This window comes from Podarcis gaigeae (genome assembly GCF_964106915.1).
Source record: "Podarcis gaigeae genome assembly, chromosome: 3".
Taxonomy (NCBI): Eukaryota; Metazoa; Chordata; class Lepidosauria; order Squamata; family Lacertidae; genus Podarcis; species Podarcis gaigeae.
Genome location: NC_139680.1, coordinates 65,499,820 through 65,571,908, shown reverse-complemented (window position 1 = coordinate 65,571,908; position 72,089 = coordinate 65,499,820). Strand labels below are relative to the sequence as shown.

Below are 72,089 nucleotides of genomic sequence, written 5' to 3'. Positions count from 1 at the left end.
AGAAGTTGCTGTCATGTTACCAGAAAGATTATGGGTGGGTGGGCAGAATAAGACAAGATGATGATGTATGGGTGGGGAAGAGTATAAATGGAAGCCTTTTCAGAATTAGAAAATAATGACGGAAGGAAGGAAAAGCATAAGAGTTATATTTGGAATTCATGCAGCCGCTTGGGGAAAGGGTATTAAGAAGGCTTTAAAAGGATTCTTATCAACATTTTCTTCAGAAATTAAAGTACTGTATAATTTAGTCATCTTTAATTTTTCAATTTGAAATTGTATGGCAGAGAGCAGACTACTGTGTGTACTAGCCAGTAAATTCTCAGCTAAGTCACATCAAAGAATGAATGTTGCTGCAGGGAGTAGGAATGAAACAGAAGTGGAATTCCTATAGCTGAGTAGGAAATCTTAAACATGTATTCATTTATTTATCTGACAAATTGCATGGTGGCAAAAAGAAAACCTACCCCAATAGATCGTGAAAGCATGAATACAGTATTTTTTTTTCAATATTTTTAGTTTGAGGGTATCCGCTTAACTTTTGTCAGCTGAGCAAGAAGGACCTAGTTAATAAATATACAAAATCCTGTAAAGGCTATGCATCAAATCAATTTCTGTTTAAATTCAGTACTTTTTTGGGGGGGAAAGGGCGAGGGAACTCACCACGAATGTTTGTTTGTTGTGGGCCCAGTCACAGTGCCGCCATGCCTCCCCTGACCCCCATGAGGGTGTGGCTAAAGGTAAAATGTGATTAATAAAGTCAAGCAGGCAATGATCTGGATTAAAAATGGCCACAACTATATTGATTACAAATATAGATGGATTTTTAGCTCAGGCATTGAGGGTATATGTGTTCCAGCCCCTCACCCCTAAATAAAATATTATTATTTAATTTTTAAAAGGTAAGGGCCTCAGTTCCCCTGAGTTCCTTCTCAGAAAAAAGTCCTGCTTAGATTGTTGTCTAGGCATATAATGATGGAGTTGTATGTTAACTTGTACTAAGATCATGCCCAGACCCTCCAAATATCCCTATTTTCCAGGGACCTCCCTGATTTAGAGAAATTGTCCCGGTTTCTGATTTGATCCTGGAATGTTCCTGTTTTCCGTAGGATGTCCCTGTTTTCATTGGAGAAATGTTGGAGGGTATGGAGTTATCCGACCTCCGAGCTGTCTGAAGGCAATCCTGTAGAGGGAAACTTGTTTAATGTTGAATATTTTACTATGTTTTTAGATATGTTGGAAGCTGCCCAGAGTGGCTGGGGCAACCCAGTAAGATTTGAGGGGTATAAATACAGTGGAAACTCAGGTTGCGAACGTGATCCATGCGGGAGCCACGTTTGCAACCTGCAACATCCACAACCCACAGCCCCGTGTCTGCACACGCGCAGGTTGCGATTTGGCGCTTCTGCACATGCGCAAAGCGCATTTTAGTGCATATGCACATGCGCGAGCGCCAAAACCCGGAAGTAACCCATTCCGGTACTTCCAGGTTTGGGCGCATCCATAACCCGAAAACTCGCAACCTGAAGCGTCTGTAAACTGAGGTAGGACTGTAGTAAAATTATCATTATGGAATGGGACATCCTTATTTTCATCAGAGAAATGTTGGAGGGTATGCACGCCTGCTACATCAGCTGTGATCTGTGGCAGCACTTGCTTATAAGTTCCTGGGGTGGGAGTGTCTTCAGCAAGCTGCAGATGTCTCCAGTCAACTCCTCCAGGTTCTGCCAGGCTTGTAGCTGAGGCCAAAACCCCCTTGCACTCACACCTCAAGGAACTTATGATGTTTAAATAGCCACATAGGCACTAGAAGAGCATTGCTGAGTCAGTGTTGTTGGATCAGACCAAAGGCCCAGCTAGGGCAGCATTCTGTTCTTGCATACAGCACCTGGCACACAGAGGCACAGTGTCTCCAGTAGTGTAAAGCTCAAAGGAGGGGCCTTGATCTCATACAGGGCAGAGACTTTATCAGCAATGATCCAGGACTATTTTTAAAACCAGGCTTTTTGCTCCTTTTGTAATTTAATTATGTATCAAAGAAGAAATAAAAGTAAAAACTGCAGGCTGAATTTAGGAGTACTCCTTTTTTTATTGCCAGTAAAAAGGCAGACAAAGGCAGATACTGCTTGCATTTTCTATAAATGTCTCTTCAGGTTTATTTTTATGGGCCACATTTTATTAGTATTAATAAATATTTTCTTAAAAAACTCATTAAAGGTATTAATAGCTGTGTTAATAAATGGCTGGTTATTGCTACAGATACTTAGAGAGACATGTGGGGCAATAAAAATGTTTGTAACAGTTGCTCATAACTACCTGTCTCCTGCTGATGTGCTTGAGTCCCCATAAACATATGCAGCTAATTTCTATAATAAACTCGTAACGTTGGAGAGTCACTCATTGGCCATTAAAAGCAACTCACATTAAAACCGAAGGATGACCCGTTTTACAGAACATTTATTCAAGAGACTACCATATTAAAGCAGACTTTAATTGCACCACATATTGTAGTTACCTTAGAGTTTGTTAGAAATCAAGACACTTCCAATTCTTTAAGCTTTCACCAGGACAGATGAGCAAATATAGCCTTCACCACAGAGCCTTTCTTACTGACACAGGAAGCATAGAAAATTCCTAGGCTGTATGCCATAGTTTCAAACTGGGAAGTTTCATCAATATATTTGATAACATTTTGCAGCAGCCATATTATCTCATAAAGTTTCCACTAGGGAAGCTTCCTCCAACATGGTGCTCTCTAGATCTTTTTGGACTTGAGTTTTTGGACAGGCTTGTGCTGGCTGGGGCTGATGGGAGTTGTAGTCTGGAAGGCAGAAAAATGTGCTAGGTAAGATAACCACAAGCAGAATTATAGTAGTGAGAGTTCATTATGTTGGAGATAGGAACATTTTTTCAAATCCGAAGGAAAATGTTAGCCCTGTTCAGTTGTGTAAAGCATGTTCCATGAATGCAGGAGACCATCGTATATTCAGCAAATGCATAAAAAAGATATTTAGTTACAGATTTGGGGTAACAGAGTTTGGGTGTGTAAGGGCACCCATAACTGCTAAAGTTGGTGAATGTTATAAATTAATAAACAGTAGAATTTAGATCATATTTGGAGTATGGAAGGGAAGATGCCAGGCCAGTGAAAAATACACATGGGATACAAGTTGTTAAGAATGACAAAGGATTTTTAAAAGTGACATTAACTAGTGCGGAACAAGTGTTTTCTGTTTTTGAAGGGAAAGTGGTTGGGTGATCATATTTAAATTGGCTGGCGCCTGGAGATGGGAAGAAGCCCTTAGGTCAGTGTTGGCTGTTGTATGTAGGTGTTAGTAGGCAGGGTCAGGATAATAGTGATCGTCAAATACACTTAGTATCTTAAAATAGAAACAGCAGGATTAGCACAGTAGCTTGTTATTCCAGTTTAGCTCAGTAACCCGAACTCTCTTGCTGGCGGATGAAATGTAAAGCATCTCCTGTCGTTAGCATTAGCCTTATATGCCCAGCACTCCTGGCAAGAGTTAAAAATAACCCAGACCATTGTGATATGGGGGAGAGAGGTTTCATTCATTTTTGTTCTATGTCTAAGCAGCTTTCACTCAGGCCAGTTCATAGCATAGGGCAGTTCAGTGGTAGTATCTCTCCAACCAAAATGGGATTAGTACATGGCAAAAAAGGCAGAATGTTATTGTGTCTTTCATTAGGTGGTGTGCAGTTGTGGGAATGGCATTCCATTCAGGCTCTTGTATGCCGCTGGCTAGATTTTTAGAACATTCCTTTGCAAATATAGTGCTTTTCAGGGTCATGAGGCTTGTGACTGAGAACCCACTGCCATTTGCTTTTTAAAATGGGAATAAGACATAGTGTAGGAGTCAACTCCAGGGGGCTGTGGGTGCTTGGGCACCCACAATAAGATAATTGTGGGGGGCAGGCACCCACAAAGTCAATGAAAAAAGTCAGCAGGAGAGAAGCAGTTCAGCTCCATCCTCCACAGCCAGTAAGCAAGGAATCCTTTTCTAGAGGGTAGGACTTGGGCCTGGAGGCAGAGTCTCTCTGCCTCTGAGTCCACGTTCCACCCCGCGGAAAAGGGTGCCTCACTGGCTGTGTGACATCCAGTGCCAGATTTATGTATAAGCTAAACAAGCTATGGCTTAGGGTCCCACTCTCTTGGGAAGCCCCAAAAAATTTAAAGGAAAAAAACTGGATGTATATTTCCAAAATATAAGATAAAAAACAAATAAAATAAAACCTACATAGGCCTACAGCAACAGTGTTTTGTGTTGTGTATGCTCCTATGATGTAAGTCAGGGATGTCCAACAGGTCGATTGTGATCTACTGGTAGATCCCCGGGAGGTCTTAGTAGATTGCGGTTGATTGCTGGGTCCCTTTCCTTAACGTTGGTAAAATAGAATCTGGCCCCACCCTCCATTGTTGCATGATCTGCAGAATGGAAGACAGAGCTTACTCAGCAAGTAAACTCTTTCTCCCTTGATCTTAGGCTTGAATTCACAAAAATCTGTGCTTTCCTCCATCTAAAAAAAGCTCAACAACTTGTAGCTGAACCCCCAAAAAGGGAGTAGATAATTGCCAGTTTTTAATTCTGTGAGTAGATCACAGTCTCTTGGGAGCTGGCCACCCCTGATATAAATAATGGGCCCCGCATATAGCATATATTCAACACAAAAAAGAGCGACAATTTGTTGTTGACAAAGGACAGTTGGACACATAAAGGGCCCCATTACCTTCAGTAGCTTAGGGCCTCATCAAACCTAAATCCAGCCCTGGTGATATCACATGCACTGCGTTCAGGCATGAGCATGTGATGTTGCATGTCTGCGTGCGGCGGCAGGCACCCACAATCCTGAGGGCGAGATGGCATCCCTGGGACATAGGTTAGAAGTGGTCCCAGCTGGACAAATGTTTCAGGGACCCAACACTGGGAGTGAGCGAGCTGGAAGGAGCCTCTACTGAGAGTAGCTGTTGTCTATATGGAGAATTAGGTTGAAATCCTTTACCCTCTTTATAGGGAGAAAGTCCCACTGAATTCCTTAGAAGTAGACACATATAGGATTGTGCCATTAAGTCACACATTGCATTGCATTTCATAACACATTGATTATTAATTTAACATTTCTATGCCACCTTCAATCAAATAAGATTCCAGGGTTGTGTACTATAATATAGGCAATGAATGATTTAAAACCCAACAATAAAACACTTTTTAATATATATTTATATGGCATTTTTCTTTCATCATGTCCATGAACTGAACAAATCCAAACCTGCTTAGCTTCAGCTCATGTCACAATGCAGCTGCTGATAATTATTCACTAGTTAGATTTCACTCATCCAGCACATAAGCTTCCCCACCCCCCAGAATAATTTTTTTAGCACCCTTGCAATGAAATAGAGTCAGCATATTTTTAGACTGGAAAAGGATGCATGATTCTAAAAGGTCCAAAGAATGTGATTAAGAACTGAGAAACATTGTTCTAGAATAGTATCACTTTTTCAGTTAGCAAAGTTTGCTTTTTCTTCCACTTGTTCCCCTTGATCATTTTAATGATCCTCAATAGCCGACTTTGGACCTTAAATAACACCTGCAATGACTACAGAAAGTGAAAAGAAAATGCATTTCCAGTAGCTTCAAATATTATCAAATCATGCATGCAGTGCTGCTACATCTCTTGTGAGGAGCCGCCCCACCGTCAACACTGACTGGTACAAGCCAAGTAGGGTGAATAGAGCCCTGTGCAAACATCCACTTCCCATGCGGCTGAAGAATTAAGAAACCAAACAGAGCTGCCTGTGGAGCTTTGAAGTTCCCCATCGACATCTGGGAAGCAAACTGAGCAAACATAGGTTGTTGTTGTTGTTTAGTCGTTTAGTCGTGTCCGACTCTTCGTGACCCCATGGATCAGAGCACGCCAGGCACTCCTGTCTTCCACTGCCTCCCGCAGTTTGGTCAGACTCATGTTTGTAGCTTCGAGAACACTGTCCAACCATCTCGTCCTCTGTCGTCCCCTTCTCCTTGTGCCCTCAATCTTTCCCAACATCAGGGTCTTTTCCAGGAATTTTCTCTTCTCATGAGGCGGCCAAAGTAATGGAGCCTTAGCTTTGCGATCTGTCCTTCCAGTGAGCACTCAGGGCTGATTTCCTTAAGAATGGATAGGTTTGATCTTCTTGCAGTCCATGGGTCTCTCAAGAGTCTCCTCCAGCACCATAATTCAAAAGCATCAATTCTTCAGCAATCAGCCTTCTTTATGGTCCAGCTCTCACTTCCACTGGGAAAACCATAGCTTTAACTATACAGACCTTTGTTGGCAAGGCGATGTCTCTGCTTTTTAAGATGCTGTCATAGATTACCTGGTCACAATCTTTCCCCCCCTAAATATATATAAATTAGCATAAACCTATTTGATGCAAATCTATTCTCCCTTGTTCTATTTTTGGGGTTATATATAAACAACCACCCTACATGCAGCTCCATTTGGCTTCAAAAGAATCTGCATTATGAATGTGGCAAGGCTGGAGCCAAACCACCTGCCTTTTCCTAACAATACTTCATAGTTCAGTTCCCAAACATAATGCCACTTCAGCTCTCCCGTTCTAAGTGAGGGACAACTACAGATTTTCAAGCTCAGTCTCTTCCTGTTGTCTTTGCATTATATTTAGATCGTAGGCCTCTCTGGTTCAGTTTTCCAGAGCCTGCCCAGCTTCTGTGTTTATTTGCAGCTCTCGGTGCCAAGTACACTCTTTGTACCACTCACATATGTAGACAAACCTGGCAGCTGTCATGGAAGGGGCCTGAGTAGCATGCAAGTAAGGGGTGGCAAAGGGCCAACAGCAAGTCTAAAAATATTGCAAGATGGAGGCATAATAGACTATTAAGTAATCTGATAGATTAAGAGAGAAATGTCTATCGTGCCTGCAGAGATGCTTGAATATGGATTAGCACTGAAAGTGCTCAGAGCCATCGGTGCTGAACTTTCTGGGAGGTCCCTTGTTCCTTCAGCTATTACTCCACTGTCCATGTATCCCCTACCCATTATAGCCTCTCCACTATCCTTACTTCTCCCCTAAGCATTCATTCCCCCCCCCCAAAAAAAATCCACATGTGGCAAATAGCAATTTTGAAGTTGAGTATATGCATTTTGTTAATGTTATTCATGCGTGTAATGCTAAGCCAAACAATGGTTGAGTGTAACCAAGCAAATGTGTGGGTTCTCAGAATGAAGAACATGTCCAGTGCTCCTCGCCTGGTCCTGCTGCTGCTCTGCTATCCAGGGCTAAGTCATGGTTTGGCTTAGTGTTACCTACAAATCCGGGAGCATGCCTCCTTTTCTTCCAGACACACCATGGGCTAGTTTCATTCTGCTGCTTATGGCTTGTCTGGGGGGCGACAAGCCACAAGCCCAGGTTCAGATGTAGCTCTAAGCCAAACAATAGCTTAGTCCTGGGTAGTGCAGGAGCAGCAGGAGCAGGGAAGGATAAAGTATATAGAAAGGTGTACAAGGTGCTATAAGTTAAAGTATAATTTAAAGTATATAAAGTATAACTTCCAGTTATACTTACTTTATGACACTCGTATTTTTATGTAGACAGCTTGGATTTTTAAGCCAATGAATGTGAATAGCCTGGGTACCTTTTATCACATGTGGTGGAACTGTAATGTAATAAAAAAATTCTGGGAAATGATATGTAATGAAATGAAAAAAATGTTCAAACTAATTTTTGTTTTTAAAAAGAAGCTTTTTTATTAGGAATTATAGGTACCAAGATTCCAAAAGATAAGAAGAAACTGTTTATGTATGCTACATCAGCCGCCCAGATGCTGCTAGCCAAGAGATGGAAGGAAGAGACAGCCCTGACCAAAAAAGATTGGCAGATCAAGTTGATGCACTATGCCAAAATGGCAAAATTAACTGGGAAGCTCAGGAACCAAGAATACAAGAAATTTAAAAAAGAATGGGAAATGTTTATACTGTATATACAGAATCATTGTAAACAGGTTAAAACATTAGCAGGATTTTAAATAGACTTGTAATGCAATAGAAATTACAGATAATTTAGGACGATGAAAACTTTGGAGAAGTATTGTTATGCATATGAAAATAGAAGTAAGAGGGCCCATGGATGGGATGGGGGGAGGGAAGTCAGGAGATTCAGAGCAATCTTGATATGTGAATGTGTATGATACTTTGATGCAACTTATTTCTTTTTAGTTTTTCTTTTTTCTTTCCTTATTTTTGAAAACCATATATATATAATGTGAATAGCCTTGCATATAATATATAGCTTTTTATTTTTGTATAACTGTTATTGATATGCACACCCTACAATTCTAGGCTTCTACAAAGTCTCCTAACACAGACACACACACTTGATAATGGACGCCATAGATTCAAAGAATATCAAGGATATTTTCTTCATGATGGGGAGGGAGAAAGAGATACAATTTATATAACCAAGGTGGTTATCTCACATGGGCAGGGCTGGAGGACTGTTTCTAGAGTAAAGTTCACTTTGTAAAAATACTTTATTGCCAGGAGGGAAGTTCTAGCTCAATAGCAGCAGACAGCTGGGAAGGGGAAGGTATCAAAAAGCAGCCAATCAACCAAAACTTCCCTGAGGCCGTGTTTCATTTTTCCAGATCATTGCCAACTTTATGCTGCCTCATTCTAGGTAGCCTCAATATGTTAGCTACTCACATGAATAGTTCATTCTTTTCTGCCCAGATAAAATCACCACATTTGGGGACCAATGGTATAAGTGTAACAAAACAGAAAATTTGTATATTCCTCACAAGCCTTAATGCTAAAACTCCCACAAGATCTCAATAAAGACTTGATCACCAGCACGCCTGCCATTTTGCATGGGTGTTGTTTGCTATACATGGGGAACTCCAGCCCATGGGCCAAATTAGGCCCACCAGGCATTCTAATTTGGTACATAAGACAGCTTTCCTCAGCCCCAGGCACCTGTCCCAGGTCAGGTGTCGAGCAGGTAAATCTGTGACTGCAAATGAGCAAGAAAGAGTGTTAGAGTGCACTCCAGATTGCTCCTATGAGAGTTGGAATTGCATTTAGCACTTGGGTTTGCCCAGTAGTGATGTATGGATGTGAGAGCTGGACCATAAAGAAGGCTGATCGCCGAAGAATGGATGCTTTTGAATTATGGTGCTGGAGGAGACTCCTGAGAGTCCCATGCAAGAGACTGCAAGAAGATCAAACGTATCCATTCATAAGGAAATCAGCCCTGAGAGCTCACTGGAAGGACAGATCGTGAAGCTGAGGCTCCAATACTTTGGCCACCTCATGAGAAGAGAAGACTCCCTGGAAAAGACCCTGATGTTGGGAAAGATGGAGGGCACAAGGAGAAGGGGACGACAGAGGACAAGATGGTTGGACAGCGTTCTCGAAGCTACAAACATGAGTCTGACCAAACTGCGGGAGGCAGTGGAAGACAGGAGTGCCTGGCGTGCTCTGGTCCATGGGGTCACGAAGAGTCGGACATGACTAAACGACTAAACAACAACAACAACAACAACAAAGTTGGCACCAAATGTGAGCCCCATTGGGATTGACTCCACTGAGAAGCTCCAGATCAGAGCTCCTGCATTAAGGTCAAATGCAAGAGTCATGGAGGAGTAATTGCCTTTTGATATGCATAGCATGTAGATTCATCTAAAGCAGCCACCAGTATGTGAAACATGCATAGTAAAACAGAGGACTCCCCTGAGTCTGCTCTGGCATTTTGTTTGGCATGTGGGTTGGTCACTGTGTACAGCAACTTTATCATGGGGTGGGGGAGTCTTTCTGCAAAAGCACGAATGCCTCTCTCTTTGCAGCACATCAGGAAGGATTTTGCTACTTGCAACACACACAGAAAACACACAATGTTTCTCTTGCATGCTATGTTTGTGATGATCACATAATCACCACTGCATTCTTACGGTTTATGTTTTGACTTTTACACTAAAAAGAATTATCTGCAAAAGAAAAAAGAAAAAGGAGGGTGGAGAGAATGGTTTAGTTTGACAACCGTGTGGCTTTCAATAAAGTCAGTCAGCTGGACAAAAATCATCTGACAGGATCCAGCAAGCAGCCAGCTGGAAATAGGATTAAGCCAGTACTGTTTTACCAGTTCTGAATCTTATGCGGCACTTCACAATTACAGTTTTCTTCTGCTGCAATGGAAATAAAGCACACCACCAATGGAACAAACAATTTATTGCACCCACTTACAATTTTGTTCCCCAACATATCTTTATTCAGTCTCTTCTCTCCAGAGTTGCCGTTTCACATAGTACATTTTGATGAAATCGGTCCCCCCCCCATCTAGATTCACATCAATTTTTGTCTTCACAAAACAAATACTGCCTCATGAAGATGAAGAGTTCCTTTGAGGCCTTTAGACTTCATACAGAAAGCTGCACTTCTGCTTCCATCTGCTGCGTACATGGTGCCTCAGCAGCAAGTACATCTCTCTCACATATGTCCTTTGTTCAAGCAGCATTCAGCTGAATGTTACATAGTTCTAGACCTTTGCTACACTTATCACTCAGAAATGCATTACACTACACTATTCATTCTCTCTCTCTCTCTCTCTCTCTCTCTCTCTCTCACTCACACACACACACACACACACTCATACATATAGTGCCAACAGCAGAATTTATCAGAGCTGTTAGGTTGTACAATATTGCTATGAATTGTATTGACTTAATTCACATGGAAAAAGAACAGAGCATTCAAGTATTGATAAATTTTGGACAGGTACATATTATTGCAAGAGCAAGGATATACTAAATAAACAGTGGTAGTAATTTTAGTCTACGATTCATAGTGCATTTTTAAATGTAATTAAATGGTACTTATCCAGTTTTCATATTTACAACCATTACTTGTACCCACCCGAGCAAAATGGGAATGTGATATACACCTGTTTGAACCCATGGCAAGTATGTTTCTGTTAGTGCTAGGTGAAGCCTTTTTTTTCTTTTTTCTTTTCATCCTTAAGGAATGCACTCTTAAAATTCTCCTCAAGTCCAGTAGCAGAACAGGGACCAGGAAAGAAATCCTACTCAAGCGGCCTGGGGGGTCACTGCTCCTTCTAGACTCTACCTATCACCCAAATCAATAACATAATATGAAATTAGGTGTATAATACTGGATTGAGAAAAATCGGCTGGGGAATGCAAAAAGAGCCTTCTTTCTTCAGCTCCGACATCCAATTGCATCCAACTAAAAGCTATTCCTTGATGGCATTTCCTTTGAAACTTTGCAAACAGGTGATTCTGTCAGTACACCAATAAGATCTGGCACTCACAGGGATCATATATTTTAGTGTAGAAATTGAACTCAGGGGACAGTGTGAAAACTCAATCTTAGTTTTTCTTTTTCTTGCAAAACACCCCGGTGAGAAATTCAGCATTTTCAGCATAAAAACCACATCACTTCAAGCACACAAACGCAATGAAGAAAGCTAAACCCAGACATAATTTATTTATTCAGAATATCGGTACAGTACAAAGTCCTCAGCAGTCCTCAGTTAGTCACTTTATTATTATTATTATTTAAAAAACCTAACTAGATTTTATATTGTTAAATGTGAACACGGTTGGTTAGCTTTTGGTACATGAAAGAACTATAAAAAGTTAGGGAGCAAAGGAAGGGGGACGGAAAACACTCTGCTCATATGTAGATTAGGGTGTGTTCTGTAAACCTGATAATTACAGAACCGCTTATTTTGTGGCTCAAGGGGGGGAAAGGTTAACCATTTGAAACTGTTGCAAAAAACCCTCAAAGCTGTTAAAGGTTGTAAACTTCTTTTTTCTCCCCAGCTGCTCAAAGGATCTGAAAATCTGCACTCTGAAATGAGCTTATTGTCTAACATCCTGGTAAAAACTTCACACAGGAGAGTGAAATCATTCCTTTACTTAATTGGCTGCCAGTTGCAGCCTTGACACAGGAACAAAGGAGTAATTCAGCAAAGTGGTTAAAAAGGTAAAGGACCCCTGACAGTTAAGTCCAGTCACGAACAACTCTGGGGTTGCGGCGCTCATCTTGCTTTACTGGCCAAGGGAGCCAATGTTTGTCCGGAGGCAGTTTTTCTGGGTCATGTGGCCAGCATGACTAAGCCGCTTCTGGCGAACCAGAGCAGCGCACGGAAACATCGTTTACCTTCCCGCCAGAGCAGTACCTATTTATCTACTTGCACTTTGACGTGCTTTCAGACTGTTAGGTGGGCAGGAGCAGGGACCGAGCAACGGGAGCTCATCCCGTCGCGGGAATTCGAACCACCTTCGTCCCAACAGTGCCACCCACGTCCCACAGCAAAGTGGTTAGGGTGATTCAAAACCTGCATGCTCATATCCAGTGCTTTTTTTCTGGGGGGGGGGAATGTTTAGGAGTACTCTCATTTTCCTGCCCCTCAATGAGGCCAAACTTAGATTCAGAAAATGTTTAGGGGTATGTGTACCCCTGTGTCCCCCCATATCTTCCTCTTGCAACTTTTGAAAAGCAACTGCCCTGCGTTACTCCATTCTGTTAAAGCCATTAGATTGATCTTCTACCTCTACAAAGATCTAGTATTCCATGCATCTAAGAGACAAATCAGCTTGCTCTCAACATAAACCTTTCTTTGTCCCAACAACAGAAGACCTAGCCTGAAAGAGAAGAGAGTTGGGATTAAGCTCTATGCACATACTAAGGCAAAAAAGCAAGTCAATACAACTGATTCAAGCCCATGCCAGGAGCACAGCTGAGGACAAAGAGAGAGCACTTGATTTTAAAAAATGACATCTTAAGGACTGCAGCATTATACACATTCACTGGTCCAGTAAACGGTTGTTATGGCAACCAGGAGGTCTTTTGTCATTTTAAGACATGAATCTTGCAAGCTTACAGAACTTTCCATGGGCTTTCAAGCCAGTCTTCTACAGCATAGTTACAAACAGGAAGTGATCAGCAACAGCATAAATCTTGCCTTGAGCAGCTCTTAAAGAGTTTGCAAGCACCAGGAACTGGAAGATGCCTTTCAACAAGGCCTGCATCCAATTCTTAAGGGGTTCCAAGCAAGGAAAAGTTCCATTGATTCTTCTGTCCACAAGTCAAGAGAATGGCAAGGCTATTTACAGTCCCTGAACATGTTTTAACTTCTATTTAATTAAGTGAAAAAGTGGTTCATCGGTCCTTGTTGAAATTCATATTAAACATGGCAGGACTCTTTGGTGCTTAATACAAATATAGACAGTAGCAAAACTCAGCTGTTGCTGGCAAAGAATTAGAATGATTTCAACACAGGAGCTTGACTTGCTTAAAGAACAGTATACTCAGCCCTGTTTTCACAGCCAGTGCACAAAGTGGAAGGTTTAAGAATGCCATTTCCTCCCTAATCAGACATAGACTAATGGAATCCTACACTTAACACAAGCCAGGCCCTCTAACAGTAATAGATTAGACATTGCTACAGATTTCGCCTGCTCCTACGGGCAGCATTGTGTTTCATTTCGTTTGTAGCCACTACACATCAGACCTCAATTTGAAGACTGGCAATTCAGACAGCAGTATTTATGGTAAAAGGCCAAACAGTATTTCCTACCATTTTAACTTCGTGTGCAAACAGGAGAAAAAGGCTGGCATGTTGAGACTGGAAGCAAGCAAGCAGCTGCACACTTCACCTGATGCCATTTGCCAGTCTAAAATTGGTCTCACAATGGTGGGGCCAGAATATAGCATGCCAGAATCAACGTGGGATCCCCATCTCCAGGACACAGATGACTCAAGCCACTGTCTTGAATGTCAACTCAAGTCCCTTTCTAAATTTAGCCTTCAGTCCAACCCTCAACCTTCATTTATAAACCTCCCAACCCTCTGTCTCTTCTCTTCCTTGCACAGCTTCCTGCTGGGCATGTAATAATCTCAACTGGGACGGTAATCGCAAAACAAGACATTAGAAGAAGGACAGAGCATCTATTCTATGACCTCTTCTAAAACCAGCCAGCCACCATGGAAGGAGGGAGGAAAGCTGCTACAGGCCTAAGCTCCCAGATGCTCCTAGCTTCCTTTCGAATTTGATGGCTACCACTGGAGATTTTGTGACTGCAATGCTAAACTTTTGCTGTTGGAATGAAAGTAACTTACGTATAATAGAAATCGTATCTCCCAAATGTATAGCACCTTTCTGGGAAACACCATGCTATAGTTATTATTATTTATTAAATCTGTATACCACCCTTCATCCAAAGATCTCAGTGTGGTTCACACCATAGTTTGATAGCTCTTGGTCCGAAATTCTCATAATAATCACCCCATTTTGTAAATTCTGGGTCTGCTTAAAAGAGGTAGATTGTAAAAAAAATTAAAAAATATAAATGGCCTATTGGCTTTACAAGTCCCCACCTCTTCAGCAGGGAGGACACTGGAATTAAGGGCTCATCCACACTCAGTTAACCCGTATTTTGATCATATTGTGCACTGATTAATTCCCCTGGGTCTGAGAGTGTAATACAAACAATGACTGAAGTGGAAGAAGTATGAAAGCTAGAATCACTTTGGCCTCACTCTGAAGCCCACCCATCCAAGCCAAAATCTCAAGTGGAGATCAATAATCTGTACTCAAAACCCTCCTGCTGGCTCTTCTCCCTCAGTCCTATTTTAAAAGAAAATGCCAGAAATGGGCTTGAGAGCATGCACGTTCATTCCTGGAAAAGATTAGGTTTAATGGCACTCCCAATTTCTGAAGGTAAATGAAATTATACTGTGGCCAAACACGACTCTGTTCATGCTATTTTTCCCACCTAAAGAGCCTAGGCTGGAGATCTGGTTTCTTGCTGTTTTAGTTCACGGTGTGCTATTGAAATGTCACTCCATTGCTAGAGGAACACCCACACAGCATAAAAGAGGTGAATCACAATGAGATCTCAACTCAATGGGTCCAATTCTCATCTTACAAAAACATCAGAAGTAATTCTGTTAGATCACTGACGTTACACCGCTACCCAGGGGGAAAGAATCCAGCCGCTTCAGTCCCAGAAGCAAAACCAGCCAAGAAATGATTTAAAATTCAGTTCTGCTCTCAGATACATTGTAAAGGGACAAAGGAATTTTCAGCATGTGTAATCTGTAGGAGTGCAAGCCACAACACTAACTGTTTTATGCTCACGCATGAGACTGAAGGCAAACAGATACTGCTTTTTAGCTCAGAGCTTCTCATGTTTCTAGTGGGTGGGTGGTGGGAATCTTTTCTGAAATGAGTTTCTTAAAGGATGCCATTTTCAGCAACCACTCTGCTGTGCAATTCAGAGCATATAGTACCAACTTGGTTAACTTCCAGGAAATTGCGGAGTGTTTTTTAAAAAAATACATTTTAGGTAAAGCTTTATGTTGTGCTATGTGACGATTTCAGAGTTGAAGAACAAGTAAAGATTGTCAATGTTTCTTTTGTTTTACTGCCAAGTATTAAGTATTTTAATACTTAATACTCTGGCCGCAACCCCAGAGTCGGTCACAACTGGACCTAATGGTCAGGGGTCCCTTTACATTTATTAACAAATTATTCAGATGTAAGAAAATTTGTCATATTTTCATATGATGAACATGATTTACAGTAGGTTGCCTTACTGTCTGGCTTCCATTTTTAAAAGACCCAAATTACTTAATGAACCGGAAAGCAACTTAAGACACTTTGTTTAGCTGCCATCACTATGGGCTGGGGGAGACTACATTTCCCTCTTTCCATCCATTGTTCAGTCGTAAGAATCTTTTTGAAGATTCTATCTCCAGTCCAGACTGACTTAGTGGGCTCCTAGTGTGGTGCGGGTGGCGCTGTGGGTAAAAGCCTCAGCGCCTAGGACTTGCTGATCGAAAGGTCGCGGTTCAAATCCCCGCGACGGGGTGTGCTCCCGTCGCTCGGTCCCAGCGCCTGCCAACCTAGCAGTTCGAAAGCACGGCAAAGTGCAAGTAGATAAATAGGGACCGCTTACTAGCGGGAAGGTAAACGGCGTTCTGTGTGCTGCGCTGGCTCGCCAGATGCAGCTTGTCATGCTGGCCACGTGACCCGGAAGTGTCTGTGGACAGCGCTGGCTCCCGGCCTCTAGAGTGAGATGAGCGCACAACCCTAGAGTCTGTCAAGACTGGCCCGTACGGGCAGGGGTACCTTTACCTAGTGTGGTGCTATTTTCAGATTGAATGCAAACGCAATGAAAGCTGGCTTGGTGCTCTTGCACAACAAGCCAACTCCCCCCCCCCCCAGTGGATATTTTGCTGTGAGGAAAGATATGTGAAAACACCCTGGAAAGTGTGGGATAATGAATGATGCAACACTACACAACCTCCCTACAAGAAAATAATAATATTCAAAACAGGTTGACTGGAAGTGAGCCTGGGGGTGGTAATCCAAACTTTGCCCTTCTGCTTTTACTCTCATGTGATAAAGAACTACAATGTTCTGAACATGAACAGAAGGAAGAGGCAACCAAACCTGTTCTCAGTTACAGAGGTCCTGCAACTTCTTGTTGTTGTTAGGTAGTTTAATGTCCCTTTTATCCAGAAAGGAGATATTTAATTGTAATAATAATAAATTCTCCTACATACATGTTAGGAGTTGCAAATAATAAAAATACTTAGTGTTTAAAAAGGTAAAGGTACCCCTGACCTTTAGAGTCCAGTCGCAGACGACTCTAGGGTCGTGGCGCTCATCTTGCTCTATAGGCCATGGGAGCCGGCGTTTGTCCACAGACAGCTTCCGGGTCATGTGGCTAGCATGACTAAGCTGCTTCTGGCAAACCAGAGCAGTGCACAGAAACGCCGTTTACCTTCCTGCCACAGCGGTACCTATTTATCTATTTGCACTTTGATGTGCTTTCGAACTACTAGGTTGGAAGGAGCAGGGACCGAGCAATGGGAGCTCACCCCATCACGGGGATTCAAACCACTGACCTTCTAATCGGCAAGCCCTAGGCTCTGTGGTTTAGACCACAGCGCCACCATTTAGACCACAGCGCCACCCATGTCCCACTTAGTGTTTAGCACCCCTTTAATTTCAGCTTGCAAGCAACCAATATGGGAAAGTGCGTGTGCATATATGTTTAACTTTTAAGAACCCCTTTAGACCATGAGAATGCCATATTTAATTCCCCATCCCCATCCCATTCAGTTCAGGGTCCAATTCTAACATTTAGTGAAATTATCAAGTTCAGATAATGAATATGTGCTGAAAAATAAAGGTTCATTTTACTCTGCAGGTTTTATAAACTGTCTAAGGGCCTCTCCAGACTGTGATGCCTTGTTTTGTAGATATATTCAGCAACATGTCATTGATGCAATAATAGCACATTTGTGGTAGATTTATACTAGACCATCTTTCCATTTTATTAGTTCTGTGATACTACCCCAGTGTCGTTACATTATTGCTGTATGAAGGGGTTAGGGTTGACTATTCAGGATGGCTTTCAGTCTGTATGGAAACATGCCTTCCTCAAAAAAAAACACCAAAAAAAAAACTCCAGCTATATAGATTCTCTTTAGGCTCTCTCGTTCCTCTGCCAGAGCACTCCAAGTCCAGCAAATCAACTAACTATCTTTCTGTACTCAGTCCAAAAGCATTGCCAAGGCTTCATGCTGGCACATTTAAATGCATTCTCCCCAGCAGTCCTGGAAGGAAGATACATTAAAAAACCCCTATCATGAAGGCAAGCGCCCCCGCGACTTGACACAGGTCAAGTCAGTGATCCATGTCCTCTTCCTTTTGTCATAATCCAACTTAAATCTTTATTGAACCTTTCTTATCAAATCTAGCAGGGTGAGTAGATGCATTCCATGTCCTTCTATTCCTTTTGGTTCAAAATGCATCTATCACTCGCAGTGTGAACCGATCCCACTTTGTATTCAGCATAATCTTCCTCTTTGGAGTTCATGACATGATTACATCTTTTAAGTTGTTGATGCCTATTTATTCCACTCTATGCTATTCTTCTTATTTACGTCATTCTTTTATTTTATTTTATCGTCTTTTACTCTATTATTCCACATTTTAAGACTGTGTTCTATGTGCTTTTTATTTTGTTTCCTTGGTGCTTGTCATTGACAGCAACAATAAATATTTTATTTGACTGTAGCACAACAGCAGTGGGACAAAAACCAGAATATTTGTGGTATAAAGAGTCGCAGGATTTCAGCAGGAAGCAATGGAACATCCACTGACTGCAAAGAAAGCAGCACCACTGCTCTCAATCTTCAGCAGGCATAAACAGTATTGAAATTAGGATCGTGTAGAACAGGCCCAACTCATCATGAAGGCACAATAAAATGATGTGTGGAGGAGCCATAACCATGTAGGTGTCTCAACATGGAAGATAAGGGGCTGCACATATACCCCAGGCCCTCAATGCACACTTTAAGAGGACTACTATAGAGAAATACATGTAGCATAAGGTAGCAATCATTCCTTTAAAAAGTATGACATCTTGTTGCCCTGTGGGTCAATTGTGACCATGTAAGCTATTTATAATGTACTAAACGCACCAGCATATTTCCTTTGTGATAGGCATATGCCATTTTTTTAAAATCTTCAAAATTAAATCTGAAGCAAAATGCAACGCTATACATTAAAAAGCAATTAAGATCCATTCTTCACACTTTTCCTGGGCACAGTGGAGTCTTTCGCCTTAAAATAAGTTGGTCAATAGTTTCTTTCAATGGAATGCTGTAAGGAGACTTGAGTTAACACAACTTTATCAGGTTGCTTCTGTACTCAAAACAGGTTGGCAAAGTAAGAACACCTTTCACTTCTGCTAATGGTTAAAATACACGTAAAACAAAGCCCCAATTTGTTGCATTTATTTGAGTAAATATCTGGTAAATAAAGTCATTGATAAAACATTACAAAATTAAATACATTTTAAAAAGCTTGCCAGTATACATAAAGTCCACAAACATGTATTTCTTCTTTTAAAAAATAATATTATGTTCAGAGCACCCTTGATATAAAATGCCAGACTAGCATCTACCAGCAGATGGTAGCTTGTGAAACATTTAGAATGTTTTCCTGAAGTGTTAGGGATTCCGGCTTTCACAACTAAGAACCAGTACCACCCACACAACCTACCAAGTCTGATGCCAAAGTTGGAGAATCAGTCTAATATTCTTGTCACAAGAAGGGAGGGCAGGAAGAAACTGCACTGGGCCAATATTACATGGTTTTGTTTGGTTTCACTTGCATTTCCTCATCTGGAAACCTTCAAATGGCATCAACCCTTCCCTGGCTGCTGCATCAGACCCTTAGGCAGTAGGTTAACACAATCCTAACAGACCATGAGGTGAAGAGGAGATGATCTGGCTAAGCATCAAAAGTCAATAAAATAAGTTCAAAGTCTACAAAATTAAGCCCTTGAAACCCCCTAGCTTGCTCATATGTTGCTTTGTGAATGAGTCTATTCACCCCAATGCTTTAAATGCATTTAGAAACAGTGGCAGCATTGACTTTTAACAAATTGCCTCCCTCCCCCACCCCTCAACATCACATCTGCTACAACTTTCGTTTAAATTGTTAACTAGACCACATTTCCCTTCCAACCATGTGAAGCAAAACGTAACACTCACTCGATAATTTATGTACATAAGCACAAGAACCTTAACATCCATGAGTCTGGTGCACAACTTAATGAAACAACCCAACTGGTCGCAAAGGAAGAGCACCCCCTAGTAGTTCTATACAGAATTCGTCAGGTAGGATTACTGTCTGGGACAGCGGAAGTCTCTCTAAATTTGGCGTTTCCCCAACTACTTTGAGCAGCATCCATAATGTTGATATCCATGATAAAAAAACAACTGACACTTTAAAAAAGCCTTAAAAACAGAAGTCGTCAAATTCATTAAAATGTCAGAACTCAACCAAAAAGTAATAATAAATTGCTCATAAAGACCAAACTAGAAGTTGATCTATCGAAAGTCCCAGTTTAGCAGCCACATCTCTCAAGAGGGCTCTGCTTCCAGTTATATACTCTTCTTCTGAGGAGGGCTCAATTTTCTCATCCCTCTTATCCGAGTTAGCAGTTCTTTGATAAAATCCTACAAAAACAAAGAATTGGGGGAAACGTGTCATTAGAAAAATCACCAAGAAAGTGCAACCCCTACCCATGCATTCATTCTAACACAACATTCAAAACAAGACTAGGCTATGGACTCCTGAATGCATGTTTTAACAAAAGGCTGCCTTCAAAATCCCAGTGATCCAGATTGAGCACAGTTGCCGGTAAGAGTTTATACAAGCGGGAACCCAGAAAAAGACTATCAGCGGCAGAAGAGGGGAACGTCTCCCCTAGTGACCCCATTGGCCCTACGTGCAACCAAAGGGCATACTTTGCCCAGACCTAATGCCTCCTCCCCACTCCCTTTCTCTCAATCACAATGGTGGCAGAAGGAAATTGATTCCATTCACACACACACACACGCTTCCCTCCCACCTGCCAGCAGAGAACATTCACTAAGTTTCTAGCCATCTCCATATATTCCTGCTGTGGTGATGCATTTTGAAACATGAGCACTGACTTCTAAAGGAGTCAACTTATGTCCCCCATTTGGAGTTCCATCTGAATAAATCAAAAAACTACTGTATACATCTCCTGCTCAAACACGAATGGCACCTGCATCACTAAACACTCTCTGCTTTGCTGTGAAGTTTCAAGAGAGTTCTATTTCTAGCCTGCTTACTGGGAAAAGGACAGTGCATGTATTAATAGTACAGAGGCATTAGTCATTTACAATACCCAAACATTTCCTAGACCTAGAGGCTTGTAAAGCCAGAGTGCCACTTTCTAGGCAACAGATTTATGTGGCTTCTGCACATCTCCAGAATTTCCACTGGCAAGCTGTGACTGGGGTTCACATTAGGAGTTCTCAAGTCACACGCGGTTCTCAGCAGCACCAAGTGCCTGGTACAGTTGTTCTTAAAGTTTAGTGCAACACTCCAATAGTTTGAAAGATTGGCTGTTTCAGTCTGACTGAATCTGCTCACATACACACAGAAGGTCAGAGATTTTCCCTGCTGCTTGCAAAGTATGTGTTTTCCCAGGTTGATGCCACATGCCCAGAAAAGTATTTTTAGCTGCTGGCATCCACTAAACAAGCTTACTTTTAAGATAAGACAGCCACATCAAAACATTGTGTCATTCATTTCTTACAGATGACTAACTACAGGAGAGAGAGAGAGAGAGAGAGAGAGAGAGAGAGAGAGAGAGAGAGAGAGAGAGAGACTCTCTCTCCCTCTGTTGTAGAAAGCAACAAAGGAATCATGGAAGCAGTGAACAACCTGACAAGTATATATAGTATGCTTGTTTAGCACAGTATAAAAAGCTGGTGTCTCAAATGCCCTTATTTTACAATACACAGAAGGCACCCAAACACATCACCATGATGCTATGTGCAGCTGCACAACACACTTTCAAGTTACTAAACACAGGAAGCTGCTATATAATAATTTGGACCACTGACCCATCTAACTCAATATTGACTACGCTGATTAATTCACCAGGAATTCAGGCAGGAGATTTTTCCAGCCTTACCTGGAGATGCCAGGGACTGAAACTGAAGGATGCACAACACAAGCTTCATGACTGAGCTATGGCCCTTCCACAACAGTTAATTTTTCATTCCACATTGATTCTTCTGTTTGTCATAATTTTTCCGGTGGTAGATTTCATAACACTCAACAAAAGGCTCATGCTCAATTTACAGTTGCCTTTAACAAGGAACAACTAGGAAAATTCTATGTGCTATATACCTTTATCCCCTTACCCTTTAATCTTACAAAGGATCGATTAAAGGACAAGTGATATGGATGCAAATATTTGTACTTAGAAACTGCAACAGAGGATTGTTGCAGGAAGACCATCAGTAGTCCACTACTGTTGCTTTTAACAAACAAATAACGTGTAGATCTTAAACACATGTCGACACAGACCAACACTGCACACATTTATGTAATATCTATTCAGCTTCCCCATGCAACTACAGTGATGAGCATACACACACATTTTAAATATGTGTGCAATGTCTGCCCAGCATGTGTTTGTTGCAGGAAGACCACCAGTGCTCCTCACAGCCACGTGGGAAGCTACCTGAGTTAATAAGGATTTGAAACATGGCAGAGGAGTACCAGAGAGGCAGATCATTGGGCAGTGTGGCTTAACACAATTTGAGATCCAACTATCTCGTCAAAAGTATAATGGCAAAGTATTCAAATAACTCCATTAACATGGATCTAGATTGCGGCTATCTGTGCAAGTTTATTCATTTGGGTAAGACAAGCTGATTTGTACACACTAAACTATCATCATGTTCTTAAATTTAAAACAGTATAAGATTGGTTTACCTCTGTGGGTTTGTAGCAATCTACAAGCGCTTCCTAGAAACAAAATAAGAGCATCAGTTGTTTTAATAAGAGCAGTCTTCCTTCATCCTTCTTGCATCTAAGGATTGGACACTTTCAGAGTAACCACCACATTTGCTGGGGAATAGACATCTTTTCTATGTCGGTATTTCATGGTCTAGGGGAAATAGGTAAATAAGTTCTGCCTACTGCAATCAATGCCTGGATTCATATTACTTTACTCCACAATTAAGGGTTTATCTTTCATTTCTCCCAAGTTATACCTAGAATGGGATTGAGGTAAAAGACTATTCTACATTGCAGCAGTAACCTCCACACCTACCCCAATAACTCTGCACAGAAAATTATTCTAGGTTTGCGATTCAGACAGTGAAGAACTAATTACCATAGGTTGCCCATGTATCTTAATTGCTGTCCCAAGTTGGTAAAATCAAACTAACTTGTAATTTGAGTGCTCTCTCCTCTTCATTAGCAGCATCAAGAAGGTCATCAATGTCGATTTCTACATCGGGCATCTCTTCCTCCTGGGAAAAAGAGGAAGTTCAGAACTATATCATTCAATTTCATTTTAGCCAGGTTAAAAAGCTGAATGGCAATCTCGCACACATACATTCACACCTCATTCTACCACCTGCTGGTTCGGTCCTAATAAGACTTGTGGCATGCAGAGACCCAATTCTTCCCTAATACACCACCATGTGAACTGGAGCATGAAACAGACCAAGAGGTGAAAGCACCTGCTTGGTGGGCTTTTTGAGAAAGACATTGAAATGTGTAGAGGCTGAAATATCTTGCTTATCCATTTAAGAAACCAAGAGCAGCACAGCTAGATGTAACCATTACCTGGTAAAAATAATGCAGTTTTGCAGGTGTAAAGAGAAGCAGACTAAAGGAGAGGCCTGCACACTATTCAAAGAGGGTTACGTCCCTTTTCCCGCTTCATTTCAGCTCCAGAAAAAAGATGACTTTTTATTTTACTTACCGTATTTTATTTATTAGATTTGCATACCGCCCTTCATCAAAAGATCTCACTTTTCACGCCTACATTATGGGAGCAGCTTAACTTAGAGAAAATGTATTTCTTTCCATTCTGATAATTTCTACGGCATAATTTTTATTATTTTATTTAATACTAGCTGGAAGTGTTCAGGGCTGCCCACGAATTTTTTGAAACCACTTTCCAAAATATATAGTAAACTTCATAAAATTTATATACCACTTGATTGTAAAATAAATCCTCAAAGTGATTTACAAAGAGAATAAAACAATAACATTATCGATAAAAACATTAAGCTATGTAAAACATTCAAATCAGCAATAAAAATCAGCAATAATTCCTAAATCAAATGTTGGGAACAAGAATTCAGATCCTAAAAGGATGCATTTAAGCTTAATTAGAGGTCATAACAGCTGGTTAGGACATTAAATTTTACCTTTGAAGCTAAAGGATTAGTGTTGCCTGTTAATGCTAATCTAAGTATGTTGCTATCAGAGTACATTGTGGTTGTGAAGATGGCATATACCAGCCATATGAAGAGAGACCATGGTGGGAAGGAAGTTGCCATAAACATGGCATTTAGGAGAGTTGGGTTTCACTGAAGAATTGGGACATGGGCTAAAAGAGAGATTTGTTCAGCTGTGTGACCATTAGTTTGCTGGTTGGAGGTACAAACTCAATTCCTTTCTTTCCCCTCTCCTACCTACCATTATAAACAGGAAAAAGCACCCTGGTGGTAATTCATTAGACACCAGGAAGCCACCAAAAGGATAGAGCTCTTGTGTGGCCAAATTCTTTTCACAACTGACAATCTGTGGAATACTTCAAGGCAGAAATCATTAGTAAATATTTGTTCTGTAGGGCTAACTACAAGAAAACCAGCCAAGAAAGCCAAATAAATGCACACACACATCTGAGTCAAGGTAAACTGTGGGGACGCAGGTGGCGCTGTGGGTTAAAGCCTCAGCACCTAGGACTTGCCGATCGAAAGGTCGGCGGTTCAAATCCCTGCGGCAGGGTGCGCTCCCGCTGCTCGGTCCCAGCGCCTGCCAACCTAGCAGTTCGAAAGCACCTCTGGGTGCAAGTAGATAAATAGGGACCGCTTACCAGCGGGAAGGTAAACGGCGTTTCCGTGTGCGGCTCTGGCTCGCCAGAGCAGCGATGTCACGCTGGCCACATGACCCGGAAGTGTCTCCGGACAGCGCTGGCCCCTGGCCTCTTGAGTGAGATGGGCGCACAACCCCAGACTCTGTCAAGACTGGCCCGTACGGGCAGGGGTACCTTTACCTTTACCTTTAAACTGTGGAGAAAAAGGCTACAATTCTAGTCTTTGTGACTGAAGATTTCCCACAAGCCTTCAAACACTTGCATCTGGAGGAATCTTCATGTTTCTTCACATCTGTGTGTGCCCCAGGGTCTGCCCCTTAGTACAAGAAGAGACGGTTTAAAACAGCCTTTATGTCGGTGTGAGCTCATCTACACCAACAGATGGGCAGCTTTTTATTATTTAAAGAGGATATAAAGACTTTGAAGTCATTAAACCGATTCAAAACAAGTCATAACATTATTTGCCTAAAAGTCACTCTTGGGTGCAACCCAGCTGCTACCAAGGCACAAACTCCATTTCACTTCACTCAACCTTGAGACAAACTTCACATATGCCCAACAGGCATTAACAGAAGCTGGACCAGACCCTTAGTTTACAAACTGTCATCTGTACACCTCCCCCCAATAGCTCTGTTTTCATAAGTTAAAATAATTAAAATGTCAAGACTGACTACATCTGAGAGATGACAGCATGCTAGTCTATCAAGACATCTGCCCTGTCATTAAAAAAGGGTTATAAAAAGGAGTCAGTACTCTTACAACAACAACAAATAGTTTGATGGTGGTTTGGAGGTTTGTTTAGTTTGCTTAAATGTTTGGTAAGAAGATGACATTAACTGTAATTCTTGTTGTAGTCCTCTCAGCATCCCTGAAGGGGCGGTAATGACTTTTTTTTTAAAGACTTTTTGGCACTACTCTGTTTTCCAAGAGTAGTATAAGTTCACCCATCCCTTTTGCAATCAGCTCCTTTACTTCAGTCCCACTTGGGCTACTTTGAATGCTCCTGCAATTGAAGAGGTGGCTGCAATTATTCTGAGACCAAGGGCTTTGGGGCCCACCAGAAATATTTACGATTTGCTCCCTCTGAAGTGCTCGGCAATTAACTTCAAACACAACTCTCTTAAATTAAAGGCATAAGGAAAGCATGAAAGACACGTGGTGGGGTTTGTAGAAGTTGTTTAGAAGCAGGGAGAGGGAACATAAACCATACTTCTTGACAGATTGTGTTAAGAGGATTCCTAAATCTGAGGATTTGTTGAGACAGTACTTTTTCAGTTTTGTAAAGTATCCTCAGTAAGCAACTATGTCAAAGGAGCTCATCTTGCTCTATAGGCCGAGGGAGCTGGCGTTTGTCCACAGACAGCTTCTGGGTCATGTGGCCAGTATGACTAAGCCGCTTCTGGCAAACCAGAGCAGCGCATAGAAACGCCATTTATCTTCCCGCCGAAGCGGTACCTATTTCTCTACTTGCACTTTGACGTGCTTTCGAACTGCTAGGTGGGCAGGAGCTGGGCCCAAACAATGGGAGCTCGCCCCGTCGCGGGGATTCGAACCGCTGACCTTCTGATTGACAAGCCCAAGAGGCTCAGTGGTTTAGACCACAGAGCCACCTGTGTCCCCATACTATTTAAGAAAGCACCAAATAATGCTGCATCTTGACCCTTTGATCAAGGCTTCAGCTCTAATCAGGGGTCTTCCCCAAAGGTGCCTAACAGATTTCAATCATGCATCTGAGTTGTATGTTGCCATGTTTTTTGGATCACCTTTGCTCATGCATTTGCACTTTTATAAAATGTACAAGTTTTATGAACATCTCCCAATAAAAGTCAGTTGCATCCAGTTGAAAAAGTAGTTATTCTAAGTTGCTAGCTACTTAAATCTAATCAGGAGCTGGTTACTTAGAAGCTCAAGTTGCCACCAGGCAATTCACCAAGCCAAGGGAAAGGTCCCTCTTAGGAGTGTGGCACTTTATATTTTATGGAGTAAACCAGAGCCAGGTGTTGTTTGGCTCCAACTCCCACCAGACCAGCCAGCATGGTCAATGGTCAGGAATGTTGAGAGCTGTTGACGAGCATCATCTGGGACACAGTACATAATAATTTATTTGCATGTTGGATATTTGGAGACCCACATGCACTGCCAGCTATCTATTATATACTAAAATTGTCATGTAATATTCTTATTGAAATAGGAATTGTTGATCAAAATATTATTTTGCACCGAGCACTATTAATATCTAGTTTCTTCATCGTCTCAACCTGTGCTATAGGAAGCAATTCCTTCTTCTCATAAGGAAACAAAAGTAGCTTGCCTGTGGCCCATTTACAATTGTAAACTGTTCTACAGAATGACAGCTTATACCACAACTGCTACAGCATGCTGACAAGTCTCCCATAACAACACAGTTTCTAAATTACATGCATCTTTTTTTAGAAGTCTGATGCTATCCAGACACAAATATAGACATTTGTTTAGCAAAGAAATGTCTCTTCTGTTTACCACTCTACTTTGATTATTCATCCAACTGAAAGGAAATACCCTTTCTTCACAATAGCCAATTAGCTCTCCCCATACCACTTTGGGGAAAGAGATTCATTTATAGAATTTTAATTAGGCTTTTAATGGCAAAGCTTAACATATGATGTTTGGCATAAGCCTATTTTTAAAAACATGAAATAAAAAACCAAAAGTGTGCACAACTGACACCAATCATTGTCTTAGAGAGCCTACTCATACCAGCAAAAGCAAAACCACAGTATTTGAGAACTACCACTTCCCTCTACTTCAAAGGAAGTGTTGACCTTTCCACTGATCACTGCCCACATGAGATTATTCTGATCTGGATCTGGATAGAGTTCCATTCACACAACTGGGCTTTCCTGGACTGCTTCCCATTGCTGCTCCTCAAAAAGCTATTCCTCAAGAGTCAGGTGACACTCTAGAACTAAAAGTGAAGCAACAGACAGGGATGCAGTAAGCAATGGTGAATCTGAAATTAGTAACTTCTCTGTTGTCCAGCAGAAGTGGTCTTCTTTTCATCCAAGACTTTGAACCCAAGCCTTAAGGGTGGTTGGCCTGTGGCCCTCCAGGTTATCACTAGCAATGCTATCTGGGGGATGAAGGACAGCTGTAGTAAAACAACCTATGGAGGACCACAGATTCTCTGCTCATGCCTAAATAAAACTTATTTTTCTAATTTACATTACCTCTTGTTTCTGTACTCCCCACCGTCCCACCCACTTTATGGATGAAAACTTGCACTCTCCACACACATTTTGAATATATAAAACACACCTTGCTTTTGGCCACTTGATATGAAAAAAAAACCTTGCTTTTTCTGTGTAGACAGAAAAATGGATTGATTGTTAAGGAGCACATATGCCTGTTTGCTCAGAGATGGAGCTTAAGTGTTTTCCTTTGTCCAAAGATGGCTTTTCATAGAATCATAGAATGAATTTTATTATTTCAATCACAGACCAGTTCCAGCCCACATACAATGTCAAGGAAGTCATAAAACACGACAGGGATACATTTGAATTTGCAATTAGGTATAACAGGGACAATACAGATATAGCAACAGTTTAAAAATATATAAATTAAAACTTAGACACTAACATATAACCTAAAATTATCATTTAAGGCCTTAATCATTATGATAGCACAGCTTGTTCCTTAAGTTTTATAGCAATCACACAGAATTTGGCTACCCTTAACAAGATCTCAGGATCCTAGAATTGTGGAATTGGAAGGGACCCTGAGGATCATCTAGTCCAACCCCCTGCAATGCCACTATCCCATACAGGGCTCAAACCTGCAACCTTGGCGCTATCAGGACCACACTCTAACCAACTGAGCTATCCAGGCTTTTGTCTCATCCCAGCCAGTCCCAAGCTACTCCTGAGGGCTGCTAGAAGAAAAAGATCAGAGCTTTCACCTCAGCTACGATGCACATTTTCCTGCTACAAGAACCACTACTGCAGAGAATCAGCACAGCTGAAAAGTGAATTACTTCACTTTGCTGCAGCGAATGACTGCAATTATGACAGGAGTTGCAAATTAGTGTGCTCCATTCAAAGACTTTGTCACGGGCAAGCTGGCACCAGCAAGCACAGCTAGGTCGCTGTGTGAATGAATGTCTGGATTTACTATTAAGTATTTTACTGTTAACAACCAGGGTTATTTTTAGACCATTTTCTAGTACCAAACTTAAAAGGGTGCTTTATAAAGATTTTGAAGAATGAAAAATTAGTTGGCGAAAGATTACCATTTAGGATGGGGTGAAATTATTAAGAGCTTTTGTTCTCTTGATCAAAGTTTAATCCTTTCCCATGAACTGTGACATTCAAATCTGGTAAGTGGGAAAGTATGGAATATTTAGAAAATGTTCATTTAAATTATTTCTTTAGTAAAGACCACCACAACTTCTGCAGTAGCTTTAATTTTTAGAAGCACAGGGTTCTTTGCACCCCTAATAAGTTGGGGAAACGGTGCCTGTAAAAATATTTTTTATTTTCCGGAAATAACCCCTCATCAACAGGGCATGCCTCTGATCAACTGCTTTCTATCTCCGACAAAATCTGACATGCAAGCTTCAACTAGGCTAAGGTGTGTTCTTTGATGATTTATTGGTGTAAATCATACCAGTGAACATCCAACAACATGATGCAAACTGGGCATCCCATCTGCCCAAGCAGCTAGACTGCTGTTTTAATGGCTTGTTAAAAGCTCAAAAAACCCCAAACAGGCTGGTATTAGACACGCCCCCCCGAGAGAGAGAGAGAGAGAGAGAGAGAGAGAGAGAGAGATTTTGGCTAGCATGATCTTGGACAACATTTCCAAATGGGGCACAAAAGCAACAAGAAGCAATGCTGAGCTATAACCCAATAGATCTGGAAGGGATCTAGTTTCTTTCAGGCATGTAGGAGCTACTCACATTTAGCGCAAGAAATGGTGGACCCTTTAAAGAGTAAAAACCTTGTCCCCTTTTAAGTAACTTGTATTGTCAGCCAATCCAATCCAAATAACTTGATTGTACTAGCCATTGGCCATGACAAATCTGAATCAAAAATAAATACAAGCAAAAGGGGAGTCGTGCCACAAATAATGGTCTCTATTTAGATCTCTGTATCTCCCTTACAGTTCACTGCTATATTGTCCAGGGTCTTCTTTCTGGGGGTTTTTGGCCGCCAAAGCAAAAAGGGCAACATTATGAATCACTGAAGCGTTTACATCGCCAAGAAGTCACAGAACCTTCTCTGCCAGGGAGCGACATATTTCCTGTACGGACGGTAAGGTGGGAAATTGCCTCTTGGGTCCAATGTATAGTGGGCAATATAGTAAATAGTGGAAAATGTATTCCACCTGTGGTTGCCCACATATAGAGAGTCTGTCTTCATATGGTACCCATCTAGGATTGTGGAGGACATAGCTTGAAAACACAGCTCAGTAAAAGTGAATCTAAGTGAGGCTGGCTGGAGATTGACAGGTAACTGGCTCTAAAATGGACCATTTTTAGAAGGGGGAACCAAGGAGAGGTATTGTCAACCAACAAGGCCCTATTTCTGCCGAAATAACCCTTAATGGCTACTCTCCAATGTTTATTTATTGTATTTCTATCTCATCTTTCCTTTGAGGATCTTGAAGAAGCATACAACAGCCCCCCCCCCCCATTTTATCCTCAGAAACCCTTGGTGGGTTAGGGCATCTCCCCATCAAGGGGCAACTGAGGGCAAGTCAGAAGGGAAGGGAAAAGCTGTATCCATGGAACACTAGCAAAAACATGACCCCCTGCATTTGCTGAAAGGAGGGAGCTAGAACAGCTGTGGGCAATTTTTACGGAAGCCTCCCTCCTGCACAAGGATTTCCTCAAAGTGAAACAAAGATTTCTATCCCTTTCTGCATCACTGAAGGCATTCCTCATGGGCAAATTAAGGGTGCTTGCCTCACCCAACATGCAACAGTTGCCTTTTGATATCACTGCACCTTTGCATTTCCCCCTTCTGTTGAAGGCTATAAAAGAAAAACGATGCAAAAAAAAATCACCTGCCCCCAATCAATGCAGCTTTATATAGGCATCAACAAGCCAAAACACAAGTAGATTATTGAAGTCTTTGAGCATTTTCAAACAGTCACCTTTGCCCACTGCTGTGCGAACATTTAATCTTTGCTAACCAACAAACTTGGATTTCACAAACAGGTGAACATTCTGGCCACTGTAGGTTTTACATTTGCATTACAAACCTATTAAAGCAAGATCTGTTTCCCTATGTGAAAATGCTTTTATCCATGGATTGCAAAGGCTGGCAAATTGTACTTCATGCAGTACAAGTCTAGTCTGTCTTTCTTTCAAGCTTAAAGACTTCTTTATACATAGCACGTAAAACACACAATTCTCTAAATAGTGGGAAATCGTCTTGGAAGATGAATATCATCATTATCATTTAAAGCCAGAGTGACACAGTCCCTTCCATCCAATGCTAGTCCTACTTAGAATAGGCTTAAAGGTAAAGGTAAAGGCCCCCTGACAGTTAAGTCCAGTTGCAAATGACTCTGGGGTTGTGGCGCTTATCTCACTTTACTGGCCAAGGGAGCCGATGTTTGTCTGCAGACAGTTTTTCCAGGTCATGTGGCCAGAATGACTAAGCCGCTTCTGGCGAAACCAGAGCAGTGCACGGAAATGCCGTTTACCTTCCCACCGGAGTGGTACCTATTTATCTACTTGCACGTGATGTGCTTTCGAACTGCTAGGTTAGCAGGAGCTGGAACTTAGCAACAGGAGCTCACCCCATTGCAGGGATTCGAACCGCTGACCTTCTGATTGGAAAGCCCTAGGCTCAGTGGTTTACACCATGGACATATATAAGCCTAAATCATATATAAGCCTAAATTTACTCATTAAAAGTATTGGATATAAACCAATGTGTTTTAACTATACACTTGTCAAATTCCATATCCTGTGGCAGAAGCCCTCCATTTCACATAGAGTAGGACATGCTAGTTAAATGTGTTAGTAACTGATGTCAAGTACACACTTCAACATAAATTACAGAGGTAGGTAACCCAAAGTGTACCATTGGTGCTATTTGTGCTTGTTCCAGGTCCAGGAGCCCTTGGGCAAGACTTCTACAGTGGATTCTCTTAGAATGCTATAAAGGGAGAGCAAACGTGTATCAAGTCAGGCAGGTGACCGATCAGCCACTGCAGCTTCTCCCTCCTGCTCCCGCCATTCACTGCCTACTCTAGAGGTTTTCAAATTTTTTGAGTTCATGACTCCCTTGACCAACTACATTCTTTCTGCAGCTCCCCTGTGGGACTCAGGAGCCCAGTTATGTCACCCCTTGCTTGCAGAGCTGGCAGCTTATCACCCTTTTCTGAACACCCTTGTGGAGTGTTCCCTCAGCCTCCTCTCCTTTCCCTTCTCCTTGGGAGTCCTCTGGGCAGCCAGTGCTGCTGCCCCTGGTGTCTGAGCTGCGCCTCCTGGCCCCCAAAGAGGTGCCTCCTCACATTGCCCCATAGGGGCCTGGGATGAGGATACCCCCAGCCTTAGTGGCCCAATGGAGACTGGCCAAAGGTGAATGTGAGACCAGCACGTTACATTGGGAGGCAGCAGTGGCAGCAGCAGGCACTGCCAGGCCTGTGTGGCAACACTGGGCACTCAGCTCCCAGGCAGGCCTTGTACACAGCTAGCACAAGAAAAGCTATTGCGGTACCTGCCTGCCCGGCCTCCCACTAGTCTGTCCATTCCCAACAGCAAGGGCTGGCGGACTGGTTAGCTGGGCTCCCTTGCCCGCTTGCTTGCTTATTCCAAGGCCACCTCAGCTCCTGCCAACCAGCTCCCGCTGACCAGTCCCAGAGGAATCATTCACCTGGTGAGCGTGTAACCAGAGATGCTGAAACAAACAGCTGTGCAAGTCTTTGGGAGGCAGAGATGCGAGAGAGCACCAGAGGAGGGAGAGAGGGAAAGAGGGACAGAGGCCAGTACTGCCCGCAGCAGCCCTGAGCATCATTCAAGGCACCCCAGGGTGCCACAGCACACTGGTTGAAAACCACTGGGCCTACTCCATCTCCTGCCCTCTCCATCTCAAGAAAAATTAGCTGAAAAGGTGACTATTGTCCCACTGTCTGCTTGTTTGCTCATTTGATCTTGTTTCCAGATCCTATTACTCTGATCTTCTAAGTCTTCCAAGTAGTTTTCCATACATTTGTTGAGTGTGCAATTCAGGGCATACTTTTTCCCTTCTCTTAAAAATCTTGAGATTAAAGAACCTGCACCTTTACAGTAGCCAGCTATCAGTGAGGACATCCCCTTCCACAATTGCACGTATTATGCAGGATAAAACTTGAGTTCTGGATTGTTTGGGTATGTTTGGGGGAAATAATTGAATGCTGTGGCTTGGTGGAGACTCCATGGAACAGGATACATTTGCAACCCTTGTAAATGGAGACAAATACGCAAAGTTCCAGATAACATCTAATAGGTCCAGATAGAGGAAAATGTGCACACATATACACACACAATAAGGTCTCAAGTCACTCATTTGCTTACAGCACTGCATACACCAGAAAGCCTGCCATGCCCCATGCCATGATGTTCTGCCTCTGGCACAAAGGTGACAGCTTCATATTGAATTACACCAGCTGTATCATAGCAGCAGTGTCACCATCTCAAAATGAATGGGGGGGGGACACAACTTCAAATTCCTTGCATCACAATGCAATCAACAAGCATTTCACAGAGGGAAGCTACATCTCCATCAGAAATCAGATATTCTACTGCCAGTGTTCTGCTTCAGCACCATGGGGGGGGGGGCGGGTGGAGAGAATAAGAAAGTACATGGAGTGACTGCCATTTGTCCCATTGGCGCATTTCCTATTTATATAAGCAGCCCTAATTATACAAACTACTTTTAAGGACTTGTTTGGGCTACAGAGGGAAATCAGTCCAATGGACCTGCACAGCCAACTATGGTAATGAAAACTAGAGACAGGCAAGGACTAATTACAAACCTGTATCAACTCCAGAGGCCAATGGGAGCTCATGACACTTGCTGCTCTTATTGAATTCTGTCTACATTCTGCCTGCTTTCATATTAACCTCCCCCTGCAGAAGTGCCTCCCTGGTATGAATACAGTCATACCTTGGATTACAGACACTTCAGGTTGCGTAATTTCGGGTTGCGCACCGCACCAAACCCGGAAGTACTGGAACTTCCGGGTTTCAGTGCTTGCACATGCACAGAAGTGCTAAACTGCACCTTGCACATGAGCAGAAGTGCCACATCACAACCCGTGTGTGCACAGACACAGCACTGTGGGTTGCGAACGTGCTTCCTGCATGGATCACGTTCACAACCCGAGTATCCACTGTACACATGTGCACATGTAAATCTACTCCAAGCCACAATAGCTGTCTGTGTGTCACAGTGTGTGCTAATCATGCCTTAACAGCCATGCTTTGCTTGCTTCTTAGCTGATCATCTTCAAGTCTGCAGAGTCAAAACAATAAGTCACCTGCTCACCATGCAATGGTTGCCCACTTCTCCAAGCTGCCTATACTTGGGACTCCCGAGCTTCTGTTATTCCAGCTTCTCAGAGTTTGCAGTTCATGTGACCCAATTTCCTAGCTACTGCTATATAAAGCCCAGAAGCTAAATCTAAACAGATTTCAAAGCCACCCTGTTGCTACCGTCATTCATTTTTACTTCCCTAGCAGTCCCTATTCTAACCTGCCTATGAGCTTACAGAATTCATCTAGCTACTGCTCCCTGTGATTCTGAATGCTACTTCCCTTGGAGTGGGCTGGCAGGCTGGATTCAGAGCCTGTAAGCTTTATTAACATTTTGTGTGTTAGTTTCCAGGGAGAGCAGCAGCCTTTGGCTGGGAAGCTCCAAGGCTAGCTTGCCTACGCCACCATAAATATCAAGAGATCACTACATTGTTTTAGACGCCTGCTGAGACTTTATTTCAGCAAGACTACCCAGACATCATTCAGTTACTTATATTCCTTTGCTGCTTTTATCTGTGTTTTAATGATAATTATTTTATGCACACTTGTTTAACAGTTTCATGGATTTTAGTTGTGTTTTATTATGTGCACCACCCTGAGAAAGCTCTTTGATTAAGTTTTTATCAATCAATCTGAGTACATCAAAAAGTGTTCTCAACCTCAAAAGCCCCTGGAATTGTCAGACTTTGCAACAGAGACTTGGAAACATGTACGGAACAAGATGGACCAGAGAGGAGTTAAAAATCACAAGCTCCAGCAAGGGCCCAGATCTGCTAGGAAGATGTGGGTGGGTGGTTTCTCCTTAGCCTGCCACCTACAGATGTGTTAGGAAGTCTTCAGTGACCCCAATCTCATGAACTGCCCACTTAACTGCTGCCTGCTAGCAATATTTGAGACTTCTAAATAGCCTGAAGCATTCTGCTTTTTACTGTACAGATACACTTCAAATTTTACTGAGCAAAAACACTTCTGGAACTTCAGGGGGCAATACCTTCTGACTGGAGGTACCGGGTTTCAGGAATTCTGAACCCTGGAGGGAAAATATGGTCTCTTCCTTTAGGGGTGGGTGACATCAGTTTTGTATTTGTGGTTTCTTGCACACAGAAAATGTACAAATTAAAGGACAGCTGGTAATGCTCTTAGTACCCTAATAAGTCAGCAGGGTGCAGCAGCAGTGAGAAGTCTAGTCAAGAGGCTGTAATTGGCTCTGGTGCCCACCCATTGAGAAGAGGGTTAGTGCCGGCAAGCAGACTAGAGGTGTCCACACTGACTATATATAGAAATTTTGGTTCCCCCAGTGCACTGCACTGTCCTTTACATCTTGCAAAGTTTCCAGCAACACTCAAGTACTTCTGAAGTACTGGTGTGAAGGGGGGGGGGGTTATATATATATATAAAATGAGTATCTAATTCAGAATAAAACACATTACCTGAGCAAGTTGCTTTGCTACATTCTGTTCTGTCATGTTTTGGCTCAGTTCAAGTTCACCATGTGGTGAACTAGACAGAACAGATGGCCAATAAGCTCTACTAAACTGCCAAGACCAGCCACTTAAGACGACACATACTCAGATCTGAAATTTGAGCTCAGAAATATGAAAGGAAGCAAATCTTTTACTGCTCCATAAATAGTTGTCCAGAATCAATCACAAAAAGACAGTAGCAATGTTTTTTAAGGTTCTAATGTTAAAGTCTATCAACTAACACTAAGTTCTGAATGTCTGAGATGATGATGAATAAGAAGAAGAAGAAGAAGAAGAAGAAGAAGAAATAGCTATCTTTCAATCTGCCTATTTCCCCTAAGCATAATGGAGCATTTACACTTTCAACCTGAAGCTAAAACTATCAAGTTAAAAATAGACTTCAAAAATAATAATAATTTACATCTGGAGAAGATATGGTCTTTTGTGGTTCTATTCTGTGGTCCATTCTTCATTTCCTCAAATAGTGAGACATTCAAGGACAGCACTACCTGATTTGGCTTGCTTTAAATATTAAGCCACATAGAGGTCACCAATGCAATGCCCTCTAGATATTCTGAACTGCAGCCCCCATCATCTCTGACCATTGGCTATGCTGGCTGGAAGCAATGGGAGCTGTGACTTCAAGATTATTAGGAGAACACCATGTTGGGTACCTCTGCAGATTCATGACAACTTTATAATAGTTGCTTTGTTCACAAATACACACATAGAACACAAATTATGAAAAGCTCAAGTACCACATAGGGCTCAGCATTCTTAGCAATTTTTCCTTTTGATGGCTCAATTTGATGGCCCCAGTTTGGAAGCAAAAGAGTGCCACTGACAGAGTAGGGTTGTTGTTGTTTTACGGAAATGGCGAAGAATTGGCCTGCTTCAGCCCATAATGCTCTTGGAGATGTGTGCCATGAGATAGGTAGGTTGTCAGGAGCAGGGGAAAATATGGCCCTTTCCATTCCCCTTTTGCTTCCGTATTATCTCTCTTCCATTTTCCTTCCCGTTTCTTTAAACTTAACATTGAGCTCTGACTCTTTTCCATGATTCGTTCAACCTCTCTGCCTGACAGTGTCAAACCAATATCAGTCCTCCACTTCTATCAAAGTCATAACAAAGGACAGCTGAAACGCACTGAAGAGCTTGCTCACCTGCGGAGCCAACAGCTACAAGGGCTCTAATAAAGTTGTGACAGGGTAGATTATTCAACATGACAACCTGCGTGTGTAAAAGAAGGCTGTTTGTAGAGCCTACCAGACTTTTGTATAGATCAATGGCAACTTGAGAGTAAATAAAAGCAGCATGGGGTGCAGGGCTGGATTTACGCTATGGTGCCCAACAAAGCTAGGGAGATGGATCAGAATACTGAGAAAAGCCACTGAAATGAAGAGCTTTTGAATGCGATTGACAGAAGAGTGACCTTTCTGCTCTGAACTAGTTAAGCTTCACAAGAAGTTGAGGGATGTTTGGGGCTTTTCTATCACAACCAAGCAATATATCTAGTCACTTTTTGTATCTGTACTAGTATAGTTGCACAAGGAACCAACAGGACAAGAATAGTTTGAGTAGCTACACATAAGGGCAGATTTAAAAAATAAATTCCTCTCCCATCCCATTAGTCAGTCATGAGGTGAGAGGAGTCTTAGTTACCGTATTTTTCACTCCATAAGGTGCACCTGACCATAAGGCTTCACTCTGTCCCTTCCCCCACCTCCCGCAAAAGCCAGGGATAGCCGCGCGAAGCCTCCCCAGGGCAGCGGGATGAAGGCTCCCCGCTGCCCAGCGGAGGCTTCGCAGGCTACCCCAGAGCTGCTCAGGAGCTTGTCGGGGCTGTCGGGGGAAGCCCGGATCCTCCCCCCCCCCCAGCCCCAGGGACCACACATTCGCTCCATAAGACACACAGACTTCCCCTTAGATTTTAAGAGGAAAAAAGTGTGTCTTATGGACTGAAAAATACGGTAAGTTTCCATTTCCCCTTAATTGAAAGGGACAACATTCAGCTAATGGGCCCTATAAGTGCAAATATTTCTGCTTGCATAGTGGGACTTCCCCCTCTTCTGCTTGTACCACACCCTCCACAAATCTGCTTCAGAGGTTTGGGGGAACTTCTAGAATAGATTTGGGGTGTGTGCAGGGGGAGAACGTTCTGTTTCACAAGCAGAAATCCTTGCTCTCACACATAGGCGCCGACTCCATGGGGCCTGAGGGGGCCCGAGCCCCCTCAAAAATTCGGGGAAATGTCTGTGCGTGTTATTGAGCGAATGTGTGGTCCCTGGAGCTGACTCGCCGGAGCGCAGGGGCAAAAATAGGCAAAAATCAGGCAAAAATAAGATCGGGCGGTCGGGCGGAGGGAAGGCGGAAGCTGCTGCTTTCCTGCATTCTGCCTCAGGGTCTTACTGCCCACCCGCTTCTGTTTCGTTTGCTCAAACTCAACAAAGAGCAGGGAATCCCCTGCCCTCCTGGCAAGCAGAGGGTTAAGGAAAGGATCGAGTCCTTCCTTCTAATTCTTTCCTAGTCACACTGCGTGCAGGCTCCAGCCCACCACCTCCTCCTCTCCGTGCTCTAGGGACTCGCAGGCAGCCAAAAAACATGCAGGTGGGAGAGAGAGAGAGAGGGCTGGCTTGGGGGGGGGGGACTTTTGCCTTCCTTTCCTCCCCCCACCCCGTTAAACTCCTCCCCTGCATTCTTAGCCAGCTGCTTCTCCGCACACCCCTCTTGTGCTTCTTGTCCCTTCTGTTTTTCCTTCCCTCCCCATTTAAAACGTGGTGACAAAGCACGGATCCACATGGATCCTCAGGATTTTTGCATTGGGTCACCCCAAATTCACCATCAGATCACATAGCATGTCCATGGCTACATCTTGCACCAAAAAAATCACGCACCCACTGTTGCCTAGGGTCACAGTGGTGCAAAAACGTGGTTACAAAGCACGGATCCACATGGATCCTCAGGATCTTTGCATTGGGTCACCCCAAATTCACCATCAGATCACATAGCATGTCCATGGCTACATCTTGCACCAAAAAAATCACGCACCCACTGTTGCCTAGGGTCACAGTGGTGCAAAAACGTGGTTACAAAGCATGGATCCACATGGATCCTCAGGATTTTTGCATTAAAAAGGTAAAGGTACCCCTGCCCGTACGGGCCAGTCTTGACAGACTCTGGGGTTGTGCGCCCATCTCACTCAAGAGGCCAGGGGCCAGCGCTGTCCGGAGACACTTCCGGGTCACGTGGCCAGCGTGACATCGCTGCTCTGGTGAGCCAGAGCCGCACACGGAAATGTCGTTTACCTTCCCACTGGTAAGCGGTCCCTATTTATCTACTTGCACCCGGAGGTGCTTTCAAACTGCTAGGTTGGCAGGCACTGGGACCGAGCAGCGGGAGCGCACCCCGCCGCAGGGATTCGAACCGCCGACCTTTTGATCGGCAAGTCCTAGGCGCTGAGGCGCTGAGGCACCCACAGCGCCACCTGCATTGGGCTACTCCAAACTCATTTTGCATTGGGCTACTCCAAACTCACTGTCAGATATTAAAAATCTTTATAAAATAGAGAATTAAATACATACAGAATGTTAAATTTTCAGTTTTGAAATATTAGTACTAGTTTAGTACTGTATTTCTATATTACTATAGTACTGTATTAGTTATTTTCAAATACTTAAATATTTTTAGGGTGTAAGACCCAATTAAAGCCTGTTATTTACATACAGTATTACAGTATTTACATACAGTATTAGGCATACTGTATTAACTTTATTAACTGTATTAAAGCATTAACTTTGAGATATTATATTTATTTAATGAACCCTCAGCCTTATTCAAAGTAAGCTTAAATTAGCTATTTCACTTATTAATCAAAGTGCTATTACTGTGCGACAGCAATATTTTATGTTTTATTCTTTTAATGATAGTTTAGGATTTATTTAAATATCATTTCAGTCTTTTCAGAGCTATATATTCACTGCTCTGTAATAGTCTATAAGCATAATTGTTACTGTAAATTAAATTAGCTTTTTACGAAAATACCGTGCGTGTTTTTGTTTTGTTTCTTTTTTCAACGCCAAAAAATTCAGGCTTGTCGAGTTTCCCGGAGTGTGGAGTTATAGAGAGTCGAGTTTTCGGGGTTCTAATGTTGATCATATGACTCTAAAATACTTTAAAAAAACTTTAAAACTCACTAATTTTCATCTAAAATTTAGAAAACTTCCCGGGGCAGGACCCCGGTATGGGCCCCCCCAACATTTTTTATAAGTCGGCGCCCCTGCTCTCACAGCACAACTGCGTAAGTGCTATGATGGATTCCACCCTAGGTTCTTGGGATGAATGCTAGACCTTCCTGTGAAAACCTTTCTAAGCAAAACAACCTATTGTGCTTTTAACCTTCCTAAGAACTTTTGACTTTCCTATGCTCAAGTGCCTTTAAAGCAAAAAGCAACCATTTTACAACCCAAGTTTTACAAACAACAATCCAACCCGAAGTGATTGAAAGTCCTGCTTCTTCACAACACATTTTAATAAAGTATTAAGAGATTTTTTAAAAAGCTTTCCCCAGCAGCATCTTGCCTTAAACCTCTCTTTTATTCTAATAAGCCCACTGCCAAAACATTCTCAGCATGATCTTACAAATGGCATAAGCAAACAGTTTTGAAATTGGATGCAGCATGGCGGAAAACAACTTTGTAGTAGTCCCAGGTCACCACTTCTGGATACTGAAGTGGCTGGTTACAAAATTTGTACATGGAAAACACACCACACAGATCATTAGGTGTGCAAAACACATAGTTTGTCATAACATAGTGCTAGGTTTCTGCCTAAGCTACAAAGAATAAATTTTGTATTGAGGAATTGTTTTTGTTTTAAAACAAAAACTCAAATGTTAAAAAAACAACAACCTTTGAATGGAAAAAGAATCAATATAGCTTTATCTTCAACTTTACCTTTAATTACAACAAAACTGCACATTTAATAGTGTCAGATATCACTGGCACTAATCTCAGTATTGAGCCAAAGGACACTAGTTGGAGTACCATCATTTGATTACAAAACACGGTATTTTCTCCTAAGTGAAAAACACACAGCAGAATATGATTACATTCCATCCTATTTGTGAGACACAAGAGTCAAACATACACCATTTTTATCTAAATTAGATCTTGCTTGTATTAAATGAAAACCCAGTGTCACGAAACCTTAAGCCAAATGCCATGAATTTCTAAGGTGTGGGTCTAAAGACTGTCATTTCCTTTCCTATTTTATGAAAGCCTATTTAACCTGCTTCTGAAGATATACAACAATACAAAGATGCCTATTGTTAGTTCTCAACAGGATTCAGTATGACGTTGTTATGCCCACCTCTAGGGTTGCTGTGCTCCTGCTCCCCAAATGCAGGTTGCCCACCATATTACAAAGGCTTTTCAGCTTCAGCCCCCTGGTCAAATTCTTTTCTGTGGACTATGCACTTAAGGAATTTGCCCATGCCAATGGGAACCAGAATATGCATATGAAACATTGGAAGTGAAGTAAGATGGGGCAGAAAGAAGCCTTACCACCAGTGATTCCCTAGGAAATAATGGCCCTTGAGTGCTTGAGTTCACTGAGTCTTACTGGTGACAGTGGTGCCTTCAGGACAGGACTTTGGGGCAAAAAGCCAGCAAGACCCCACCCCATAAGCACAGCAGGGCTAGCTTATAACATTTTAAAGTAATCCACATCATTATCTAAAAAATATCAAGTTCTGAGTCTTAAGTTCCTATCGCCTCAGTTCATTTCCCGAGTGAAAGCCCCTTTCTTTCAAATTTGTAGCATTGTTCTCAGACAGAAAGACATAACAAGAGACCTTGAGTTGCCCTCTCTCTTTATGGCATGGCTCCTGTGCCTTGAACAATTGTCTTACAGTAATTCTCCACAGTGAGGTTATAAGGAAAACTTCACTTGCTAAAATTTGTGTGTTAGGTCTCCTGTGCCTCTAACAGTTGCCTATCAAAGTGAATCAGACAACCTAATGAGTGGTGTGCACTAGAACATGTAGCAAATACCGGTACTCAGAATATGTGAAAAGGATTTTCCAATGTCTTGAAGGCATGGGGGACCATGAACTTGGCCCTGAAAAGCAGAGAGCACTCTAATGCAGCGGTGGGGAACCAGTAGCCCTCCAGATGTTGATAAACTATGACTTCTATCGTCCCTAACTATTGGCCATGCTGGCTGAAGTTGAAGTCCAACAACAACTGGAGGGCCACAGGTCATCCCTTGATCTGGAATCTGAAAAATCAGATCAGTCATTTGAAACACAATACACCAGGTTCCCAAGGCTTGCGCCAGGTTCCCAAGGCTTGTGCATAGATGCCCGAAGCCCGGGGTGTGCGGCGCTGCGCTCCCCGGGTTTCGGGCTGCAGGCTGCTGTCTACAAGCCTTGGGAGCCCGGCGGGAGCTCCCGCCAGGCTCCCAAGGCTTGTGGATAGATGCCCGAAGCCCGGGGTGCGTGGCGCTGCGCTCCCTGGGTTTTGGGCATCTATCCGCAAGCCTTGGGAACCTGGCGGGAGCTTCAGCGAAAGCCTGTATTTGTTCCACAGGATGCACACACATTTCCCCTTCATTTTTGGAGGGGAAAAAGTGAGCTATAGAGTGAAAAATACGGTACTTCATGATTGCGCAACGAGAGGCCATGAGCCTCACCTTCTATAGAGGGACCAGTTTCTGTGGCGTTAACAATCTAGCAAGAAATGAAGGGGCTCTCAGGACGGAAGGGAGGGCAATCTAGCTTTTTCTGTGGAGGAAGAATGAGACAAGGAGCCAGGCTACTATGCACACCAACATGGCTGCCCAGCCTATCACCTCAAGTGAGAGCATGACCCAGAAGCCCCAGTGCTGCTGTGGGGAGCTCAGTTAGGCTCCAATTTTAAAGAGGCGTGGGGCCTGTCCAGATTACAGACAGCACCTGTTGCCTCTGAGCTGGCTGGCCTCCATCAAAGATGGAAGAATGAGCTAAGCATGTCTCATTTTCTTATACTTCAGCAAGTAGTTACCGTATGACAGAAGGGTTGGCAAAAGAATAAGCTGCACTTGCAGTTCTGATGTCAGGAATGGCCCCTCCCCCGGGAATCAATTAGCAAATAGGCTGACCTGGCCTTATTAAGCAAGCCCCAAGTGGAAAGTGAGCCTCTTCCTCTCAGCCAAGTAGCTGCCTACCATCTCACCTCAGGTCACCTCGAGCAGCCCACCACCATTTTGGGGCCAATGCAAACAGGCTGAGGCACAGGATACAATAATTCACAGCAGAGAGAAAATGTCCCGGTTCACAATGGCACAAAGGCACCAAGCCCCAGGGACCAGACTTTTGTGAACACAAGTCAACAACCTCTTCTCATTCAACAAAGGATCCCACCTGTATGGCACAGAAAGCCCCTCCTCTAATTTAAGGTTTTGAGCGGCAAAGGATACATGGATATTTCTGCCTCCATATTACCAGTTACGAAATCCGAGACTAAACTGAAATCAACCTGGCGCTTCAAGTTAACAACAAACAAATAGCATCTTTAAATTTCTGAAGTCTAAAAGCCTAACTTGTCTACCTTATCCTTAACCTGCCTCTTAAGTCTCGTAACCCAGATCCGCAAGCCATTTTCACACATTCAGGGCTACTCTGCACAGTCTGAAAATGTGTTAGGGACAGACTCCTCTTCCTGTACACTCCTTGCTGGTATCTGTGGAGCTGCAGTCATTTGAACACGCAAAGGAGTAGACCTGAATATATAGAAATGGCTGTAGCATACCATAGATACTAAATGCATAACAGCTATGTGCTTATAGAGAAACAACATAGTTTCTGAGAACCAATTTTCATCTATGAGGAAACATTCCTTTAAACTCAGGATGTTATCTCATTTAGAGATCCCATTCTAATCAGTTTATAGAGTGCAGTCAATCATGTACCAATGAAGAGGCAACAATCAAAACAGGAGCTTATAGTCTCTGGCTGGAATGCTGGAAGAAATGCAGGTGCTGACTTGCTTCATACTGAATTTGGCTGCATATTTCCAAATGAAAACAGCTAAGACTCTGCCCCAGCTAATGTTCTACGCAGGCACCACATGGACCATCTAGAATCCTGGCAGAGTAGTTATTAAGTGACTCCACCCACTCTCACTAGCAAATTTCCTTTTCCATGGGTTACCAAACTATCTAGAGATCCAGGGCTCCATCTCTCTACTAGCAAAACCAAATCACTCACAGTGACAGGTCTCCGTGCCCTGACCTTAATTAAAACCATGTGGCTGACTGTAAAGATGTAAATGTGGTAATAGCAGATAGTTGGTATAGGAGTAGGCTGAACTTCCTCAAATAAGGAACTCACAGCTTGCCTCCAGTAATTGCTTCTGCTGAGTAAACCCTCACAGCAAACAGATGCTCAAGCGAGGCTCAGCTGCTAGTCAGCACATTGCAAGCAGAGAGGATGTACCTTTGAGACAACTCTCTCTTTTTTTTGCAAAGGATTAAAATCATTGGTACTTTGAGGCTCATCCAGTCCAACCCAGATATGCAGCTGTCCCATACAAGGATCCAACCTGCAACCTTGGCGTTATCAGCAACACACTCTAACCAACTGAGCTCTGTAGAAGTCTGCACTTCTATGTAATTTAGGAAATCACCTGCTCAGAGGCAACAGGAAGCTGATTCAGCTTCATGGGCTACAACAAAGCCGCTTGGCTGGTTTTACATTTCAAGCTGTTCTATTGAAACCTTAAGTGTAATTATTAAAATTGCACTAAGTTCTAACCAACTATTCAAAAAGAAGTTTCTAGACATGATTCAGAATTCTTGCTTATCAAGACCCACAGAAGATAATATGTTTGGCTCTTGAACGAAATCAAGCTTTTCAACAGATCATTATTAATTACTTTGCCTGGGAAGTAAACACCAGATGCTGCTAGGAGCTAAATTCAAAATGTAAGCATGTTATACATTTCTCTCTTGCACATTGCAGAGAAGAACATTAATATCATGTTTTGTCTTAAGGTTTTAGCTGTTTTTTACATTCTTGGCTTCCATTTTAAAAGGGCAAAAGTCGAAAACAGCCGGCAATGATGCCAGTTCCAACATTGGTGTAAACTCTTCAGTAGTTTGCACACGCTCGCACACACACACACACACACACACACACACACACACACAGGGGGCGGTGGGAAGAAGAGGGAGAAGCCAGGACAAGCTAATTTGGCCCTACACCACAAACAAGTGTGGAGCACAACACTGTCCTGATTCACACATGCCGCAGTGCACAGACCCATGCCTTCTACTAGTATGTGTCTATGAAGAAAGGGACAGGGCCTAACAGCTTGTAATTAAGCCTGTCATTTGAAGCATAGGTAGAAATAGGTTTACACCACAAAGGCTGACTGAATCCATTTTTTCTATTATAGAACTACAATTACCCTATTAACATTTAAGTCAAAAGCAAAGCTTATAGTTACCGCAGAGTAATCCTGTTGAGACAGCCTGATAAGAGGATTTTCACTAGGAGGCACTGATTGTGCTGTCATTCTGTAAAGTCCTGAGCACAATGCTAAAATTCAAAATCCTCCCATTAGCAATCCACTCAGGTCTTTGGGGACTATGTGTTTACTTGATCATAAACTGCAGCATGGAAAGATCCATCTTACTTAAGGTGGGGGGGGGGGGAGAGAAAGGTGGTTGCATCCACTTGTGTTGATTACTAGCAATTCAAGGATGCAGCTGAGAAGAATAATACCCTGAATCTTTTACCCTGAATTCTCAGAATCTCTTGCCCATTCTCCAGACCCAAGGTGATTAGCAGCTAGTGATGCATGCAAAAGATAAAGGGAAAACAGACAAGGCTTATAATAAGATCAATGGTATGACCTTCAGCGTTCATAATGCTCCTAATATGTTCATCAGACTTATGAATGGGAGGCTAACTGATCTCCAAGGAACCTTCTGCCTGTTCTACTCCAACTAATTTAAGCGCCCAGTCAACATTTAACCAAGCTATGTGGTGTATTGCAGTGCTGTAGGAAATTCAATTCAAATGTTAAATCTTCCAAATGTTCATTGCTCAATGAACAAGTCGACTGTTAGAGACGTATTGTTTCCCTGGAAGGACTGGCAACATTATGTTGCAAAGCAGAAGCTATGAGAACCTAGCTGAATTAAATTAGAATCACAGAATCTTAAGAGTTGGAAGGGACCCAAGGGTCATCTAGTCCAACCCCCTGAAATGCAGATGAGGTTAGAGAAAGCCAGGTCTAAGTTTCTAGAGTGGATGTGAGGAACATTTGGCCCTCCAAATGTTACTGAGCTACAACTCCCATCAGTCCCCACAAGCATGGCCAGTGGCCAGGGATGATGGGAGTTGTAGTTCACCAACACCTGGAAGGCCAACAGTTCCTCACACCTGTTCTGGAGTCTAGCCTTTGGTAGGCATAGGCCGTGGGTAGGCAAACTAAGGCCCAGGGGCTGGATCCGGCCCAATCGCCTTCTAAATCCGGCCCGCAGACAGTCCAGGAATCAGCATGTTTTTACATGAATAGAATGTGTCCTTTTATTTAAAATGCATCTCTGGGTTATTTGTGGGGCATAGGAATTCGTTCTCCCCCCCCCCTTCAAAATATAGTCTGGCCCCCCACAAGGTCTGAGGGACAGTCGACCGGCCCCCTGCTGAAAGTTTGTTGACCCCTGACATAGGCAGTAGAAGAAAGGAAAACTGCTGTTATTAGTCTCTCAACACATCACCCTATTTAACATTACAGTGTTCCTACTGACAAAGGGAGCAAATTTGAGCAAATGAAAGAATGTAGCTCAAGCAGGTTCTAATTCATGACTGGACTACTGCAATGCACTCAACATGGAGCTACCCTTGAAGATAGTCCAGAAGCTGCAACCACTGAAGAATGTAGCTGCAGATTATTGAGTGGGGTAGCTAGGTGGGAGCATACATCACTGGCCCTGAAAGCACTGCACCCCCTGTAAGCTACCACACCATTCAAGGTTTTGATACTGGTGTACTAAAGCCTTGAACAGTGCCAATGTGTATGACCCATGGGGTGGCAACTCAGGACAGAGCCTTCTCTTTAGCAGTGCCCTGGTTTCTGAACTCAGCAGTCTACCCAGCATCAGCCTCATGTAAACATGCTCTATAACAAGTCATATTATTAGTCCATTTAGCCCAGTAATATCTACTCAGACTAGTAACATTTGGTCAACAGTAGGAAATGATCCTTGCTAATCGTTTGAGAAACAAATGAATTACTTTTTCTCATGGACCAATGGGTAGGTTATTTACCTTCAGGGACAAGCTGCTTACATTGCAGGACTAATCCAATTTCTGAGAGGTTCCTAGACTCAAAACGATCTTCCGGCAATTACTCTTGTAGAAGAAAAGTTTGGCTTTCCTTTGAATGGATTAAATCGGTTATCCAAGTGTCCCAAGAGTTTTGACCATCATTGAGCCATCACTGGAACATCTTTGAGGCACCCCACCCTTTCGAGTTATGTGGCGCCCCCTCCTGTCTTTTCGTTTTCCATTTTTGTACATATTTGCTTTCTCACTGAGAAGCATGAAAACAAAGTCAGTTGTTCATAAATGTTAGCCTTTGTCCATGCGTCCTTGGAGGTAAACTAAGTTATATCAATTTCTAAGTAACTTTCTACAGTACTGAGAAACTGGCCTGACCTACTCTGCAATTGGCTGAGTAGTCGTGCAGCTTTCCCTAGTAACTGTGCCTATTTCTGAAACACAGGAAATCGTTACGTACAAAAAATGTCTGCTTTAACCAGGTTATTTTTGTTTCAGGTATGTGTTGTTAGCACAAAAAGAAAGAGGAGTTTCAAGCAACCTAGAAAGCTATGGGCCTGGTGGGTGGGCTCCAAAGGAGGAACATCTGACACAGTTCACAAGCACTTTGCATAAAGTATAGTTAAAACATGCTTTTGTAAGATGTTTCAGGGCATGGCGCTTTTTCAATCCTCAACTGCCAAACATGCGATCGGGGGGGTGTGCGAATGCACATGTTATAGCCAGTTTGGGAAGGGGGCTGGGAAACAAAAACAAAAATCTAAGTATATGAAGCAAAATTAAGATGTTAAAACAATGTAATAAAAAGGAATGAATGAATGAATGAATGAATGAATGAATACAAGCATGCTCATCAAGCATCACACTGCTTTCACGCTTGTTGACTATCACTAGAATCAGGTTTACATAAGAGGAATTGGGTAGCACTTTTTCTGGATGCCTGATTTCTCTGCCTGAAAGAATGCTAGCCATCAGTGGACTAAGCTAGTCCCCTAACTGTTCCCCTGGCACCTCCTTCCCAAAGTCCAGGAAGCTTCTGCCCAAGCTTTGGGAGGAAGGTGTGATACTTTAAAGGGTCCAAAAGCCCTCCTACCACCTTCCCAAAGCCTGCTTGCCTTTGGGAAGGAGGCGGGAGGGCTCCAGGATCCTGTCAGAGGTATGGCACCTCTTTCCCAAAGCCCACAAATCTTCTGTCTGGCTTAGGGACGTGTGCTGCTCATGTGCATGACATCATTGCCCCCGCCCCACAATCATCCTCGCAAGCTGCTGCCTCTGGCCCTCCCTGTTCCCCTGTGAAAAAATTCACTGTATGCCACTGCTAATCATGCATTTTTTTAATTTTAATTTTAAAAAGCAGAGCTGAACTTTGATGGACTTGAATATTCCCTGGACCACTGCTTTTCAAGTATTGGGTTGAGACACATGATTGAGTCATGGACTGATCTAAGGTCGGTAGCAACAGCAGCAACATTACCAACATCATACAAATATAGGGTTAAAAAAAGTAAGGAAGAAGAAGTGGGTTCCCATGTTTTGGGTTACAGGTAGGTCCTAAGTCTGAAAAGGTTAAAAATTACTACCATGCACAGCCTTCCCCAGGCATGTATCCTTCCCTGGCTATGACCCAGAGATCTATGGAGGTATCAAAGTATGTGGACTTTGTTCAAAATTTGTTTTGCACTCTACACCAGCATGAAATTCGATATGATGAAGAGTGCTATGAAAATCTTGTTTAAAAAAACAGTAAGGTAAAATAAGACAGCGGTTCTATTCCATGTTCCACCACCAGAGATGCTTGTGCCTTTTCATATTTTATTTTCATTTCAGATTGCAGATGAGACTCGTTTGGCATGTTAGGGGAGCATTGTAAAATACCTTAAATGTCATATTACTATTTATTCAATTTATTTCCCAGTCCTTCTCCAAAAGGAGCCCAGGGTGGCAAACACATTAGTATCATTAAAAACAATCACATTCTCTCAGCCAATTCTTTCAGCACTGCCAGGAACAGCAACTTTCAAGTCTCAAATGCCCAGGTAGGCAGGAATGTTTTTAAAATTCCTTCTGAAAATTAACAATGAGAGAGAGAAATGCATCTCACTAGAGAGGGAATTCCCACAAATGGGGAACAAGCACAGAGAAGACTCAGCACCAGGCTAATGGTAAGAAAGCATGAAGAGAACATGGAATACAGTTCTACCTGTATGTGCTACTTTAGCTAGAGTTTTAGGAAGATGGTGTGTTTGTGTGGCAGGGATGTGTGTGTAAAAATGCTGTTATGTTGCCAACCTAGGACCGGAATACATTTAGCATCTTTGCTCCCCACTTCACTTTTCTGCAGTACATAGATCTAAGTTTATACTTGTCCAGATCCTACAAAGATGCTCATCCTACTAAAACCAAAGCTGGATTTTTAAGAGCAGTTATTCAAAAGCAAAGGCTGATTGCAAATGCCTAACCATAACTGCAATGTTTACAAATGCCTTTGTCTAAATAGCCAATGGGAAGGGCTACCACACCCTACCTTATACAATCACACAAAAACAAGAACATTGTATAAGTGTAACAGATTTTTCTTAAAGTCAAAGGTGACCTTAACGCCTCCTACTAGACCACTAATATTTCATCAAAACCCATATTTGCAACAGAAATAGGAAGTGCAAGCAGTTCTCTTACAGCAGAATGGAAGTCAATAGGACAAACTGAAAACAATACACTAACTAACATTTACAGCTTTACTTGAAATTGATCTAGTAGCTAATGAGTTCTAAAAGTTGTTTGCTGTTATCAGTGGTATCACCAAATATGCTAGGCGTGGATAACCGTTGCAAAACATTACATACTGTCACACAGCGTTGACCTGCTGCCAACACTACATGACAGACACAATGTATATTATCAAATACCACAAAGAAAAGCAAGTAGATTGGGCATTTCTCAGTACATTTTTTTATTTAATTTTTATACAAGATAAAAACACCAAGATACATAACCCAGGAACAAACAAAAACAGTATCTCTCCGGTTTAAAAGGCCATAGATTGTTTAATTAGTCAAAAGCCTGGGAGAAGAGCAATGTTTTGCCTGGTGCCTAAAGATATGTGACAAAGCATTCCATTGGTTTTTAACCCCATCAAGAGCAGGCCACCTCCCATCCACCCAGTCTGACCATCCACGAATAGTGCCTTAGTCTTATCTAGACTGAGCCTCAGTTTGTTGGCTCTCATCCCATCCAATATTGAGGCAAGACAAAGGGCTAGCACATCCACTGCCACACCTGCCAATGTAAAGGAGAAGCAGAGCTTTGTGTCATCACCATATTGCTGACCATGTATTCCAAAACTCTGGATTACCCCACTCAGTGGTTTCATGTAGATGTTAAACAGCATGGGGGGTAAAATCAAACCCTGAGAAACCCCACACTGAAGGCTCAATGGAGCTGAACAGCACTTCCCAATCATCACCCTCTGGAAATGACCATCCAAAGTAGGGCCACAACCATTGCCAAGCAGTTCTACCCACCCCCAAGTCAGACAGCAACTCTAGATGGATACCATGGTTGATGGTATGAAAGCTGCTGAGAGGGTCAAGGAGAATTAAGAGGGACTCATTTCTCCCGTCTCTCTCTCTCTCTCTCTCTCTCTCTCTCTCTCTCTCTCTCAACAGAGGTCATCCTACTGAGCAATCAAAGCACTTTCTGTGCTAAAACTGGGCCTAAACCCCAACTGAAATGGATCTAGAAAATCAGTTTCCTCCAAGAGCGCCTGGATCTGGTCTGTGACCACCTGCTCAAGAACCATGTCCAGGTACTGGCCATTGGCCAGTAATTACTTAGATTTTGCAAATTCAGGGAGGATTTTAGTACATGAGAACCCACCCTAAATGCTGCAAAAGGCCTGCGACATACTGTTTATGCAGCCTCTGAACCAGGACTGTAGGTAACCATAGCAACCAGCTCAATTCTGAAGTGCACAGCAGATAAGTCAGGTGAGAAGGATTCACTGAAGTAGGTGCAGACAAATATAAATATTAATACATCAGTCATTGGCTAACATGAATGAAATTCCAGGAGATGGAAAAACACTACAAGCCAGATTTAAAGTAGGTCACAAAATGAGTTTACACACACTTGGGTGCCATTAACATCTAGCCATACAGCCTATGTTGATTCACTATTAAACCTGTGAAGACACAAGACTTGAAAGGAAAATGTTCATTTCACAGTATCACATGAAGCCTTTACTTGAAAGCCTCTTTAGCTTCAATGAAATTTGCTCTCAAGATATGCTAACACAGCATTTGTAATGTAATGCCAAAACACCTTAGTTTGTTATAAGAAGCAGCAAGCAAGACATTGTCTTGAGTTCAGGGGAGTAGTAGGCAGAATGCCTGGCTCCCCTTCTCATTCATGGTATAGATGCCTGGTGAGGTGATAGCCCAGGTAATGGGCCATTAAGGGAACAAAGGAAGGGGCTATGCATGAGAAGACAAATGGGAAGGGGCCCCTCATTCAACTCATGGGTAGCTAGAAGAACAAAGGCAGAGTTGAGAGCTGAGAGTTAAGTAATGTGCACTAGAAGCTGGGGGGGTGGGGAGCTGCAGACTGGGAAGTCAGAGAAAGCCAGAGGGATGTATGATTTCTGCTTGAATCCAAGGCTGGGGCTTTGGGAGAACAAGATCCTCTTGGGCTGTTGATGTTGATGTTGTATGTTCAGGTTGTATATATGTGAAAATAAACCATATATCCTAAAGACACTACGGTCTCCGCTGTACCACATTCTGAAGGAAAAAAGAACCCTGGGTAATTGCATCTTGTTAGAGAATAACTTTAGTGTACATGTTCCCCCAAAGAGTGTATTTGCATGTTTAGATTTCTTAATGTCTGTATTATCACATTTTTGTGGTTCAGGTTCATTACATACCAAATACTGAAGATGAAACTGCAATACAAACTGCAGAATATTTGTTCTCCATTAAATTGTTTTAATCATTATTTGATGATATATTGTATGTAATTTCTATAAATCGCTTTAGGACTTCTGCTGGCTAAATTATGCCACGAGGACGACAATTATGCAGTGAGGAGGATTCCCATCGCTGGAGAGTACAAGAATGTAATCCTGAAGTTTTCCTCTTCTCTACTCTTATACATACAGAAAGTAGCCTCTTGCATATCATTCTGTGTTTTCCAAGTTGATTTATGGAAGAATTCAATGGACTGGTTTACTGTCATCACCTCGTTATTATGTACTGTAAAATAATATATTTAGTATTTTACCCTCCTAGTGACCCCTTTTTTGTCAGTCATGTAATGTTTTATTATTTAGGTGTGTACATTTTTTAAAACAGAAAAATAAATTTTAGATATAGATATATAGATATATGGATATATAGAAGGAGCCCAATGAGACTAGCTATGGATAGTATATGTTTATTTTCTACCCCGGTACAAGATGGGCCTTGCTTAAATAAAGATAATCCACCAAGGTTTAATTTCCCCAAACATGGACTGTAACCCCAATTGACAGGTGAAGGGTCATCATGAAGAGAAGAGAAGAGAAGAGAAGAGAAGAGAAGAGAAGAGAAGAGAAGAGAAGAGAAGAGAAGAATGGAATGAGTGGATTGCAGCCTGGGGCAAGTATTCTGAAGAAGATGATGTGTTATGAAGGAGCTTTCCCAACATGGAAAATATACAATATACTATAATTTCATTAGAGACTGATCAAGCCTGAAATACTCCTCTGATCTAGGGAACAACTGCAGCCATTCATTTATACTGTTTGCATAGCCTCATTCTTGCATGCCATGCTCCGAATGCCAGAGGAGGAAATACATGCTTTAAACTCAATCCAATATTAATCATGGGTTAAGTAGCTTTGACAGCCACTTCCAAGTCTGAAGAATGCCGTCAGCTTGGAGAACCTTGCTACTTGAAGTAGACCTACACCTAGTTCAGCAGATTTCACCACAATCTGTAACAGCAGTGTTGGAGGAATTTGTTCAGTATGAAGTGCCACTTAAGGACTGGTTGCAGGTGATTTCGGCAGTTTTCACTTAAAGAGCTGTTGACTTGCTTTTTAACATGGCAGACACCAATTCCAGATGTCACATACGTATCCATAGCTTTACTGTTGGAGCCACCCTCAGATGCTGTATGAACAGGGAAATGAAGGCTTGTCTAATCGTGATCTTGCCACAGCATATGTATTAAGATGTCATCTTAAAGACTTTCATCAGTTTAGCACAGGCATAGGCAAACTCCGGCCCTCCAGATGTTTTGGGACTACAACTCCCATCATCCCTAGCTAACAGGACCAGTGGTCAGGGATGATGGGAATTGTGGTCCCAAACATCTGGAGGGCTGGAGTTTGCCTATTCCTGGTTTAGCAGCACACCAAAAAAAAACACCCAGGACCCAGCATGATGATCTGCTAAGAAAGTGATGGAAGACAGAAAGCCGCCTTACACAGAGGCAGACCATTGATCCATCTAGCTCAGTATTGTCTGCACTGACTGCCAGTGACTATCCAGGTTTTAGTCTTTCAGAGTCTGGGGATTGAATCGGGGACCTACATGCAAAGCACTCGCCCTGCCACTGAGCCTCAACCCTGGAGTTCTGCAAAAACCAGCTTGATCCTCAGAGTAGGCACTTGTTCCAAACAAGTCAATAGGATTTAATCTGGGACACAGTTTCTCAACAAAAACTGTTCATTTCACATACTGTGGTAACCAGGTATGGACAACATTTTTTTTACCCTTACTAGCCCATAAAACAATTACTGTCATTCCTTCATACTGCTTCCCTTGTCCTTACATTACTTTGGAGGAAGCAGACAGGAAATAATTCCTGAAACTGGGAGGAGTATCCACTCCTGAGGGGGCTTTAAGTTTGTTGGCTTAGTTAACCCCTTCCCTGCCTTGCCAACTGAGAACAGCTCAGTACAATACTTATTGCATAAAGTACACAAAAATAATGGATAAAGAATATTCATATGCTTTTTACAATAATCACTTTTCTATCATATACTTTTGAATTGGACAGCTGCCTCCTTCTTTATCTTACATGAATGGTCACAAAAAGCTTTGCCCTCCAAAATGTTGAATGACAGAATCTGTAGTATCCAGTCAAATTTGTGAGTTTTTTGGATTCTGAATGTAGGTGTAAGAAAAGCCTACACATCTGCACAAAAGGCAATTTGTCTGCTATTGACTCAGAATATGCTATTCAGAATCACTTCAGTTTCTGCAACTAAACTCTTTTCATGTATTGAAACAGTACACCAAAAAATATTCTTTTCTTACTAGCAAGAGGGTGCAAGGAGACCCTCCAATTACTCCAATTTTGGCACAGACTCTGAAAATACGTTGTAGTGGATGATGCCAGGGGCGGTGGAAGGGGGGGCGGTGGAAGGGGGGTGCAGTGGGGGCGGGCCTCCCCAGGTGTCACCACTGAGGGGAGTGACAAAATGCAGGGCAGCACTCACCTCGGGGCCTGCAATGTGCCCAAGCCATGTGTCTCTCCTGGGAGTGACATGATGGCTTTGGCATCCAAAGGCTCCGGGCTGCCCCAAACAGTCCGCCCACTGCCTCCCCCTCAGCTGTAGGGCGGCTGAGTGGGAGGAGGCAGGCAGACTCCTTGGAGGCCCTGCAGAGTGTCCTGCCCTGGCTTGCTCCGCCCTGCAAGTGGCTGGCCCTACCCCCACAGGCAGCTGGCTCCGCCCCTGGGCGCAGGGCACGGACGCACACCACCCAATTGGTTTGCTCCGCCACTGGGTGAAGCACATGCCCAACAAAACCAGGTGTGGGAAACCTTTGACCCTCCAGATATTGCTGAACTCCCATTCCCATCATCCCAGGCAATTGGTCATGCTTGCTGGAGCTGATAAGAGTTGTATTTCAGCCAAACATTCCCAACACCTGAACAAAACATTTCCCTACCCACTTCAGTATCATGTCTTTAAATCAAGGGCCTCTCCCCACCTGTTTTATTATATGTGTATCCTGCAACATCTTCTTGACACAATAATAGAGAATTAGTGCTGGATTTATCCTGCTTTAGCTTGCTCAGCAATACTTCCACAGTGCCACCACATTGCTGCTGTTCAGAGGGGCTATGGTGCAACAAAAGCAGCCCTAAAAATTGCTTTTGTGGTATAAAGAGGTGTGCTATTTTCCTGGAAAAAGAGGTGCTGAGACTCACTATGAAGGCCTCCCTTGTTTTCTTATAATGGCAATGGTGCTCACCCTAGAGGTGCCGGAACTGAGTTCCAGCAAGTTCCGGCTGGAAAAAAAGCCCTGATAAAGAAAGATGGGATTTCAGTGGAAGTTACAGAATATGCACCGAATGGAAATGAAGAAGTGTGACTATCCCAAAACCTTTGCATGTGCAAATAGCACTGAGAGCAGGACTGCGTCTAACGACTCCAGTAGCACTGTAAGCACAAATCATCATGAATGTGCAATAAACAGGATATCTGGAGGGGCCCCAAGACACTATCCTTCAACCTTGTGTTCTAACAAGGTTAGATTCAAAGTAAAACTCTTTAATATCCCAGGAGCTCATCAAGTATGTGCTCATCAAGTATGTGCTCAACTAGAACTGCGTTTACAATATTTCTGCAAGTTAATTGTCATCAACACAGATATACAATTTTTGAGAGCACTACATGAGATAATGAATTATCCAACAGAAACTAATCATATTATTACATGCTCCCCAATTTCTGGGTGGTGAGAAGTTTCAGGAGCATAGTTCTTACTCAGGTTTGAGTCTATTGTGGAATGAGACCAGCAGTGTTGTGTAATATTTGTGCTTCTATACAATTAAATGGGATAAAAACGCTCTACCACATGTTCCAATGTTCAGCGCCACATCAGGGACAACCAGCACCTCAAAACGCTTCCAAAACCAACTCAGCTCCCATTTGCCTTTCTCCCAAACTGCCATGTCTTCACATATAGAGTTAAAAACAACACCCCCAGGCAAAGGAGGAAGACAGACATGGTTCTCTTCTCCAAATAGTCTTGGGCTATTTTCTTAGTCACTGCTAAAGCCTGCTATTGACAGCCATCAGCTAATCTCCCAAACAAAGGGAAAGAAATGGGCAATTTTACCAAGACTATCAACAAATTTGAGCTCTGGAGTTGGAAAGAATCCCAAAGATCACCCAGCCAAACCAAAATCCCACATCATGGTGTGAAATGTAGAGCATACACAACTGCACATAAGAACAGCGGTCAACACAGGTGGGTTTTTGGTTTTTTTACCCCTGTGAATACGCCTTCCAAATAAACAGATAAACAACTACCTGACATTCAGAAGACATCTGAAGGCAGCCCTGTTCAGGGAAGTTTTTAATGTGTGACATTTTAGTGTATTTTTGGTCTTTGTTGGAAGCCGCCCAGAGTGGCTGGGGTACAAATAATAAATTATTATTATTGTTACTATTATTATTTCATGCTTCAAGAGACACACTTACCTGTCTCTACCCCAAAAGATAATGTCCTTGTCAGTTTTGCCTTTCTCCCCTGTGCCTTTTCCCCTTTATCGAAAAGCATTATTTGCACTATCATCTGGTGTCCAACTCCCCCTCTTTCTAGAATTAAACCACAAGACTGTTCAACAGAGAGAGGTAGGAGATTCCTTTGTGATATCCCAGCTGCTCAGTCAGTCAGTACACTGCTCAGGCGAGTAGGGGTTAGACTGCTGAGCAATCCCCAGTCAGCCAGGAAGCTCACTAGGTAACCTTGGGACAGTCATGCTCTGTCAGCCTAACTTACCCACAGGACAGTTTGGCAAGGACAAAATGAAGGCGAGTGTGATATACACTACCTTGGAGAAAGGGCGAGATAAATACTGCAATTAACAATTCTGCTTCCGACTGACAAAACTTGTCACACGCCCTTCTGAGTTTGCTCCTCAAGAGGAGTCTGTGTACTTAACAGGATGATGAGCACACTTTCCGGAGCAGAGCAGCTCCTATTTTCATACACGTCTGCATGCAATATTATTTGTTGGTCTATGAGAATGCAGAATGCTGGTCTGATCCAGCAGAGGTCTTCTTATTGGAGCTTCTGTACAAAAATAATACGTATCTTGGATAGAAGTGTGGGTGTCCTGCTCATCTTCTCAGCCACTGCAAGTTCATTTCCTCAGGGATAAGAGGTTTTTATTTATTTTCAAATAAATTGTATGTGCCACTTTTTGGCCCTTAGGAATACACCCTAAAAGCAGCTTAAAATAAAGCAATTAAAGCATAATTTCAACCCAATTGAGTAATCAAACAGAGAAGCATATTTCTCCTGAAATATTTCATGTGGCATTTTGACAGTTCCACAAAGGATGGCATCGTGGTAGAGATGGGCTGCCCAGAGCGGAAAATGTGACAAGTGATGTCACTTTCCAAAGCAGCAGTAAAAATGCACCTTCAGAGGCTGCCATAGCTGTCAGACTATTGGTCCATTCTAGCTCCATACTATCAACAGTGACTGGCAGACTTTGCCCATGAGCCCTTCTTCCACACCATCATCTCCAGAGCAAGGAGCCAAATGCTCCCAGAGCAGCAAAGTAGTGCCCCAAATATAATTCACCATGATGCTTTGGCTAGCAGGCTGAGCAACACAGTTCTCCTGTAGTGGCTTCAATATTCCACTTTTATTAGCTACAATATGAACACCCATATTGTATATTAATCCCACCTCAGTATGCTAGACAATGATGAATGTATGAAGTATAGATTGCTTTTTTCTATCAAGCCAATCCATTTAGAGTCCGTGGAACAAACAGGCTGATATGTATTCTGATGTGACCCTGTTCAAAACACACACACACACACACACACACACACACACACACAGTATTGTGTTTGGGACTTGGCTTAAAAATGAACCTCATCAAGTTTCAAGATTCTTTTGATCAGATGGGGGCATATACACACTGAACTGAACATTTTCCTTTTCCTGTAGAAATTAAGTTGAATTCTTACTGTAGTAACTAGCCATCCTGAAATCACTTCCTTCTGTTTTACCATATCCATTACTTTAAAAATAGAAAAGACAAGGGTTCCCTGAATAATGATTTATTTATGTTCTAAATATAGATCATCATCTCACTCACATCAGGTTTCAAGATTTTTAAAGTAACAGGCACCATAAAGAATGCTTTTAAAGTCTTTACCCAACACTTTCCAGATATGATCCATTCTCTGAAGAGTCAAGTCAGAAAATATTTATAGCTTTAAACATCACTTTGTTTGCAAGCTTTATTGCAAACTACTTTGTCGTGAACTAAACCTTATTAAAATTGCAGCTTCTAGGAGCCGTGTTGCGTGAGTGATCCAGACCCACTACAATCTATTAAGAGGAATGACCTGCACTTAAGATTCTGGAGGGCAAAGTTAGCCAGTCGCAACATTAGTCATCAACCTTGCTTTGCAATGCAGTGCATTTATCTTGTCTAAGCCGCAGTTTCTCAAATAGGGTAAGATGCGGCCACCAGGAACAATTGATCTAGGAAACTGCTTTAAAGTGGCCACAAGTGGTTTCTATGAGATACTAGCTGTTGTCTGCATCTTGAGACCAGAAGGAGTGCTTTGCCTCTGGTTTAGAGCCCTTCTGAGAAGTCCATCCAGGTGTGCTCCCTGAATTGACAAAGTGATTTGGGGATGTGGGTCCCTCCGGATCTTGTGGGGGGGGGGTCCTCAGGAGATGCATGCTTAGAGAGTACAAACTCCCGAGACCTGTGGGGGTGGGAAGTCTCATGTTTCACTGCTCCTGATCTGTGGGGCTCAGGCTTGGTCATGATGCTGGGACCTGGGTTGTCCTCCAGTGCCACTGGACTAATGATTGGGCTGGCCATCAGTGTTGGGGCCTAGGTTGCTGTTCTGAGTCCACAGATCTGCCACTGATCCAGCCAGCAACTCTGCATCAGAGCAAAGGCTACTGCTTTACGCAAGGGTTATGACGAGCTATAGAACAGTGTGAACTTGGCTTCTTGTTGAGCACTGGCCTGCATCTCTATGCTGTTGAAGTTGCTAGAAAGAAAGTGAAGAGGTCCCTCAAAAAGATATGCAAGTGAAGCTTAATATGCAGAGGCGCAGCACAGGGTCTTCAACAATCGCTACCATGTGGGCTTAGATCCTTGCACAAGAGCCCTTATCCTTCTCTCATGCACACACAAGCCTTCCCCCAAATGTAGACATTGCATAATGTCCAGTCAGTTTACTACATCACCCTAGCATCCTTGGTACCCAAAAAAGTCTTAGCGGTACTGGGGATTTGATTACAATTTCCCAGCACTGAATAATGCTTTCCCTTTTTTGTGGAAGTGTCCAGTTCCACAAAAAAGGTAGTTCAATTGAGGCTTTTTTGGACTTAGTTACTAATGAAAACTTAAGTCATCTGCATCCACCACCACATCTGCCCTTGAAGTCAGCTAGGAGAGGTGGCATACTAGGGATGCTATATCTAAAATAAGTCCAAAAGCATTTAAGGTCAATAAAGATATTCAAGTACCAAAATAACACCACAAGTATTTTGATGTGTGTAGATAAGGCAGATCATACAACAGGCCATCATGGATTTTCCATCTGATAAAGCCAGGCATAGGCAAACTCGGCCCTCCAGATGTTTTTGGGACTACAATTCCCATCATCCCTGACCTGTGGTCCTGTTAGCTAGGGATGATGGGCGTTGTAGTCCTAAAACATCTGGAGGGCTGAGTTTGCCAATGCCTGGATAAAGCCTTTGCAGTGTTATAAACCAGCTACCATGGCTATGATCTGTAAGCTTAACATTTAGTTCTGCCTAACCTGGGACAAAGGGACGCAGGTGGTGCTGTGGGTTAAATCACAGAGCCTAGGGCTTGCTGATCAGAAGGTCAGCGGTTCGAATCCCCGCGACAGGGTGAGCTCCCGTTGCTCGGTCCCTGCTCCTGCCAACCTAGCAGTTCAAAAGTGCAAGTACATAAATAGGTACCGCTCTGGCGGGAAGGTAAACGGTGTTTCCATGCGCTGCTCTGGTTCACCAGAAGTGGCTTAGTCATGCTGGCCACATGACCCGGAAGCTGTACGCCGGCTCCCTCGGCCCATAAAGTGAGATGAGCGCCACAACCCCAGAGTCGGCCATGACTGGACCAGGGGTCAGGGGTCCCTTTACCTTTAACCTGGGACAAAGTGAAGAACTCTTACACCGGAATGCTCACCCATTCACACATTCTCCCATGTACCATCTCATAATCTGTGGGTGCCAGTGCCTGCATGGAGCTGAGCTGGGCCAAACCAATTCCAGCAATGCAAGCCTGGGGCTGATCAGATTCTAGCAAATGTATAGTATTCACTTTTGATCCAAGAAATCAAAGTGCAACCTTTACAATGAGAGGACTAGTCAAGCTGATCTTACAAGTATCAACAAGGTTTTTCTAGCATACTTTTCTAGCCTCATCCTTTCAGAGGCTCCAAATATTCAAATGTGTGTTATTGCCAATAACACACGTGAACTTTTCAGATTAAAGAACTTGCTTATTTAAGCACCAACATGTTAAAAGTGCACAACTTTAATGCTACCTTTCTTGCTGAAAATATTATCTGGAATAGAATAGGTTTTTACAACCCCCCCCCCCTCCATGAGAATGGCAAGAAGAAGAAATCAGAACAAGTTTCTGGCTTGAGCATTTAATCATCACAATCTGTCTGAGGATTTGCTTTCCTGTAGGCATAAGAACTTGCAGCTTCATTAACCATTTATTTTACAATAATTATACCTAACACATGTATGAATCCAAAGTCATTTCCTGTCTCTGAAATTAATTATGCTTATGCCCTAATTATATACTGTATTTATATTTTACTTTTCTTATTATAACCCGGACGGTCAGTAAAATTACCACTTGCCTTGATGCACCTAAAGAGGCTAAACACACTTTCCAAAAACGATCAAAGGAGGAATGAGCAACACTCAATGTCTCCCCCAAGAGCCACAGAGTCTTTAGTGGAAGGTGGGGCAGGAAGACATGAATTCTCCCACTTGAACCTTCCATATCATTGAGGCTGGCTGGCACTTTGAACAGAAGCACTCAAGTTAGAAGGCAAGGACACGGCAACATTTCACGTTCACATCTTGCAGACTTCAGGTGATTCCTTGACCAGTCTTGCCAAAGCACTGAACACCATACCTAACTCAACTATAGCTGTATAGAATAATGCCCCTGACAAGCTGTGGAACTGTTGCACTATGCAGCTCCACCCAATAAGACAAAACCATCAGAACAAGATCTAAATTGGCACAATTTACTGACAAAGCTTCTTCCAGGTACGACAGTACACTTCACTTAAAACAATGGAAGATGTATATTCTACACTGCATTAATATTTAGACATTTTCCTTTGATGTGTGCTGGAAGAAACTAATGAAGCCTGCCCTCAGGTTCTTAATTCTTTACTAGCTTTCAGTTAGGCTAGATGCCCAAGAAGCCATTAGAACATAAAACAGAGGAGAATTCATCCCAAATGCTTTTTCTGGCCTATTTCTAGATGCTATAGAAATAGCTACATGTGGAGTGCCATAATGGAGGACCATCATTGGTTACAATGGACACAATGACTATGTTCCACCTCCGCTGTTAGAGGCAGCTTGCCTCTGAATGCCGGTTGCTGGGGGATCACAAGTAGAGAAAGCAATAAAGTGGTACCTTGGGTTAAGAACTTAATTCGTTCTGGAGGTCTGTTCTTAACCTGAAGCACCACTTTAGCTAATGGGGCCTCCTGCTGACACTGCTGCACGATTTCTGTTCTCGTCCTGAAGCAAAGTTCTTAACCCGAGGTACTATTTCTCGGTTAGCGGAGTCTGTAACCTGAAACATCTGTAACCTGAAGCGTCTGTAACCCAAGGTACCACTGTATTGCCCTCAGGTGCTGCCTGCAGGCTTCTGTGAGAGCATGATGCTGGACTAGATGGGCCTTCAGCCTGATCCAACCAGGCTCTTCTGCTTAATTCATTCACATATTAAGCAGGGAGGGGAGGTATCCAATTCTGAACCTCCACCAATGTCTTACCCTTCTCCCATTCAATGACTGCTCTCTCCAGCCAGGTTCACCTCATGTACTGGAGTGAAACAGGCAGGGAAGTGCCTGAAACTATTGTGAGGCAAAGTGTAAAGAGTTCAAGTCTCTTTCCCAGCATACTTCTTTTTGTGACAAAAGTAGACCTTTATCCATTAATATGCTGAATGTGTGAACAATCACGACTACCTCCACTTTGGCCCTCAGTGAGGCAAAAAAAGGGGGGTCTTTAAGTGTGTGCACATAGAGCATTGCAGCAGGGAGATAAGCTGCTACAAAACACTAGCATGTCAGTGAGTTGACTAGGCTACCACCCTTTGCCCTAACTTAAGTTTTCTAATTCCACAGGATTTTTGTATGGAGTTACATTCAATGAGCTCTCACCCTGAGTTTGAAATACTTCAGCAGAGATTCAGGTTTGCCACCTCAATGACAACTAGACTTCCAAGGTCATCACTAGAACTAGATATGGGAGGTCTGTAAATAGTCAATTTTTGAAATTGCTGAAAGCAACAACAACTGAACAGCACTCAAATTTGGGAGAGGAAAAGAGAAATGAATCTGGACCATGGGGGTCAGGGTGGGATGAGGAAAGGAGTTTTGGCTTTTTTTGCCCCACCTTGGAACCATTAATCCCAATGACAATCAACCACAAGCTTCTTTGTTTCATAGGACAATATTACAGGTATGATACCTGTATCCCCCTTGACAAGGTATTGGAAAAATAGCAGCTTGAGTGTGGATAATTGAGCTTGGGGGATAATTTTCATTGGGAAAACAGTGCAGAGTTGCAAGTTTCCATTTCCCAAACAGCCAAGGTTTTGATCTAAATAACAACCACCTTCCCAGCTGTTATTTATAGTAATACTAATAATTTATTATTATTACTCCCCCCTCCCATCTGACTGTGTTGCCCCAGCCATTCTGGGTGGCTTCCAGCATATATAAAGACATTGCAAAACATTAAACCTTAAAAAGCTTCCCTATACAGGGCTGCCTTCAGATATGTCCTGAAGGTAATATAGTTACAGTACTCATTCAATTCTTTAAGAAATTTATAGTCAGAAATAACACAACCACTCTTTCCCCAATTTGCTATTTGAACAGAAGCTAACTATCATAGCAAAGTCAAAAGAACCTAATTCCAAAAGCAATTCAGTCCTGTTAGAAATCAAGCATTCATTCTTCCAATCAAATATAAATTGTGCAAGATACTATTTGCTAACCTGATGAGCACTTGGCTTCCTTAGGGACAACTCATCATCCCCCAGGAGAGCTGATTCTTGCTTTCCCCATTATACATACTGAACTGTCACTCACTGTTCTTTCACCAGGAAAATTCCCAACATGTAAGTAAGGGAATAAGCAACGTTCTCATTTAACATGTCCAAGCACAAGCCTTGACACATTCCACCAAACTCCAACATGAAACACTCTCTGTAGGAGAAAAGGACTGCCAACTCCGTTGAAATGAACCCCCAAAGGCACTGATCTGTTGTTTTTTTCTCTGGCACTAAGTTGACTACAGACAAGATTAAGGTAGGCAACACTCACGATTTAAAAATATATCTAATCACTCCACCCCACCTCCCATGCTCCTCTCCTTACAGAAACATCTAGTAACATACGACCTCTAGTTAGTATGCAAGCCTGACAGAAGCACTCACTGGTTGCGATGTCCTCCCCATTTTACGCATTATCCGAAAGCGGAGAGCCCACTTAGCCTAACAAATTAAGGCTGGCCTCAGATATTAAAACAGTTTCCATCTCTTTGCACTTTAAACCTGCGATCCGAGATCACACTGAGAGGTTAGCAAACCGACAGCTCCGCGTACACTAATGAATATCATTATCAACAGTACGTGGCATGGCGGGCTGGTGGGGTTTTGAGCCAAGAATGAGAGGCAAATAAACCATTCATAGAAGTGAGCGCGCTCCTCCGCGTTGCCGGCCGAGGATTTGAGCTAAGCCGCTGTAGGCAGAAGCGCGGAGGGTAATGAGCATCACATGATCCCGAGGAGAAGCGCCGCATGCAGGAACACCCAGAACCCCCCACTCAGCACACCTATGGCAAAATAGACAAGGATTTGTTTTAAGGGGCAACAACGAGCCCTTTTATTTGGTTGTGGGAAGTGGGAATCTTGCATAGCTTTCCCCCCCTCTCTCTCTCTCACACACACACACCCTTAAGAGGGCGAAGCTGAAGGGGAGACAGAACACGGGAATGTCATTTAGAGGTGGCTTCATTCAGATTCACACACACATTCCCGGCGTTTTCCTCAGCCAGGGAGATCTTCACACTCCGGTGCAATTTATAAAACGACCGTGATGAAAAGGAATCCCCAATATGCAAATGAGAGGATTAAAAATGGCATGCAGGTTAATTAAAAAAAAATGCGATCAAATCAGGAAAGCGGTTTTGTAGAAGGCGCTGGAGAGGCAGCGTGTTGCTGAGTCTCCCTGCTCGCCAGGATGCCGCTTCCCGAGGCAGGGAGGGCGGATTTAAAGTACTTGTGGCTCCTACTTGCTGGGCGCTCTCCGGCCAGCCGGGAGCCGCGGAGGGCTGTGGGGTGTGTCTGGGGGCCTCGACGGGGCGCCCTTCCCTCCTGCCTTTCGGATCCGGGCCCCGATCACCCCGAAGGCTCCCTCCTTCCCTCCCGGGATCAGTTCCCCAGCCAGGAGTACCTCGCAGCCGTAGAGCTGCCCGAGCTGCTCCACGATCCACTCCTCCAGCACGAGCCTTTTCCGCAGCTCCTTGCGATCGTATTTGACCGTCACTTTGCCCTGCTGGTGGCGCCGCTGCTGCTGCTGAACTTGCACCACCGCCGCCGACGGGGCCACCGACTCTTCCCGGGACGAGCCGCCGCCGCTCTGGAAGAAAACGCGGTTCCCTCCGCCTCCTCCGGTGGCGGCGGGCCCCGGCTCGCTGCCCCCGGTCGCCACCGACATGGTCTGCTTCAGCCCCTGCTGCGCGGAGAGACCCGATCCTCCGGGGGTCTCGGGCTGGCAGGGGTCTCTGTTACGGCTGCCCGCCGAGGTGCTCTATGCCCGCCACGCCGCCGTGCCAGAGCGCGCTGCCAGCCCTGCCTGCACCTGCAGCTCGCAGCCTCTCATCGCGCTGCTCTCGCCGCCGGTTCAGCCTTGGAAGGAGGGGCGGGGCGTCCGGCGGCCTGGAAACGGGGCGGGGAGAGCGCCTTAAAGGCGCAACTCGCCGCCCGCCTGACGTCAGGCAGATTCCCGCCCCCCTCGAGCGCTTCTTGGGGTTACCAACGTTCCCGGTTGCCAGTGCTCTTGTGCCTTTAAGTAAGCAAGCAAGCTTCATTAGGGCTACCACTTCGTGACTGCATAGTGGCTAGGCTGGAATTCATCAGGTGAAGCTTTGCCCAAGGTTCACCTGCTGAATTTCCTCCCACCTGTTCATAATAATAATACTTTATTATTTATACCCCGCCCATCTGGCTGTGTTTCTCCAGCCAGCTTTCTGAGCAGTTCCCAACAGAATATTAAAAACAAGATAAAAACATCAAACATTAATTATCTTCCCTAAACAGGGCTGCCTTCAAATGTCTTCTAAAAGTCAGATAGTTGTTTAGTTGTTCATGCAGGTGGGTCCTTCTCAAAGACACCCTGTTCCTTTAAAATACTGACACCCAGAGGGGTTTTCAAGTAAACAGGGGTAAGATGGAACTGTACGAATTACATGGAAGGGAGATTTATACTGGGAGAACAAAAGCAGTGATGGCACAAGCTACATCTGGTGGAACTTGCATCAGATGTAGCACTTAAGGATACCAGAATGCTCTGCATTGCTAAATCTAGGAAGGCTAATATGTGGATAGCCACTACCAGTCACCATAGGGAACCACTGAAGTTACACTGGGCTTAAACTGCAATTGTGAGACATTGGACCTTACTGTATGGCATTGGGCAATTGGCTAGTCCTGCACATGCAATAAAGCCCATACGCTCCCCCCAGAAAAGAAACCAGGGAATTGTAGTTTTCTGGGAATTGCAGCTCTGTGACCTCTCACTACAGTTCCCAGGATTGCGGGGGGGGGTGTACTTTCAATGTATGGTGTGTACACAGCCACTATTGCTGGGAGCACAGGATATACACCCCTGGACAAAAGTGGTGACAAAATATGCAGTGTGTGTGGCCCTCTAACTCATTCTCAGTGGCTACAAATAATGTTTGTAGTGTGTTTTGTGCAAGGTGCTCAAGAGTGAGTTTGCCATCTCCTTTACGAAAATCAACTCCAGAAACTCAATCCTGATTGTGACACAGGGCGAGGGGATTTAAATGCCCTCCCCTCCATGCCCTCCTTTTCCCTACAGTTAATCACCCCATAAAGCTTCTATTAGGCAGGAGGGTATTTTAAGAAGCCTTCCTAGCACCAGGATCCCACTCTAGGAGATTTTGTTAAGAAAGAGACATGTCTAACATGCCATAAAACACAATAGTAATGTAACGTGCTGGCTGGCCCGAAGCCTGAACATCTCCAGTAAGACCTATCTGTTTGAGCTGGATTTTGTAGGTTAAGGTTAGGTCACAGGTGGGGGGTGTTATATTTTAAATGTAATTGTAGCTTGGTACACTTTTATCCTGTTTTAATGAGGATTTTTATGACACTTTTTATTCTCACACAGCTTTAGCCTTTTGAAGGGGAGGGCCTTAAATGTGCATATATAAATCTATATGGAACAGAGATTGATTCCAGGGCTTGATGGCCATTTCTGAAGCAGATTCCAGGAACTGCCACCAATAAGTAACAACTAGCAGCAAAACCTAAATGGAGGACCTGTTCAAGTCAGGGATCAATCTGTATGTCTTAGTAGAATATAATTACGAAACAACTACATGATACCAGGAAAATTGCCACAGGGAATATTTTACTAATGATAAATAGCAATCTTAATAGTGGTGGTGATGTCTGGAAATGGTGTTAATAATATTGATCAGTTTGCACTCCTTTAACACAACAGTGCAAAGACATTAATATTCCATTCCATTCATCCCAGGGCTGGACCTGGAAACATATTTTTGGGAAATTATTGGCCCCCACTAGTCCCAGACATGTGGATACTTAGTGATGAGGGGAAAGCACTCTGCACATGCTCAAAAGTGCTCTTATCACACATTTAAGAGACATACTTGGGGAATAAAATTGGGTCTCAAACCAAACCAAACCCTGCATTACCTTTTCATCCATGTCTCTCATCTCCCTTACCCTGGTAACTGCGGTATTGAGAACTCTATTGTGTTCTCGACAGATTTTTGCCAAATACATTTGTAGTAACCTTTGTAATATGAGTGGGTAAATGTGATTTCTTCTTCCGGCAGTTGCTCTGAGTTTAGCACCCAGTGACAGTAAACGATGATACTACACCTGTGAATAATGCATTATTAAAGGAGAAAGAGCCTTCAATGAAAGGTGACACCACCAATTCTTCCACTTGGCAGAAAAGGGGAAAAGCTAATTGAACATATGACATTGCTTTATACTGAGTCAGCCTGCTAGTTCATGTTAGCCCACTGCAATTCACTCTGACTGGCAGCAGCTCTCAAAGGTCTTAAGAAGAGGTATCTCCCAGCCCTTCAGACAGAATATTATAAACCGAAGATGGCAGAGACTGAATCTCAGACCTTATGGCTACAGAGCCGGTCCTCTAACACCAGCTCCAGCTCTTTTCAACTAATTCCTTGCAAAATTAGTTGGACTGCTTCTAGTGAGATGTACTGAACTGCTGACAGAGTCAGATCAACTGGATCTCCAATCTGATTAGGGTCAAATCTATTTTTAAATACTGATAATGCAACAGAAAGTATGACCAGAATCATAAATTGATATCTGGTGTATTATTATTAATTGGATTTCTTAACCGCCTTCAACAATAAAAAAAATACAAGATTAAAATCAGTTTAAACAATTTACAATTAGAAGAATAAGATGGGCCCTACCATATATACAGTAGATCTCAGGGGTCAAATGCCAGAGGAAAGTGCTGTGTCTTCAGCATATGATGAAAGCTAACAATGAAGGCATCAGATGAACCTCTGTGCGGAAGGAGTTCCACAGCTTAGGAGCTGCCACAGAAAATATAAAAAGGCATTAAGGGAGTATTGGATAAATTCATGGAACAGAAAGTTGTCAATAGCAACTGACCTTCAACAGCTATGCTCCACCTCCATGGTCAGAGGCAGTAATGTTCCTGAATACCCGTTGCTAAAAACCACAGGAGGAGAGCGTGCTCATGTGGTCAGGTATCTGAAGACGTTCCTCCAGTTGTATGAGCATGGAACTGTTCATCTATTCTACCAAAGCTTTACCTTGAGGATGAGCAACACCATTGACTTCTCCATCACTGACCTCCGGAACGAATTAAGGACTTAACCCGAGGTACCACTGTACACAAATTTTCATTGTATTAATCACTCAACGCACTACCCTGACTCTTATCAGCAACACTCTTTTGCTTTCCCTTTCCCTGGAACACTCATTTCTGTAAATTAGATATGATTACGTCAACAAGCCAATGAAAAGGGAAGGGATTTTGTTTGTCCACGTACTTTTGAAATAATGAGGCTGCTCAGCTTCAAATATCTCTAAATGCTAGAGCTACTCCCCCACCAGTCAAATTTTCTCACAAACTAAACTCATGTCGAGGTTTCCAACTCCTGGCTTCCGATTAAGTTCCCAGGTTTTAGCACCAAATGTTAATCTGGGGATCCAATCCACACCATGCCAATAATCTTCCTCAGTAGCAACACAATGTAACAGAAAGTAAAGCTTACACAATAAAACAAACACAAGCACTTCAGATGGTGACTGAAACAAATCATTCTTTTTAAAATTAATATACAAAGTTCAATGGTGATATTAAATTATTAAAAAATGATATGAATTGGAACTATGAATTGGAATAGAACTTATATACAAGTTATAGAGAAAAAGGAATTAATAGGAATTAATACAAAATCAGATAAAATATTTGAAAATAAAGCAACTTACATGATTTAATTTAAAGCAACTGGATAGAATTTGCTTATGAAATAGTAAGCAGCATTGTCAAAACAATCAAAGTGAATAACATAACTCCTAACTCCATCCAGCCCATCTAGTTGCAAAACAAATCTAAGTGCCCTAGCATATTAGATCAATAAAAAATCATAGCTACTAATCATCGGGCTGTAGGCTAGGCCTCGTGGTCCTCAGCATGAGCAAGGCATGAAGCAAGGCATTTGGCAGGCAACAACTAAGAAAAAAACACAACCATACAACACATATACCCTACAAGGAAAAGACCCACTTAAAAAAAGAGAAGAAACAAAGTACACCTTTTGTATTAACCAGCAACGTAACTAGGGAGCATTATCCTTCTACTGAGTTTTCTAGTAAATGAGTAAATGTCTCATTCAAATAGGTTGATCCACATAAAATGTAGACCAGGAGTGGGTGGGGGTGTGGAATGAGCAACTGGGACCCCTGCTGTGTCAGCCACTCCTCACTTCCAGCATTCTTTTGACAAAACATTCTATGCTTTCACTTTTGTTTTCACATCAGGATGGGGGAAGTATGAGAGATACATACTCTCTCTCTCTCACACACACACACCACACACACACTTCCGTTTTGATGTTATGTCACTGAACAGGCTGTTTCTGCTGTTAATGGGGACCGGTAACATTTTGGAATTACCAAGATATTGAATGGGTACTTTTAGCACAGAGCAGAATCCACTGAAAAGACATTTCTAATTGCCCTACTAAAACAAATGGGAGCTGCACATTCATTTCAGTGGGGCTGACTCAGGACAACTTTGCAGTGGATATAAGTGCCTGGTGTCCATGGAAAATTCCATAAGGGAAACAACAGAGTTGAGGCAGTCTGGTCTCCCAACTAGACAGCCACAAGGTAAAAATGAAAAGCCTGTGGTTGTAGACCGTGAAACAGAGAGAGAGATCATTCTGTCATTGTTAAAATTAGACTCTAATGGATGAAACATTAAGACCACTGTTTCAGATAAAGCAGCGCACTTTGTTAATAAGGATGACATTTAATAATGAGGATACTGCTAGGAAAATTAGAAGTAATATAGAAGCAGCATTAAGAAATAAGATTGCTTGAAGCTCCCTATTAATTTTGATGAGCAGAGGCAGGCATTCAGAGCAAAAGAAGCCATCATGTTTATTCACCTCAGAACTGTAAAACCCACCATTTACAAAGGACAGGTGGTGGTTGGCTGAAAAAAACACAGGATGTCCTGATCAGCTGCTTACAAGCTGGAATACTTACAGCCCAGTCCTATGCATGTCAGCGTACTGTTTTAAATAGGGAACATTCCCTAGTTATGATTGCTGGCTAGTGACATTGCTGATGCCAAAGTCTCATAAGAGGCCTTTATAAACATTCTGGTACACTTCAGCATATGTTGTGAAATGATTAGGCAATTCCAATTCGAAATCAGCAGCTCCATCTCTATTCTCTTCCTGCTAAGCATTGTCCATGGCTACTCTCGTTTTTTTAAAAATACTTGATTGGAAAATCACTTCCCCTCTTTCTTTGAAGTGGCCACAAAGTGCACATTTGGAAGACAGCAGGGAAGAGGCTTTGAAGACGGACAACCAGGGTCCTCAGGGCTGAGTCAGTCAAAAGAGGTTTCCCATCTGGTCCCCCAGCATAGCTTCTGACCCCGAACCCTCTCCACTTTATTTTGTATCTAAGCAACTGTCTCTTAAGCCAAGATGGAGACAAAGGCCTCTTATGCATCCCACCACACTGCAACCAAATGTCCTCAGGGAAGTTAAACAAACAGATAAGGATGGTGGAAAGAATACATACTGTATTAAAAAAAGTAACATGGCAAAAAATAGGGATGCAGCCCAATTAAGGGTGTGATGTTATGGCCCTTGGGAAAACGCTTTGCAGATCTGTGAGGGGGAGAATGAGGTCTGATCATGGACCTCCTCACTGCGGTCACTGTCTCCCCTCTGCCACTGATGCTCCAATGGCAGGCCAGCAAAAACAAAAAAAGGTGAGTAACCCTCTGCTGGGTCCTCTCTTTTCCTAACATGTCCACAAAATTGGAGGGGTGGGCAGAGTAGAAATAGCTCTGCAAATGAATGTTAACTGGCTAAATTACTTAAATAAATATGTTTAATCAGCATATTTGCATAGAATCTGGATAAAAATTATATTTCTGAAGAAAGAAGCATGTTGTCTCTGTCTCAAGGTGATGTGTCAGAGCAGCCGCAAGCACAGTATTCCTGCTCTGGGAGAAGATAGAAAGTGGGCTTCTAGATGGTAGCTTAACATTACAAAACAGAGGTGGAGGCCCTTTTGCAGTATGAGAGCCACATTCCCTGTGGCATCATTCTGCGTGTTGTGACACAGAAGTATGTGGAGCAGTGATCAGATCATCAAGACCCCGTTGGGCTGCCTGTACACCTCCAAGTGTCTTGCAGGTGTTGTTGACCAGTGAGCTGTGGTTGTCATTTGTGTGGTTTTTAAAAAAAACATTTTGATTCTGCCAGGTTTGAGAATATTTTGGATTCAGTGGAAATACCACAGGCATGATGGCAGTGTTTCTCCCCATGCAATTACGCATATAATTTGCTCTGTTAATCTCCTTGCAGTTGTGGCAGTCCCCAATATCTTGGAAGGAAACCTGTGATAAACATTGCCCAAGTGTCAAAACTGATGCTTCCAATTTGCTCATTAAATCAAAGGGTTAACACACTTCTCTTTAAAAACAGCAGGGCTCAAGGGCACCAGGAAAATCAATACTACCAGAGCCTATGAGACTTTAATTGTCCATCACGGCTGTGCTGTTTTTAAAACCTTTTTGCATTATTGATTTCTCACCTTCTTCCCATAAAAATAAAAGATTTCCACATCTTTATAAATGAGACAAAATACACTTGCTTAGAGACATGCATACAGATGCTGTCATGAGAGTCAATAGATCTTTCCCCCTTTAAGTTTTCATTGTTGCCTTGTAGGGGAAATAGGTGTGAAATATATGTGGCCATTTCTGATCCAATCTTGAGAAAAGTCCAGAAGGATTTTCTATGGCTAGGAAGGGAGGCTCCACCATAACACTCTACTGCCATTACATTCTGTCTCTTCTTCTAATGTACTTTAATATCCCATCACTTCAGTCATATCCTTGACAAGCATTCAGACTTTGTAAATAAAATATTTAGCATTCATAGAATCACAGAATCATAGAGTTGTAGAGTTGA

The 72,089-nt window shown here is 42.8% G+C and overlaps 1 protein-coding gene across 1 annotated transcript; it reads right to left on the bottom strand.

Moving 5' to 3' along the window:
* Positions 1–18,827: 18,827 nt before the first annotated feature.
* PPP1R14C (protein phosphatase 1 regulatory inhibitor subunit 14C) lies at positions 18,828–65,017 on the bottom strand. The gene is made up of 4 exons (XM_083732856.1): positions 64,532–65,017; positions 22,834–22,917; positions 22,376–22,408; positions 18,828–20,073 (listed from the first exon to the last, which is right to left on the bottom strand). The coding sequence occupies exons 1-4, from the start codon at positions 64,793–64,795 to the stop codon at positions 19,999–20,001; spliced, it is 456 nt and encodes a 151-aa protein (XP_083588982.1). The 5' UTR covers positions 64,796–65,017; the 3' UTR covers positions 18,828–19,998.
* Between the last annotated feature and the right edge of the window lie 7,072 nt (positions 65,018–72,089).

What these genes read in the sequence shown, in the direction of transcription:
- PPP1R14C (XM_083732856.1), bottom strand. Translation starts at nt 64,795, where the DNA reads ATGTCGGTGGCGACCGGGGGCAGCGAGCCGGGGCCCGCCGCCACCGGA. An exon ending in GGCAGCTCTACGGCTGCGAG is followed by an intron (nt 22,918 to 64,531) that starts GTACTCCTGGCT and finishes TCTTTTTCCCAG; the next exon opens with GAGGAAGAGATGCCCGATGT. An exon ending in AGAGAGCACTCAAATTACAA is followed by an intron (nt 22,409 to 22,833) that starts GTTAGTTTGATT and finishes TTTTGTTTCTAG; the next exon opens with GAAGCGCTTGTAGATTGCTA.